General features: G+C 48.2%; 1 protein-coding gene across 1 annotated transcript; it reads right to left on the reverse strand.

Moving 5' to 3' along the window:
* Positions 1–2718: 2718 nt before the first annotated feature.
* NRBP1 (nuclear receptor binding protein 1) lies at positions 2719–57158 on the reverse strand. Its single transcript, XM_063441854.1, has 18 exons — positions 57007–57158; positions 48314–48556; positions 45066–45188; positions 44880–44981; positions 44564–44653; positions 43780–43820; positions 41160–41254; positions 19933–20016; positions 19779–19837; positions 18913–19011; positions 15462–15594; positions 14825–14927; positions 6819–6869; positions 6466–6601; positions 6190–6243; positions 4247–4310; positions 3531–3586; positions 2719–3369 (listed from the first exon to the last, which is right to left on the reverse strand). The coding sequence occupies exons 2-18, from the start codon at positions 48512–48514 to the stop codon at positions 3271–3273; spliced, it is 1590 nt and encodes a 529-aa protein (XP_063297924.1). The 5' UTR covers positions 48515–48556; positions 57007–57158; the 3' UTR covers positions 2719–3270.
* Positions 57159–72089: the final 14931 nt, after the last annotated feature.

Below are 72089 nucleotides of genomic sequence, written 5' to 3' on the forward strand. Positions count from 1 at the left end.
CCATGTTCTTTTTACTCCCCCCTCCACTATGTTCATTTTACTCCCCACTCCCCTCCATTCTTTTTACTCCCCCCTCCCCTATGTTCTTTTTACTCCCCCTCCCCTATGTTCTTTTTACTCCCCCCTCCCTATGTTCTTCTCACCTCCCCTTCCCTGTACCGTGGCCAAGCTCCTCTTCCTCCTGGCTGACAGTCCGGCCGGGTACCACACGGTAACAGGAGATTCAGTTTCCTGTTCCCGGCCGGACTGAAAGGAAGTGAGCACTCAGTGTGCACTTCCTGTCAGTCCGGCCGGAAACAGTAAACTGAATCTCCTGTACCACTCCCTCTAACATGTAAGCTCACTGAGCAGGGCCCTCAATCCCTCGGTTACTGTGTCACTATACCCCACTCCCTCTAACATGTAAGCTCACTGAGCAGGCCCTCAATCCCTCTATTACTGTGTCACTATACCCCACTCCCTCTAACATGTAAACTCACTGAGCAGGGTCCTCAATCCCTCTGTTACTGTTACTATACCCCACTGTCTCTAGAATGTAAGCTCATTGAGCAGGGCCCTCAACCCCTCTGTTCCTGTGTGTCCAACTTGTCTGGTTACATATACGTAGCTGTTAGTCCACCCATTGTACACCGCTGTGGAATTTGTTGGCGCTATATAAATAATAATAGTGTCCATCTCTTATAGTTTCATTGCTCAGTGATATTTCAAGCCTCTAAATGCATGAAACAAAGTAAACAACACATTTATATACAACAAACCAAGTTTTATTTACAGAAAAAAGAAAAACAAAAAATATTAGTTACAAATAAAAATGGACGACATGGACATACAGGTGATTTTCAGACTTTAATATTGTGCAAAGCGTACAGTGATAAAATAGGCAGGAGATCCCCCTCTTCCCATCCTGCCAGTTACACGAAGGAGATAATTACACACAGCGCAGTGTGCTCAGGCCATCGGGGCCCCGGACCAATGGAAGGGATAAACCGCCAATTTATAGCCCACCTTACCATTACTGTACTGTGTATGGGCCACTCGGTCTTTATCAAAAAAGCTTCATAGAAAATGGTGCTCAGCTTTGGACAGCAACAAGAGCTGGAGGAGTTTCCGCCCCGTACTCACAGTCTATCATTGCTGCCCTAAATTAGACACAAGTGGCTAGATAAAGCAAAGGTGAAATTACCAACAACAAAAAAACCCAAACCCAGTGACTGCACCGATAAACCGTATAATAAACTGTAGTAATGGTTTTTAGAGAGTCCATGTAAACACAAGAGAGCTTGCTGCTCTGCAATGCTCAGGACCCATCCAGCCAGAACCGAGGGACAGCTCAACAAGGTCACTACAGGAGAATCAGGCAGGGCAGGAGGTTCTTGGTTATCGAGAACACTGCTACCCAAACTAGCTGTAACCCCATGTCTGATACATACGTCAGAACCTCTGCCTGACACCACAACCACCTGTTATTTCCTCTTCCAAGAACTGCAGCCACTACACGTATCAACAATGCTGCACCTCCAAGACACCTACTGCAAATGTGAACTGCAACTTCTATCCTCCCACAATATGCAGCTATTACAGTGTGGGCTATCATCTCCTACCATTATATCAGCTCCCACCCCACAGGGTTATACTTTTCTCCCATTACACACGCAGCCACCACCCCACAGAGTTATACTCTCCTCCCTTTACACACGCAGCCACCACCCCACAGGGTCATACTCTCCTCCCATTATACACACACAGCTTCCACCGCGGAGGGTTATACTCTCCTCCCATTACACATGCCGCTCCCACCCCACAGGGTTATACTCTCCTCCCATTATACACACACAGTTCCCATCCTAGGGAGTTATACTTTGGCACTCCAGAAGTTGTATACTACATCTCCCTTGATGCTTTTGCCAGCTTTATGGAATATGTAGTCCACAACATCTGAGGTGCCAAAGGTTGCCTACCCCTTACCTACCCCATCCCAAGAGGTTACACACAGCTCCTATAACCTTTATACTCCTGCCAATAGACAGGCGCCTCTTACCACGATGATCAATCTCCTGCTTTTCTCACATGGATTTTGATTTCTTCCAAGAAGCAATACTTACAATGAATGTTTTGGAGTACAGTAAGCAATTTACAGCCGCTTTAAAAACAGGATCTGCCTTCCTCAGACTACAACACACATACATCTCCTCTGAGACATCATTCAGTTGGAATCTAGTTTAGACACCTCCTAGGCCCCTTCCTGCCCAAACAACTTGCAAGCTTCAAAGCTCAGACCGCCACTAGGATTCCCTCTTGTATCAGCATGACGCTACACTAAAGCTCCGATGGGACCAGGATAAGAGGATATAAGAATGCCTGTATGAACCAGAATGGGGAGAACGAAGCAATGTTTAAGGGAACCTGCGGATATTTCTGACAGTGTTGTCTCGGATGCATATTGAGATATGCAAGTAGTTCGTTATGACGCTCTAGAGTTCTACTGTAAACAATACAGATATAGCTACCTTGCTCACTATGTTCCTCCACTGCAATACAAATGCCTTAACGCAGAGCACTGGAAAAACAGCTAAACGCACACAAACAGCGCCACGCCATGCGGATTGAGTTCCTGCTCCGTACAGCATTATTACTGTAGCTTGAGTGGCAGGGAGAGAGTTAAAGGAGCATATTCCAAACAAGGGAGAGGCCTGTGATAAAGATACCTTTGGAGTCAGGGACCCTCTGATCAGCTGAGTTCTGAATACGCCAATATTATATAATATAGTAAACCAAGAGTTGAATGGGCCTGGGGTTACTAATGCATGAATCTCAGCACTGAGGTGGGGAACACGTCATATTCACATTTCCAGTACCCATTAGGTGGCAGTTTAATGCATGAATTCACATTATGAATGAATAAATGAGTTTGGATAACCATTTGTGTCATATGCAGAATGGATTCTTTGTGTAAACAGGGTAACAGGACAAGCCTCACCCACATTCAACGCCACACAATGGCCCTGGCATGAGACAGACCAGGAGAAAGAAAAGGCTCCACCCACAGCCGAAACGCAGGATAACACTCAGCGGAGCAGCAGAAGCAGACTACCATGTGAATATAGATCAGAAAATCGTTCTGCGCTGGGCATGAACCCCCGGCAGCTGGACACTATGTACATCCCAAGACGTGACTATTCAGGACCTCAGCACCGCTGCAGAGAAGGATTATGGAAGTCCAGACTTTAACGCGGAGATGTCCTCACTGGGGTTGCTGCCAGGAAGACATGGCTATGATGAAACCGTCACAGCTATCATGTTACCGTTGCGAGCAAAGTAAAATTTGCTAAAAGCGTCTTCAAGTAAAGATGCAAGTCTATTCTGGTCAGCCTGTAGGGAGAGAGGGCAGATTAGTGAGTGACAACATGGACCTCCAGCCAGCAATCAAGCTCTTCATGCAGCAGTCAAGCACAGCTTCACCCAGATAGCTCCAACCCAGCCAACACCAAAACAAACCAACAAACCTGCAGTCACACGCAAAGTGTACCTACCTCACTAACAAATCCCAACTGGACAAGCTCTGCGGCCAGCTCCGGAATGTTCTCATCTACGAAACAGAACACATCTTATCAATACAGCAACCCTAACCTAGCATGGACAAGACAAGTCAGCAAGCAGGAGAAACATTGCTATCCCTAGCATGGACTAGACTGGTCAACAAGCAGGACAAATATTGCTATCCCTAACACGGACCATACAGGAAGTCAGCTATCCCTAGCATGGACAAGACGGGTCAGCAAGCAGCACAAACATACCTATCCCTACCACAGACAAGATGGGTCAGAAAGCAGGACAAACATTGCTATCCCTAACACGGACAAGACGGGTCAGAAAGCAGGACAAATATTGCTATCCCTAACACGGACCATACAGGAAGTCAGCTATCCCTAGCATGGACAAGACGGGTCAGCAAGCAGCACAAACATACCTATCCCTACCACAGACAAGACGGGTCAGAAAGCAGGACAAACATTGCTATCCCTAACACGGACAAGACTGGTCAGCAAGCAGGACAAACATTGCTATCCCTAGCACGGACAAGACTGTCAGTAAGCAGGACAAACATTGCTATCCCTAACACGGACAAGACTGGTCAGCAAGCAGGACAAACATTGCTATCCCTAGCACGGACCATACAGAAGTCAGCAAGTGTTCCTTGAAACACTAATGAAACATACTGAGTCTCCATTTGAAAGAAGCTACTCACTGGGAAGGAGGTCACAGCTTAAATGTCTGTTCAATTTATCTTCTAGCTTTAGTAACAAAGTGAGCTGTGGAGAAAGAATGCGTGGTTAGAACATGGAGAATCCTATGGAGATTATACTGTAACTCATTGAAGGCAACGTGACCTGGTACCAGCTGTGTAAACATTATCAATAGAGGAAAGGGCACTGCACTCTCCTGGTACCAGCTGTGTAAACATTATCAATAGAGGAAAGGGCACCGCACTCTCCTGGTACCAGCTGTGTAAACATTATCAATAGAGGAAAGGGCACCGCACTCTCCTGGTTCCAGCTGTGTAAACATTATCAATAGAGGAAAGGGCACCGCACTCTCCTGGTACCAGCTGTGTAAACATGATCAATAGAGGAAAGGGCACCGCACTCTCCTGGTTCCAGCTGTGTAAACATTATCAATAGAGGAAAGGGCACCGCACTCTCCTGGTTCCAGCTGTGTAAACATTATCAATAGAGGAAAGGGCACCGCACTCTCCTGGTTCCAGCTGTGTAAACATTATCAATAGAGGAAAGGGCACCGCACTCTCCTGGTACCAGCTGTGTAAACATTATCAATAGAGGAAAGGGCACCGCACTCTCCTGGTACCAGCTGTGTAAACATTATCAATAGAGGAAAGGGCACCGCACTCTCCTGGTTCCAGCTGTGTAAACATTATCAATAGAGGAAAGGGCACCGCACTCTCCTGGTACCAGCTGTGTAAACATTATCAATAGAGGAAAGGGCACCGCACTCTCCTGGTACCAGCTGTGTAAACATTATCAATAGAGGAAAGGGCACCGCACTCTCCTGGTTCCAGCTGTGTAAACATTATCAATAGAGGAAAGGGCACCGCACTCTCCTGGTACCAGCTGTGTAAACATTATCAATAGAGGAAAGGGCACCGCACTCTCCTGGTTCCAGCTGTGTAAACATTATCAATAGAGGAAAGGGCACCGCACTCTCCTGGTTCCAGCTGTGTAAACATTATCAATAGAGGAAAGGGCACCGCACTCTCCTGGTACCAGCTGTGTAAACATTATCAATAGAGGTAAGGGCACCGCACTCTCCTGGTACCAGCTGTGTAAACATTATCAATAGAGGAAAGGGCACCGCACTCTCCTGGTTCCAGCTGTGTAAACATTATCAATAGAGGAAAGGGCACCGCACTCTCCTGGTACCAGCTGTGTAAACATTATCAATAGAGGAAAGGGCACCGCACTCTCCTGGTACCAGCTGTGTAAACATTATCAATAGAGGAAAGGGCACCGCACTCTCCTGGTTCCAGCTGTGTAAACATTATCAATAGAGGAAAGGGCACCGCACTCTCCTGGTACCAGCTGTGTAAACATTATCAATAGAGGAAAGGGCACCGCACTCTCCTGGTTCCAGCTGTGTAAACATTATCAATAGAGGAAAGGGCACCGCACTCTCCTGGTTCCAGCTGTGTAAACATTATCAATAGAGGAAAGGGCACCGCACTCTCCTGGTTCCAGCTGTGTAAACATTATCAATAGAGGAAAGGGCACCGCACTCTCCTGGTACCAGCTGTGTAAACATTATCAATAGAGGAAAGGGCACCGCACTCTCCTGGTTCCAGCTGTGTAAACATTATCAATAGAGGAAAGGGCACCGCACTCTCCTGGTACCAGCTGTGTAAACATTATCAATAGAGGAAAGGGCACCGCACTCTCCTGGTACCAGCTGTGTAAACATTATCAATAGAGGAAAGGGCACCGCACTCTCCTGGTTCCCAGGGTTAAAGCCAAACCTCACTTTATGTTAGAGGGAGTGGGGTATAGTGACACAGTAACAGAGGGATTGAGGGCTCTGCTCAGTGAGTTTACATGTTAGAGGGAGTGGGGTATAGTGACACAATAAGTCTATACAAAAAGACAACAACTTTATGGCAAACATATCAAAGGTGGTGCTTACATGGTGCTTGGCGCCTTCCTCGACAGACTCTATATTACATTGCATCTGTACGGCCTGAAACAAACACAAACTGTCAAAAAGATCACACAACATTCTTTTATACAGTCATTAAAAGGAGGGAGAGTGAGGGGCAGCCAGACACAGCGGCCATTTATACAGTCACTGGATATGGAGATATTGCACATCGTCAGTCGATGTCTAAGATGGGATAGTGTATTGAGAATGGCCCACTCCAATCTTTGTTTGAGGGATGAAAATAGCAGCAGACCAGCTAACCTTGCGGGTTTCCACCTCGGCAGGTTCGGGTGTTGGTGTTTTCACAGAAGGTGGGACCACAGGGGACTTAACCACCTCCTGCTGCGGCTGCTGAGGCCTTGGAATTCCAAACGCTGTGAGCGGGTAAATACTGTTTCTGGAACAAATAAGAATGGCTGCAAAAGTTGGTATGTAGGAGACCAAACCAGGACACCTCCCCCGCCTCTCCAGAACAAATTCTGCGCACCACGCCCCCCCCACAACAGTTTCTGGGCACCCCCCAGCACAATTTTCTGCTCCCTCCGACAGTGTTTCAGGGCACCAGCCCCCTTTTCTACACACACTGTACACTACTGGCATGCAGATCTACTTACCTGACATCTTCTAGAAACTTGTCTAGTTCTAGAGCAGGAGACTGAGAGAATCTAAAAAGGAGACAAAAAAAATACCCAATTTATTTCACATGCCTCGTGCTAATGATGGATTTTAGTTAATTAATAGTTTAAATATAAACATTGCAGACACATGGTTGTGACAACATGTGAAACTATTGTGTGTGTCAATGTCGCATTCTTCTAGCCCCATCAACCAAAAACGCCAACAGACACACACCTTATCCCATTAGTCGGATTAGTGACAGATTTTATATAGTGATAGAATGGGTAACGGATAAGTAAGGATACTAACACAGACAACAGGAGAAGGCAGCCTGCCCCCCAAAAAGCTTACAATTTATTCATGGGGTGGGGGAAACCTGAAGGAGAAAATAAAATAATTGAATAAATTAAAAAAATTAAAATACAGCCAGGTCCACAATGGACCTTCTAGGACAACTGTTCTGTGAACTAATAATTTCCCAGAAATTCACAGATTCTTCGCCCTAACCAATTATTTCCTGTGAGGAGAACGGGTTTCACCGATGTACGTGAACAAAACTTGAGCAGCTAAGAGAGTACTAGAGATCCAAACATTAAATGGACTTTATCAAAATGAAGCAGTTATAATGTATAGATCATGTCCCTGCAGTCTCACTGCTTAATTTTACTACATGACAGGAGGCTTCCTATTTTGCATAACTTTCTTTACTTATGCCTCCAGCAGCACCAGCAATGGTACTGTCCCCACAACCTTGGGCCATAACAAGGGTGACCTCCTTGGGCAATATTGAGACCCTAGCCATCTCCCATTACACAAGCTATAACCCGATATCTTTACCGCTCATCCAGGTCATATAGAGAGGGACTCCCTCTTCAGGCTGCCTAACGGTATTGCCTCGGTAAGTGGCTGTGATTACCTGAAAACCCTAGGTGACCCCGAGTTGTATGTGGAGACCCACTGTGTCATAACACGTGTACTGCTATACCTGAACCTATTCTGTCTTCCACAGACTGGAAGACTAGACTGCCCACAATATGACTGACTCATCGCAAACCCCCTCGCAGGACTTCCAGTTAATGATAAATGCGGCAGTGGCTGCTTCGGTGGAAAAAGCGATTTCTCAGATACTATTGCAGAATCCCCCCGACACAGTGGGCATTGACGCCTCGACTACTGCGGAGGTTATGGACTCCGAAAAATCCAAAGCGGAAGGTTTAGTGTCTAAAAGACACTGGAAGGGCAGCACCACGGCCCCTCTGAAATTAAATGGCAAGGTCCCCCTCAAACGAAGCCGCTGGGCGGAACACCTAGACCCTACTCCCCCCTCATATTGGATCTTTGCATTATGATGACTCCCTCCTCCCACCCAGGAGATTGTGGATGAATGGAGAGCGGAGGATGCTCCATCAGAAGAGGAGGGCTCCCGATACATACGGGAAACTATTTGGCAATTGGGTTCTCGCAGATGCTTTCCTCGCCACGCAGGGTACACCCATGTTTGATCCCCGCACAATCTGTCACCCAAGATCGTCCGAATGGGGATTGTCAGACCACCTGGCACAATTCATTCATTTTTGGTTGAGAAAACCCATTGAGAAGGAAGTACAGGCTCTTCTTCGGGCCGAATGCCCATGACCGCTCCTACCAGACAAGATCGCTCACACCCCGGAGTTTGACACCACTGGATATGCTCGGTCCATTAGCAAAAATTCTATACTTTGTGAACCTGGCTCTATCCCAGGGCACTCCTTTGGATGCCAATGACATAAGAGAATGGGTGCAACACGAACGTAGCCATATGTGCAGAACGACGCAAGGTGGCCTTGTTTAAGATGGACTCCAAACTGTTGGAGTTAGGAAAAAAGGAACTGGGCCCTCTGGTGCTGTTATTTAGAGAACCATTCATAGCGGAACTAAAGAAGCATGTGAATCTGTATACAACCCTTAATAAGGCTCAAACATTTAATAAAACAAGTTTTCCGCAACCCTGCTCCGAGCAGAGGTGTTTTTGGCAGGGCTGGTCGGCAGAGCGGTCGAGCCACCAGCTGCTTCTGGTCCACAGGTCCCAGAAATTAAACGCAACAACCATTCTTCCCATCATCCCGGGCCGCCTTCACAAGGAGATCCTTTTGTGACGGAGGCTCTCGTGGACGAGGACGTTTCAACTCAGGTGAGCATACCTCTTTCACTACATGGTCAGTCATGTATAACCCCACAGGCAGACTGTCCCTCTTTCCACAGAACTGGGAAAAGATCTCTTGGATCCGGCAGACGATAAAGGACTACATTATAGAGTTTGTCTGTACACCAGTGCAGACCGAACTTCCACACCACCTTTGGACATCAGAAGACCACACAAACCTCATAGACGAGGAGATTCACACACTAATTGACAAAGGTGCGGTGCAATTCGTACACCGGACGACACAAGATACTTCAGCAATATCTTTGTGGTAAAAAATAGACGGGAGACTACCAACCCGTCATCAACTCAATGGTTCTGTGGCATATCCACACTTCAAGATGGAAGGTATCCATCTCTTACGAGATCTCCTCCTTGCAAACAACTGGTTCATGCGTTTGGACTTGAAGGACGCGTACCTGTACGTCTCTGTAGCACTAGGGAGCTGCCCATTCCTTTGCTTCATTTGGCAGGGCCAACCATGCCAATTCATGTGCCTGCCATTTGGTCTCAGGCCTGTCCCACAGTGCTTCACAAAACTTCTGAGGCTAGTCATGGCGCACCTACGAGCAAAGGGAACCCGCTGTCTCATCTATCTGGAAGACATGCTGATTTTCTGCGAAACCCGCAATCTAGACAGATTTCAAACGAGATTTATAGTTCGGTTTCTCGAATCTCTGGGATCTGTAGTTATCTGAGAGAAATCGGCACTATCTCCATCCCGAGTAATCCAATTCCTCGGATTCGAAATAGACTCGAGAATGTGTTTGCTACGATTCCCCACTTCAAAAATAGCCGCAATTCAAAAGGAGATACGACGTGTACTTCGGAAAGACAACAACCCTCTTCGACTCCTTGCCAGAGCACCTTTTTTCAATCGGGTCATTCTTACACCTCCATTTATGTGATTCGGTCAGCGATTTCGGCGGCTCACGTTCCACTTTGGGGCATCCCTGTCGGACAGGACCCTTTGATAAGCCGCTTACTGCGAGGTATCAAACTGTCTAGATCACCATGTCCGAAGTATACTCTGTTATGGGACGTAGATTTAGTTCTTACTTTTCTGCGAAATTGGCCGGATAATTCAGACCTTTCATTCCGAAAGCGCTCGGCCAAACTCACACTACTTTTATGCCTTGTTTCTTTTCAACGAGTCTCCGACATTCAGACGTTCGATGTGGACGGGTTCTTGGTATCTCCAGATGGTATCTTTACAGTATCATGCGGAACCAAGACTAACTCCGCATCCGTGTATTACCCATTTTCCCGTGTTTGTGTGTTGGTAAGCCTTACCATTGGTAAGGTACGTGGAGGTTACCAAAACCCTTCGATATTCGCAATCTGGTCAACTTCTCATACCAGTCCATACAAACCGGTTACGACCACCACACTAGTGAGATAGGTATGTTTGCTTCTTTTTTTTTTACATGGAGCCGTATTTCAGCGCTCACTCAGTATGGGGCGACGCTGCATCTTGGGATTTCACGGGCCGATATTCTCCGTGCAGCAGACGGGACGCGGGAAGATACTTTTTTTTTATTTCCGTCAGACTTTGCACGCGTCCTTTACTTTTTTAGCACAGCGTAAAAAATGCAAAATAGGAAGCCTCCTGTCATGTAGTAAAATTGTAGATTATGCCAACGTAGTGTACCTATAATCTTTATAATGACAGGAGGCGAGTATTTTCCCTCCCTGGGTTTCCCCCCCTATAACTCGTGATATTTGGAAGCATTTTGTTTCGGTTTATCATGTTACGTATAGTAGATAAGTGTATTACTGCTTAAGTTTTGATAATTGCTTATTCCTTCAATGTGATGTATGGATTCATGTTATACGAATATGTTTATTAGAAATGTTCACATATTGTTTGATTAAATTAGGGTCAGTTCATTCCCACCACCTTTCACTTATTTCTGTTCCTTTCAGTGTAAGCTTCATTGCTGGCCTCGGGATCGGACAAGCTGGACTACTTCACTCTTCAGCTCGAGTTATGGATACCAAAGTTATCCAAGATTTTCGTTATGGTTACGGATGTTATTGTAGACTGTTTTCACATCAAAGAGGAGGAGCTATGCCGGTCAGGGCTTTATATGGAATGTGTTACTTGTTTTTGATTGGTTAAAGTTTTATAATTGACTTGTGCTGCTGGAGGCATAAGTAAAGAAAGTTATACAAAATATGAAGCCTCCTGTCATTATTAAAATTAAGATTATAGGTACACTGCGTTAGCATAATGTACAATTCTCTGCTATTTAGGAGTTAAATCACTTTGTTTCTGTCTATGCAGCCCTAGCCACACCTCCCCTGGTTGGGACTGACACAGCCTGCATGAAAAAATGGTTTCATTTTCAATCAGATGTAACTTACTTTAAAAGTTTTTACCTCCTGCTCTGTAAATTGAACTTTAATCACACATGGGATTAACAGAGATATTAACAGCGCAGGAGATAAGTTCTATATTAAAATTCTATATTAAAGATAATTTGCCATAAAGGAAGTGTAAACATTAGAAGACTCTTTACAGGAAGTGTTTAGGAAGGATGTGTAAGTCACATGCAGGGAGGTGTGACTAGGGCTACATAAACAAAGGGATTTAACTCCTAAATGGAAGAGAATTGAGCAGTGAGACTGCAGGGGCATGATATATACACCAAAACTGCTTCATTAAGATAAGGTTGTCTGGGTTACTATAGTGTCCCTTTAATGTTATGAACAATGCAATCAAAAGTTCCCAACTTATAGTTGGCAAATTAAGCTTATTAAAAAGATGGCATTTTTATACCTAGTCAAACAAATCACCATACGTTATGCATTCATTGTATGTAATATCATTGTTATTGACTCCACAAACGTTACTCAGAATTTTGGCCCACTCTGTATATAGATATATTTATATATAGTCAAACCAGCTTCTCGAAGCCAGGGTCAACAAAGTAAGACAAACCTATTTATAGCTCCATAACCTCATTTCGGACGGTTTGTTACAGAGCATCATGTAACAAAAAACAAAGAAAGAAAGCCAAATGTATAAATTGGATGCAGATAAGTCTTTAGAGCTGCCTTTTACACATTACGAGAATGAAATCCCCACCTTGATTATCGAATTTTGTGAAGATTTTGTGAAGGAATAAAAGAGACAAGCAGCCGAGGGAGCACCCTCAGACTGTATCCTGTAATGTCATGCGGAGCACACAATGTGTTAACTGCACTGCCATCTAGGGGATAAAGGCAGAATACCGCCTTGGATATTGTAAGTCTGCCTATTAACCCTGTAAGGACTGAGCCATTTGTACAAGCTGTGAATTTGCTGTTCAGGCATAATTCACCTCTTCATATTATGTGCACCCACACTTATCATAAATTATTTTGTTCAGGAAACAGGGCTTTCATGTCACATCAAATATTTGTATATTAAACATAATTTAATATGAATAAAATATTTAAGAAAATGAGAAATTAAGAAATGTTATTTTTTTAGTTCATCATTACATTTTAACAGTGAATGTAACAATACTGTTAGCTGTTACTGCAATAAAATACACGTATTCAGCGATGTCTCATGTGTAAAACAGTACCCCCTATGTACAGGTTTTATGGGGTTTTGGGAAGTTACAGGGCCAAATATAGCACGTTACATTTTTCAGTTTATACACATTGAGATTTGCCAGACTGGTTATGTTGTAGAGACCATATGGTAGCTCAGGAATGAGAATGACTCCCATGATGGCATACCATTTGCAAAAGTAGACAACCCAAGGTATTGCAAATGGGGTATATCCAGTCTTTTCTAGTAGCCACTTAGTCACAAACAAAAAAAAATGCAAAAATCTAGATTGAACGCTAATTTTGGCTAGTGTTTGTGACTAAGTGGCTACTAAAAAAGACTGGACATACCCCATATTGAATACCCTGGGTTCACTATTTTTGCAAATGGTATGCCATCATGGGGGTAATTCTAATTCCTGGGCTACCATACGGTCTCAAAGGCAACATAACCAATCGGCAAATTTCAACGTTAAAAAAAAAAGGAAATTCAAGCCTTATATTTGACTCAGTAACTTTTGAAAACACCATAAAACCTGTACATGGGGGGTACTGTTCTACTCGGGAGACTTCGCTGAACACAAATAGGAGTGTTTTAAAATAGTAAAACGTATCACAACAATTACAGTGGGATCTCGGTTTACGAATTTAATGCGTTCTCCGGGACGTTTCTTATTGCGAAAAATTTGTAAACCGAAACGCGGTGTCCCATAGGAATGCATTGAAAACCAATTAATCCGTTACCCCCCCATGTACAGGTTTTATGGTGTCCTGGAAAGTTATAGGGTTAAATATAGGGCTTGCAAGCAAAATTATGGACTATATCCTTGGTTGTGGGGCAGGTTCCTTAGATTGTAATTAAAGGGACACTCCAGGCACCCAGACCACTTCTGCTCATTGGAGTGGGCTGGGTGCCAACTCCCACTACCCTTAACCCTGCAAGTGTAATTATTGCAGTTTTTTTTAAACTGCAATAATTACCTTGCAGGGTTAAGTCCTCCCCTAGTGGCTGTCTATTAGACAGCCACTAGAGGGAACTTCCTGCTTCATAGCACAGGTTTTCTGTGCTAGAGCGTCGCTGGACGTCCTTACGCTGTGTGAGGACCTCCAGCGTCGCTCTATTCCCCATAGGGAAGCATTGAAATTCATTTTCAATGCTTTCCTATGGGGTGCGCTAATGCGCATGCGAAGCATTGCCGCGCATGCGCATTAGGTCTCCTCGGCCGGCGGGCGAGATCAGTCTCGCCCACCGGCCGACGTAAGCAGAAGGAGGAGTGGCGGGGGAGGAGGAAGCAGCGACGTGGGACCTGTCGCTGCCTCTGGTAAGTCACTGAAGGGGTTTTCACCCCTTCAGCAACTGGGGATTGGGGGTGGGAGGGAGAGGGACCCTCCAGTGCCAGGAAAACGGATTGTTTTCCTAGCACTGGAGTTTCCCTTTAATAAAATAACTTCATTATGTAAAAATATTATATAAATATATTTGTAGAATTTAAATCCAGGAGTGTGCCTTATTACTCGTTCTGATAGATATAACTCACACACACACACACACACACACACACGTATTTAAAATGTCATTCTAAATGTATTTTGAATTTAATATTTATGTATATTAATATCAAAATACAGTTTGAACAAATTAAAACTGGTGTATAATTTCTTTAAAATATTTTATTATTCTGTTTATTTAATTTTTTTTTCAATGTGATTAATTTATATATATTATTACAAAATACACAATGATGTATGTATATGTATATAAAAGTACTTGGATCATATAGAATATTTATGTATTTATTATTTAAGATCCAAGTACTTTATTAAACTTTTTATTAACTTTATAAACTTTTTTGCAGGCATTAGGGGGACTGCTTGAGAGCTCCCCCTGCAGGCCCTGCATAAGCCGGCTATTCCAGCCATGTGATCGCGAGAAGCCTGTGATCACATGGCCAGGGGGAGGGCCGGATCGCTATTGTCATCTCGCTGAAGTGGTCTTGGTGCAATGTTTACATTACAGAATTAAGTCCTACTTTAGTGTCTCTCACACTGAAAGCAACTAGGACACTTCCATTGCAAGTAAAACGTGCTGCACATGCGTATTAGGTCCCAATGACCTCTATGAAAAGAACTGGATATTGGCGGAGGAGGCCATGCGTCACGAGAGGCCATGGCCTAACTACATATCCTCTGGTGGCACTAGCTTGGTGACAGCCTAAGGGTCCTTTATCAGGTGACATTCCCACATTATAATTACCGCACAATATCCAGCACTCTTACATCATACGGACGCCATCGCGGTCTGCATGCGTGATCTCTGCCAGTACAGCCGTCATATCAAGATTCTTAGTCATTTCCTCCAAAGCATTCTCTGGTATCATGTCTGTAGGAGAAAATTCACAGTCCAGTAACACAGTAACACAGACAGTAACAAGGGCTCGCTGAATTATTAAACCCCCCCCCCCAATACTATAACAAGGGCTCGCTGAATTATTAACCACCCCCCCCAACTATAACAAGGGCTCGCTGAATTATTAACCACCCCCCATACTATAACAAGGGCTCGCTGAATTATTAACCACCCCCCATACTATAACAAGGGCTCGCTGAATTAATAAATCCCCCATTCTACAACACCCCCCCATACTATAACAAGGGCTTGCTGATTAACCCCCTACCCCCAACTATAACAAGGGATCGCTAAATTATTAAACCCCCCCATAATATAACAACCCCCCACCCCAACTATAACAAGGGCTCGCTGAATTATTACCCCCTCATACTATAATACACACTCGCTGAATTATTAACCCTTCTTCGCTATATTAACCCCCAAAAACATACCCAAACCTCATTGATTAACCCCAGCCATAAAAAATGCATTCCCAAACCAACAAAATGACAGGCAGCTACTTACGCTGGTGACCCACAATGCAGTGCGCGGCCAGAAGCTTCAGAGAGGGCACCTCAAACAAGGCCTGGTGGAAGAGCAGCTCCCGGGCAGTGGGGCGCTTACTGGGATCAGTCTCCAGGCATTTCTGGATGAATTCCTGCATAGGGAATACCATTATATAAATAGTGCCAACATATTCTGGATTCTCGACACACAATGCATGGATTGCAGATCAGGTTTAAATCCGCTATTAAAGGTGATGTTTACCATTATAACATCATCGGTACTAAATTGTTAAGGGAGCATAGCGGCAATTTTACCTGCAGGGGTTAAACAGTTTGAGTGGTTTAATCTCGGTGCCTGGTACTCCCCCCAGCTGCCACTCCGTACAGGAAGGTCTGTCAAACGACTAGTAAAATTCTGCTCTTCACATTCTCAGCACTCATTGAGTTTAACCCTTGAAGGTAAGAAGGCGCCCCCTATAGCTTCACTGAGGGAATTTGAAAATTTTCTACAAGTCAGAACTCTCACTAGGAATAGACGTCACCAACCAGAAGAATAGTAACTAGTATGTAGCATTCTATCCATCACAATGGGTTTGTGCTGCTCCTCGCCTCCTCGGCAGCCCCCCACCCCACAACAGCATCACTCCCCTCCCCCCCCCCCACCCCACAACAGCATCACTCCCCTCCCCCTCCCCCCCCACAACACCATCACTCCCTCCCCCCCCACAACACCATCACTCCCTCCCCCCCCACAACACCATCACTCCCTCCCCCCCACAACACCATCACTCCCCTCCCCCCCACAACACCATCACTCCCCTCCCCCCCACAACACCATCACTCCCCTCCCCCCCACAACACCATCACTCCCCTCCCCCCCACAACACCATCACTTCCCTCCCCCCCACAACACCATCACTCCCCTCCCCCCCACAACACCATCACTCCCCTCCCCCCCACAACACCATCACTCCCCTCCCCCCCACAACACCATCACTCCCCTCCCCCCCACAACACCATCACTCCCCTCCCCCCCACAACACCATCACTCCCCTCCCCCCCACAACACCATCACTCCCCTCCCCCCCACAACACCATCACTCCCCTCCCCCCCACAACACCATCACTCCCCTCCCCCCCACAACACCATCACTCCCCTCCCCCCCACAACACCATCACTCCCCTCCCCCCCACAACACCATCACTCCCCTCCCCCCCACAACACCATCACTTCCCTCCCCCCCACAACACCATCACTCCCCTCCCCCCACAACACCATCACTCCCCTCCCCTCCCCCCCACAACACCATCACTCCCCTCCCCCCCCCCCCCACAACACCATCACTCCCCTCCCCCCACAACACCATCACTCCCCTCCCCTCCCCCATCACTCCCCCCCCCTCCCCCCCATCACTCCCCTCCCCTCCCCCCCCATCACTCCCCTCCCCTCCCCCACAACACCATCACTCCCCTCCCCCCCCCAACACCATCACTCCCCTCCCCCCCACAACACCATCACTCCCCTCCCCCCCCACAACACCATCACTCCCCCCCCCCCACAACACCATCACTCCCCCCCCCCCACAACACCATCACTCCCCTCCCCCCCACAACACCATCACTCCCCTCCCCCCCCACAACACCATCACTCCCCTCCCCCCACAACAGCATCTCTCCCCTCCCCCCCACAACAGCATCTCTCCCCTCCCCCCCACAACAGCATCTCTCCCCTCCCCCCCACAACAGCATCTCTCCCCTCCCCCCCACAACAGCATCTCTCCCCTCCCCCCCACAACAGCATCTCTCCCCTCCCCCCCACAACAGCATCTCTCCCCTCCCCCCCACAACAGCATCTCTCCCCTCCCCCCCACAACAGCATCTCTCCCCTCCCCCCCACAACAGCATCTCTCCCCTCCCCCCCACAACAGCATCTCTCCCCTCCCCCCCACAACAGCATCTCTCCCCTCCCCCCCACAACAGCATCTCTCCCCTCCCCCCCACAACAGCATCTCTCCCCTCCCCCCCACAACAGCATCTCTCCCCTCCCCCCCACAACAGCATCTCTCCCCTCCCCCCCACAACAGCATCTCTCCCCTCCCCCCCACAACAGCATCTCTCCCCTCCCCCCCACAACAGCATCTCTCCCCTCCCCCCCACAACAGCATCTCTCCCCTCCCCCCCACAACAGCATCTCTCCCCTCCCCCCCACAACAGCATCTCTCCACTCCCCCCCACAACAGCATCTCTCCCCTCCCCCCACAACAGCATCTCTCCCCTCCCCCCACAACAGCATCTCTCCCCTCCCCCCCACAACAGCATCTCTCCCTCCCCCCCACAACAGCATCTCTCCCTCCCCCCCCCCCCAACACCCACAACAGCATCTCTCCCTCCCCCCCAACACCCACAACAGCATCTCTCCCTCCCCCCCAACACCCACAACAGCATCTCTCCCTCCCCCCAACACCCACAACAGCATCTCTCCCTCCCCCCCCCAACACCCACAACAGCATCTCTCCCTCCCCCCCCCCAACACCCACAACAGCATCTCTCCCTCCCCCCCCCCCCCAACACCCACAACAGCATCTCTCCCTCCCCCCCAACACCCACAACAGCATCTCTCCCTCCCCCCAACACCCACAACAGCATCTCTCCCTCCCCGCCCAACACCCACAACAGCATCTCTCCCTCCCCGCCCAACACCCACAACAGCATCTCTCCCTCCCCCCCAACACCCACAACAGCATCTCTCCCTCCCCCCCAACACCCACAACAGCATCTCTCCCTCCCCCCCCAACACCCACAACAGCATCTCTCCCTCCCCCCCCAACACCCACAACAGCATCTCTCCCTCCCCCCCAAACACCCACAACAGCATTTCTCCCTCCCCCCCAACACCCACAACAGCATCTCTCCCTCCCCCCCAACACCCACAACAGCATCTCTCCCTCCCCCCCAACAGCATCTCTCCCTCCCCCCCAACACCCACAACAGCATTTCTCCCTCCCCCCCAACACCCACAACAGCATTTCTCCCTCCCCCCCAACACCCACAACAGCATTTCTCCCTCCCCCCAACACCCACAACAGCATCTCTCCCTCCCCCCCAACACCCACAACAGCATCTCTCCCTCCCCCCCAACACCCACAACAGCATCTCTCCCTCCCCCCCAACACCCACAACAGCATCTCTCCCTCCCCCCCAACACCCACAACAGCATTTCTCCCTCCCCCCCAACACCCACAACAGCATTTCTTTCTTCCCCCTCCCCTCCCCCTCTCCCACCTCCCCCCACCCCCCCATACTCAACAGCGTCACCCCCCGTTCCCACCGCAGTGTTTTGACTCCAGCCTTCCACATTTGCCAGTGTCTTGACTCCAGCTATCTGGAGATACGTCTCAATACGCTAGGTTATATCTTATCTTTGAAGAGAATTCAAGACATAAGGTTAAAGTGCACAGATTGGAACTCACTCTCTGTAGTGGATCCTCCAAGAATTGGATGGCGTTATTTATAGCCTCTTGAGGAACATACGATGACTCCCCATTACCCTGGATCTCTAAGACAGCCATCTGCAGAGGAAACACAAAGAGAAACATGATATGAACATCCATATAAAGACTGGAACTATGAACTGCTGCTCAGTAATTGCCTCTGTGGAATGCTGGGGTCCAGCAGTAACAAGATAAACGAGGAGGCCAGAGGCAGCAGCTTAGGAAGCCGGCAGTAGACATGTACTGCCAGCCTCCTTACTCGCTCATGAGTATAGATAATAGGTATGGAGGCCGGCAGTGCAGGGCAAGAGTTCACCAGCCAGGAGGCCGGCAGCGCAGGGGCTCGCCAGCCAGGAGGCCGGCAGCGCAGGGGCTCGCCAGCCAGGAGGCCGGCAGCGCAGGGGTTCGCCAGCCAGGAGGCCGGCAGCGCAGGGGTTCGCCAGCCAGGAAGCCGGCAGCGCAGGGGTTCGCCAGCCAGGAAGCCGGCAGCGCAGGGGTTCGCCAGCCAGGAAGCCGGCAGCGCAGGGGTTCGCCAGCCAGGAAGCCGGCAGCGCAGGGGTTCGCCAGCCAGGAAGCCGGCAGCGCAGGGGTTCACCAGCCAGGAGGCCGGCAGCGCAGGGGTTCACCAGCCAGAAGGCCGGCAGCGCAGGGGTTCACCAGCCAGAAGGCCGGCAGCGCAGGGGTTATCGAGTCAGGAGGCCGGCAGCGCAGGGGTTCACCAGCCAGAAGGCCGGCAGCGCAGGGGTTCACCAGCCAGGAGGCCGGCAGCGCAGGGGTTATCGAGTCAGGAGGCCGGCAGCGCAGGGGTTATCGAGTCAGGAGGCCGGCAGCTACTGAACTCTCACCTCTAACGCACACATGCCAAAGGAGTAGATATCCACAGCAGTCGTTACGTTTGTCACTTCTATTAAAGAAAAAGAAAAAAAAAAAAAGGACATTTGATATATTCTTTAATAAATAAATATCACATGTGGCTCAGGCTGCCTTCTCCCCTCCTACCTCCATACTCAGGTGCAAAAAAGTGCAAGTTCTTCTGCTCCTCACGGCAGGTTTTCACGTGGTTGTTAATAGTGTCTGGAGCCACTGAGGATGAGAAGGACAAAATGAGAATATACACAGCGTGACACAACCCTCCAGACAGCTTTATCCCAACAACTGATTTCAATATACAGGCCCACCTCACTGGCTTCACAATACACACAACCTACAAAGGGCTTCACTGAGAGCCACCCCACCGGCTTCACAATACACACAACCTACAGGGCTTCAATGAGCGGTATCACACAACATTTAAATCTCTATCCACTTAATACACAACAATGCGTTATCCACCTCTTCTAACCTACCCTGGCTTCCAATATCGGTATGGAACTGCAGGCCCACCACACCGGCTTCACAATACCAACAACCTACCAAGGGCTTCACTGACAGCCACCCCACCTGCTTTACAATACACAAAACTCAAACATCACAACTGCTGCTACTAAGATATGTAACATGGTTGATGTTCCAGGAGGGATAAGCCAAATGGCAAATGATTTAGGTAAACTAGAAAAATGGTCAAAGTTGTGGCAACTGACATTTAATGTGGATAAGTGCAAGATAATGCATCTTGGACGTAAAAACCCAAGGGCAGAGTACAGAATATTTGAAAGAGTCCTAACCTCAACATCTGAGGAAAGGGATTTAGGGGTGATTATTTCTGATGACTTAAAGGTAGGCAGACAATGTAATAGAGCAGCAGGAAATGCTAGCAGAATGCTTGGTTGTATAGGGAGAGGTATTAGCAGTAGAAAGAGGGAAGTGCTCATGCCATTGTACAGAACACTGGTGAGACCTCACTTGGAGTATTGTACGCAGTACTGGAGACCATATCTTCAGAAGGATATTGATACTTTAGAGCAGAGTTTCCCAATTGGTGTTCCACCACAATTACTGGAAACAAAATGGCTGCTGCGATAATTGCAGGCGGCGAGGGAGAACTCCCCCCTACTCAGCTCCCTGACACGCACAGCAGTGATCCTGGAGCCGGAATATGACGTTACTCCGGCCACGGCATCACTAAAAGGCACGCGAGGGAGCCGAGCAGGAAGATCACTGTTCCCTTGCGCCAGCCCAAGAGCCCCACCAGACCCCAGGGACTGCACGCCAGCTGCTCAGCCCAGCAGCCCGACTGGACCCCAGGGAAATAAAGACTCCATGCCAGCACTCCCAAAGCTAGGGAGGCTGGGTGGAGTGAAATAAAAAAAAAAAAAGTGTGTGTGTGTGTGTGTTTTGTTAGGGGGTTTGTATGTTTGTTTGTCACTGAGTGTGTGTTCGTCAGTGAGTGTATGAGTTTGTATGCATGTGTCAAAGAATATGTGTGTCAGTGAGAGTGTATGTGTGTCTGTCAAAGAGTATGTGTATTGGTGTGTGCGCGCATGTGCCAATGTATATCAGTGTGTTTGTATGTGCCTATGTTTGTGTGTGTGTATATGACACTGTGTTTATCTTAGCGTGTGTATTTGTGAGTCAAGATGTGTGTATGTGCCACAGTGTGCATCTGAGTATGTGTATGTGTATCTGGCACATACAAACACAGATACACATACTTTGACACAGATATGCACACCTTGACAAACCGATGCATTGATACACACACATCTGTGTGTGTGTATGTATCTATTTGTCAAGGTGTGTGTCCAACTTGTCTGGTTACAACTACATGTCTGTTTGTCCACCCATTGTAAAGCGCTGCGGAATTTGATGGCGCTATATAAATAACATAATTATAATAATAATAATAATAATATGTGCCGTGTGTGTCAAGGTGTGTATCTGTGTGCCACTATGTGCCAGTGTGTGTCAAATACATACACACACTGGCACATACAAACACAGATACACATCGGTACATACAAAAAAGGATGGCGCTAATACTGGAGGAAGAGAGGAGGAGTGTTCCACGATGTTGATACACTATGTCAAAGGGTTCCACTGAAAAAATTAATTGGGAACCCCTGCTTTAGAGAGAGTTCAGAGAAGGGCTACTAAACTGGTTCATGGATTGCAGGATAAAACTTACCAGGAAAGGTTAAAGGATCTTAACATGTATAGCTTGGAGGAAAGACGAGACAGGGGGGATATGATAGAAACATTTAAATACATAAAGGGAATCAACACAGTAAAGGAGGAGACTATATTTAACCCCTTAGTGACCAGACCGCTTTTCCATTTTCTTACCGTTAAGGACCAGGGCACTTTTTAAATTTCTGCGGTGTTCGTGTTTTGCTGTAATTTTCCTCTTACTCATTTACTGTACCCACATATTATATATAGTTTGTCTCGCCATTAAATGGTCTTTAAGATTCAGGAAAGAGTCACCAAATCCACAATAAAGTGGACGAGGTAAAAACTGGAAAAATGTAAATAGCTACGGGGAAGGCTTGTGCCCAGTCATATGCCAACCTTCACCAGGGGTGGTGACCAACCAAACACTAGACTAGATAAATACACTAAACATGTGAGAATGGGGATAGTTTGGGCAGTTGATTTAGCTTAATCAGAATAATATCAACTTAAGGCTTACTATGGAAATAGGCGGTGACCAACTGAACTTTCTGGACATTTCCATTAAAGTAGAATAAGAGGGCAAAATATCAACCAGCCACCAACAATCTACTTAACTGGAAAAGTCATCATCCCCCATCCCTCACCAGCCACCAACAATCTACTTAACTATAAAAGTCATCATCCCCCATCCCTCACCAGCCACCAACAATCTACTTAACTAGAAAAGTCATCATCCCCCATCCCTCACCAGCCACCAACAATCTACTTAACTAGAAAAGTCATCATCCCCCATCCCTCACCAGCCACCAACAATCTACTTAACTAGAAAAGTCATCATCCCCCATCCCTCACCAGCCACCAACAATCTACTTAACTAGAAAAGTCATCATCCCCCATCCCTCACCAGCCACCAACAATCTACTTAACTAGAAAAGTCATCATCCCCCATCCCTCACCAGCCACCAACAATCTACTTAACTAGAAAAGTCATCATCCCCCATCCCTCACCAGCCACCAACAATCTACTTAACTAGAAAAGTCATCATCCCCCATCCCTCACCAGCCACCAACAATCTACTTAACTAGAAAAGTCATCATCCCCCATCCCTCACCAGCCACCAACAATCTACTTAACTGGAAAAGTCATCATCCCCCATCCCTCACCAGCCACCAACAATCTACTTAACTGGAAAAGTCATCATCCCCCATCCCTCACCAGCCACCAACAATCTACTTAACTGGAAAAGTCATCATCCCCCATCCCTCACCAGCCACCAACAATCTACTTAACTAGAAAAGTCATCATCCCCCATCCCTCACCAGCCACCAACAATCTACTTAACTAGAAAAGTCATCATCCCCCATCCCTCAAGAGAGGTATTTCAGCCGGACAATTTCTCCGACTAAGGAGGAATTACTCATCTATGGAAAAAGTTAAAGCTAAAAATCTGAGGGCACACTTTAACCCCTTAAGGACCAAACTTCTGGAATAAAAGGGAATCCTTAAGGGGTTAAAGAATAAGGTTACCCTAATGAATGCCTAAACAATGCTTATCAAAGAGCCCTCTTAATGGATAGAAAAGTACTGACAAAATACCGGATACCTTAAGCCAAGACCAAACCAGATGCATAGGCACTTTTGATGCAGGGTGGTATGCTGTGAAAGGGACACTAGGAAGATTTTGGCCATTGTTAAAAAAGGATAAACATCTCCAAAAGGCCATCACCCCTCGTGCTTCCATTACAGCAAGAAGGGTTAGAAACCTGAAAGATATACTGGTCCCTAGTTATCTGAAACCAGTACCGAATAATGAACTAGGTTAAAATCTTCCGTTACTGGGACATACCAATGTGGAAGATGGAAGGCATGTAAATACATCAAGACCTTTGCAAATTCCACAAATTCTGAACAATCTACTTCCAAATCCTTCTTTAAAACCAAAGAAAACAGGAGTAATTTATTTGCTGACCTGCAGCTGTCAAAAGATGTACGAGGGTAAAACTTGTCGCCCACTGAACATGTAACATGTTAATTCCGTTAACCCGTTACGTCATGTTGATACACCCATTTCAAAGCATTTGAAATTATTCCACGGTGGATCGGCTGACGAGATTCGATTCAACGGAATAGAGAAAGTCAACCTTGGTCCAAGACAGGGTGACCTTGATAAGATACTCTTACAACGCAAGAGTTTTTGGATCTTTAAACTTAAGACGCTCGCTCCACGTGGCCTGAATGAAGGTTTTTCATTTATTCCTGAATAAGCCTACTTTACAGTCAGCACTGCTTATAGCTCAGTATCCTTATGTTATGTAAACTAGATTTATTATAGACATTTTTAAGTACTCTATTTTTTAGTGATCACTCGACACACCCGCAGCACAGTTGGTGGCCCTGTTTTCCTTATTGATATCGCTCACTGTTGGATCTACGGTCTAGTGTCCTCCCATGGTTAGGTTATTCCAGCCCCAATTAGAACTTCAGAATTTTACAATCGATATGGACCTAAATATGTGTATTTCCATACTACGTTGCGCAGACCCATATATATATATAAATGGAAAAAGGTTCTTGCACTCCAACCCAGAAAAACATGTTAGTACCTGGTGCTCTGGCAGCAATAATCACATATCCAAAAAAATACCGTATTTTTTTGGATAGAGATAGATATATTTTATTCCTTGATGGACATCTATCAGTACAGTAATGTTTGGGGTTTTTCCATAGTGACTATGGTACTCTGATAATATAGTCACAATATAGATGGCTCCGATTACCTAGGGGCATGCACATAGAGTGCTCAAATACCAAGGTATCCAAATTAGCTGCAGACACTACACCCCCCCCCCCCCCCTGGCTACACTACACTTCTAACTATCCATTGTGATACAGGGTTTACATATTAACTATACATTCATTTTGTCACTTCCACCACCGTGGGGGTTCAATTTAGGCGACCTGCCCTTCTAGGCAGTAGCTATAGAGGATAAGTACTATTCAGCAGTCTGAACCCCACTGACTGGTCTATATTTAATTAGTCATCTCTCTAATGTATTCCTTCCCAGTGCCGCAGTTTCATAGTGACCCATAAGGACGGTACAAAGAATATAGATTCAGCATCGGTTAGACCCACTTTAGCCCAGTCTGCTGCATACCTTCTGGAGAGATATCGGCTTGAAGTTTATGCACCCCTTCAGTGCTGCCGAGCCGTTACGCTAGCCAGCAGTAGACATTTATGATGGTTAAAAATAAGAACTATAGTATTAATACACAACAACTCGCTTCATATTGGCATATTAATGTTCAGTGTGACAAGTCTAATGTTCCGATCTGAAGATGATAGTTCACAGCAATGTTTTATAAAATAGCTCAGCGTAATTGGTTTCTAAACTTGACACAATTTTCCTGCAGCTGGACACACGTGGCTACTATTTTGCTCTAGTATCAGCCAGCTTTGGGCTGCCTTTGCAAATTCTTTCACCCATATTTGAATCTTAAAGGACCACTAACAAACTCGTTTTCCTGGCCCTATAGGGTCTTTAGGTCACCCCCACCCTCAGGGTCCCACTCTCATCGGGCTGAAGGGGGAACGCTGACGAACTCTCCTCCCTCTTCCGACGTCAGCGCTGAATGCGCATGCATTCAATCAGTCCATAGGAAAGTATTTCTCAATGCTTTCCTATGGACGCTGGCGTCTTCTCACTGTGAAAAACACAATTAGAAGCGCGGAAGCACCTCTAGCGGCTGTCAATGAGACAGCCACTAGAGGCTGGATTAACCCTATTATAAACATAGCAGTTGTTTACAGCAGGCAGGGATAACCCTAGATGGACCTGGCACCCAGACCACTTCTTTGAGCTGAAGTGGTTTGGGTGCCTATAGTGGTCCTTTAACTGACAGATATGAGTGACTTTATTTAGTTGCGATCATATTGGTAACAGATTTTGATCTTCTCATTCTGTATCATTCACCCATTCCATCATGAAAGGGGTTAATTTAATCACCACAGAGTTGAGTGTAGGTATTGACATCGCTTTTCAGTAACCACGCCCCTTCCATGACGACACTCATGCTGAATGGTTACTCAATTAACTTCCCACATGGGCTCTAGGATTCATAAGAGGCGCCACACACAGGGTCTCTTTTTCCCCTGACGAGGGTGCACATTGTACTGCACCGAAACGCGCATCGGGTGTTTTGTTTGGAGTGTGTTTAGGGCACTTATCACTATGCTTTGTAGGATGTTGATCTGATTTATAGACATGCCTCACACTCACTAGTTTTTTTATTTTATTTTTCACTCCTTTATTCTTTTACACTTCTACCTATCCAGTCAGTTTAACAGGTTTATTTTCTTGATTGGGTAACTAAAATTATAGATCAGGGTGGTGCAGTAGACATTGCTTACCTAGATTTCAGTAAGGCTTTTGACACTGTTGCACATAGAAGGCTTATCAATAAACTGCCATCTTTGAGTTTGGATTCCAATATTGTTGAATGGGTAAGGCAGTGGCTGAGTGACAGGCAACAGAGGGTTGTAGTCAATGGAGTATATTCGAAGCTTGGGCTTGTCACCAGTGGGGTACCTCAGGGATCTGTACTTGGACCCATTCTCTTTAATATTTTTATTAGTGATATTGCAGAAGGTCTTGAGGGTAAGGTGTGTCTTTTTGCGGATGATACTAAGATATGTAACAGGGTTGATGTTCCAGGAGGGATAAGCCAAATGGCTAATGATTTAGGTAAACTAGAAAAATGGTCAGAGTTGTGGCAAATGACATTTAATGTGGATAAGTGCAAGAGAGAGGCTTTACTACACTTTACGGTCTTATGCTCAACCTATTTCGTATATCACCTTCCTGTACGTTGGAATATATTTTGTGTGTGTGGATAATTTGGGGTTACAGCTGAATATACTACTCTATTATGCGATCTATGTTTATTCATGCTTCACTTGGATAGTACTATGGTCGAACCTTGATTCAATCTCTGGTACTGAACACTAAGACCATGGTTTAACCCCTTGCCTACCTGGGTACACTGGTTTATTTTCCAGTGCACTATTTAGCTACAAAGGGCTAACGAAAGTACTATTAACTGGCTGCTTTATACGGATAGAACTATGGTTTAACCTCTAGTTAATCCGTTTTTAACACTAATACTGTGGTATAACCACTTGTCTACCTGGGTACACTGGTTTATTTTTTCAGTGCATTACTTACCTACAAAGGGTTATGAAAAGTTCTACAAATAAGCCTAATTAATAAAGCTTGTATACTAATATTCAAGCACCTGTCTGGATAATCCAATGGTTATCCATTATCCATACGAGGTAGAGGAGTAGCCTTACACGGCTAGTATATTTCACTTGCACTGGGGATATATGTGGTTTGTGTATGTATTGGTGCGGAGTGGACTGTGATCCCATTTACCTCAGGATACGGATTACATTGGTATATCAGGATACGGATTACATTGTTACACTGGGGATATATCAGGATACGGATTACTTTGGTATATCAGGATACGGATTACATTGTTATATCAGGATACGGATTACATTGTTATATCAGGATACGGATTACATTGTTACACTGGGGATATATCAGGATAAGGATTACATTGTTACACTGGGGATATCTCAGGATACGGATTACATTGTTACACTGGGGATATCTCAGGATACGGATTACATTGTTACACTGGGGATATATCAGGATACGGATTACATTGTTACACTGGGGATATCTCAGGATACGGATTACATTGTTACACTGGGGATATATCAGGATACGGATTACATTGTTACACTGGGGATATATCAGGATACGGATTACATTGTTACACTGGGGATATATCAGGATACGGATTACATTGTTACACTGGGGATATATCAGGATACGGATTACATTGTTACACTGGGGATATATCAGGATACGGATTACATTGTTACACTGGGGATATATCAGGATACGGATTACATTGTTACACTGGGGATATATCAGGATACGGATTACATTGTTACACTGGGGATATATCAGGATACGGATTACATTGTTACACTGGGGATATATCAGGATACGGATTACATTGTTACACTGGGGATATATCAGGATACTGATTACATTGTTACACTTGGGATATATCAGGATACGGATTACATTTTTACACTGGGGATATATCAGGATAAGGATTACATTGTTACACTGGGGATATATCAGGATACTGATTACATTGTTACACTGGGGATATATCAGGATACGGATTACATTGTTACACTGGGGATATATCAGGATAAGGATTACATTGTTACACTGGGGATATATCAGGATAAGGATTACATTGTTACACTGGGGATATATCAGGATAAGGATTACATTGTTACACTGGGGATATATATGATCTGTGATCCCAGTTATATCAGGATACTGATTACATTGTTACACTGGGGATATATCAGGATACGGATTACATTGTTACACTTGGGATATATCAGGATACTGATTACATTGTTACACTGGGGATATATCAGGATACGGATTACATTGTTACACTGGGGATATATCAGGATACGGATTACATTTTTACACTGGGGATATATCAGGATAAGGATTACATTGTTACACTGGGGATATATCAGGATACTGATTACATTGTTACACTGGGGATATATCAGGATACGGATTACATTGTTACACTGGGGATATCTCCGGATACGGATTACATTGTTACACTGGGGATATCTCCGGATACGGATTACATTGTTACACTGGGGATATATCAGGATACGGATTACATTGTTACACTGGGAATATCTCAGGATAAGGATTACATTGTTACACTGGGGATATCTCAGGATAAGGATTACATTGTTACACTGGGGATATCTCAGGATAAGGATTACATTGTTACACTGGGGATATCTCAGGATAAGGATTACATTGTTACACTGGGGATATATCAGGATACGGATTACATTTTTACACTGGGGATATATCAGGATAAGGATTACATTGTTACACTGGGGATATATCAGGATACTGATTACATTGTTACACTGGGGATATATCAGGATACGGATTACATTGTTACACTGGGGATATATCAGGATACGGATTACATTGTTACACTGGGGATATCTCCGGATACGGATTACATTGTTACACTGGGGATATATCAGGATACGGATTACATTGTTACACTGGGGATATCTCAGGATACTGATTACATTGTTACACTGGGGATATATCAGGATAAGGATTACATTGTTACACTGGGGATATCTCAGGATACTGATTACATTGTTACACTGGGGATATATGTGGTCTGTGATCCCAGTTATATCAGGATATGGATTACATTGTTACACTGGGGATATATCAGGATACGGATTACATTGTTACACTGGGGATATATCAGGATACGGATTACATTGTTACACTGGGGATATATGTGGTCTGTGATCCCAGTTATATCAGGATATGGATTACATTGTTACACTGGGGATATATCAGGATAAGGATTACACTGTTACACTGGGGATATATCAGGATAAGGATTACACTGTTACACTGGGGATATATCAGGATAAGGATTACACTGTTACACTGGGGATATATCAGGATAAGGATTACACTGGGGATATCTCAGGATACTGATTACATTGTTACACTGGGGATATCTCAGGATACTGATTACATTGTTACACTGGGGATATCTCAGGATACTGATTACATTGTTACACTGGGGATATCTCAGGATACTGATTACATTGTTACACTGGGGATATCTCAGGATACTGATTACATTGTTACACTGGGGATATCTCAGGATACTGATTACATGGTTACACTCGGGATATATCAGGATACTGATTACATTGTTACACTGGGGATATATCAGGATACTGATTACATTGTTACACTGGGGATATATCAGGATACTGATTACATTGTTACACTGGGGATATATCAGGATACGGATTACATTGTTACACTGGGGATATATCAGGATACGGATTACATTGTTACACTGGGGATATATCAAGATAAGGATTACATTGTTACACTGGGGACATATCAGGATACGGATTACATTGTTACACTGGGGATATATCAGGATACGGATTACATTGTTACACTGGGGATATATGTGATCTGTGATCCCAGTTAGATCAGGCTACGGATTACATTGTTACACTGGGGATATATCAGGCTACGGATTACATTGTTACACTGGGGATATATCAGGATACGTTTTACATTGTTACACTGGGGATATCTCAGGATACTGATTACATTGTTACACTGGGGATATATCAGGATACTGATTACATTGTTACACTGGGGATATATCAGGATACTGATTACATTGTTACACTGGGGATATATCAGGATACGGATTACATTGTTACACTGGGGATATATCAGGATAAGGATTACATTGTTACACTGGGGACATATCAGGATACGGATTACATTGTTACACTGGGGACATATCAGGATACGGATTACATTGTTACACTGGGGATATCTCAGGATACGGATTACATTGTTACACTGGGGATATATCAGGATACGGATTACATTGTTACATTAGGGATATATCAGGATACGGATTACATTGTTACACTGGGGATATCTCAGGATACTGATTACATTGTTACACTGGGGATATATCAGGATACGGATTACATTGTTACATTAGGGATATATCAGGATACGGATTACAGTGTTACACTGGGGATATCTCAGGATACTGATTACATTGTTACACTGGGGATATATCAGGATACGGACTACATTGTTACACTGGGGATATATCAGGATACGGATTACATTGTTACACTGGGGATATATCAGGATACGGATTACATTGTTACACTGGGGATATATCAGGATACGGATTACATTGTTACACTGGGGATATATCAGGATAAGGATTACATTGTTACACTGGGGATAGATCAGGATAAGGATTACATTGTTACACTGGGGATAGATCAGGATACGGATTACATTGTTACACTGGGGATAGATCAGGATACGGATTACATTGTTACACTGGGGATAGATCAGGATACGGATTACATTGTTACACTGGGGATATCTCAGGATACGGATTACATTGTTACACTGGGGATATCTCAGGATACGGATTACATTGTTACACTGGGGATATCTCAGGATACGGATTACATTGTTACACTGGGGATATCTCAGGATACGGATTACATTGTTACACTGGGGATATCTCAGGATACTGATTACATTGTTACACTGGGGATATATCAGGATACGGATTACATTGTTACATTAGGGATATATCAGGATACGGATTACAGTGTTACACTGGGGATATCTCAGGATACTGATTACATTGTTACACTGGGGATATATCAGGATACGGACTACATTGTTACACTGGGGATATATCAGGATACGGATTACATTGTTACACTGGGGATATATCAGGATACGGATTACATTGTTACACTGGGGATATATCAGGATAAGGATTACATTGTTACACTGGGGATATATCAGGATAAGGATTACATTGTTACACTGGGGATAGATCAGGATACGGATTACATTGTTACACTGGGGATAGATCAGGATACGGATTACATTGTTACACTGGGGATATCTCAGGATACGGATTACATTGTTACACTGGGGATATCTCAGGATACGGATTACATTGTTACACTGGGGATATCTCAGGATACGGATTACATTGTTACACTGGGGATATCTCAGGATACGGATTACATTGTTACACTAGGGATATATCAGGATACGGATTACATTGTTACACTGGGGATATATCAGGATACGGATTACATTGTTACACTGGGGATATATCAGGATACGGATTACATTGTTACACTGGGGATATATCAGGATACGGATTACATTGTTACACTGGGGATATATCAGGATACGGATTACATTGTTACACTGGGGATATATCAGGATGCTGATTACATTGTTACACTGGGGGATATATCAGGATACTGATTACATTGTTACACTGGGGATATATCAGGATACGGATTACATTGTTACACTGGGGATATCTCAGGATACGGATTACATTGTTACACTGGGGATATATCAGGATACGGATTACATTGTTACACTGGGGATATATCAGGATACGGATTACATTGTTACACTGGGGATATATCAGGATACGGATTACATTGTTACACTGGGGATATATCAGGATACGGATTACATTGTTACACTGGGGATATATCAGGATACGGATTACATTGTTACACTGGGGATATATCAGGATACTGATTACATTGTTACACTGGGGGATATATCAGGATACGGATTACATTGTTACACTGGGGATATATCAGGATATGGATTACATTGTTACACTGGGGATATATCAGGATAAGGATTACATTGTTACACTGGGGATATCTCAGGATACGGATTACATTGTTACACTGGGGATATATCAGGATACGGATTACATTGTTACACTGGGGATATATCAGGATACGGATTACATTGTTACACTGGGGATATATCAGGATACGGATTACATTGTTACACTGGGGATATATCAGGATACGGATTACATTGTTACACTGGGGATATATCAGGATACTGATTACATTGTTACACTGGGGGATATATGTGATCTGTGATCCCAGTTATATCAGGATACTGATTACATTGTTACACTGGGGATATATCAGGATACGGATTACATTGTTACACTGGGGATATATCAGGATACGGATTACATTGTTACACTGGGGATATATGTGATCTGTGATCCCAGTTATATCAGGATAAGGATGACATTTTTTTTTAGTTTTGACCTCGTCCACTTTATTGTGGATTAAGTGAATCTTTACGGTGTTATTATTACTACTGGAGTGTCTACACTGGCGTATTGATCCAAATAAGTAAACTCTTGGGTATCTGATTCTTTCATCAACTTTCCAAAGACACCATTATTTTCATCATATATTTTTTAATAAAATGATGGAGAAAAAAAATACAAATAAACAAAACACACTTTTCCTAACTTTGACCCCCAAAATCTGTTACGCATCTACAACCGCCCAAAAATACAGTGCTAAATCATTTCTAAATTGTGTCCAGAGTTTAGAAATATCCAATGTTAAAGCGACACTCCAGGCTCCCAGACCACTTCAGCTAATTGAAGTGCTCTGGGTGTTGTATCCGTACTGCACTTAGAGCTGCAATGTAAAACATTGTAGTTCCAGAGAAACATTGTTTTTACATTGCAGCTCTAAGTCTGTCTAACAGAATGTCTACCAGACAGCGCTTCCAAAATCCAAAAACGACCTTAGGTCGGTTATCTGACGCTGGACATCCTCATGGACCTCCAGCGTCATATTTTCCCTATGGGGAGTTCTTTTAATGCGTGCTTAGCCGGTGGGATCACACTATAAAACATACCGAGAATGAGCTCTGGTTATCTGGTGGGATCACACTATAAAACATACCGAGAATGAGCTCTGGTTATCTGGTAGGATCACACTATAAAACATACCGAGAATGAGCTCTGGTTATCTGGTAGGATCACACTATAAAACATATCGAGAATGAGCTCTGGTTATCTGGTGGGATCACACTATAAAACATACCGAGAATGAGCTCTGGTTATCTGGTGGGATCACACTATAAAACATACCGAGAATGAGCTCTGGTTATCTGGTGGGATCACACTATAAAACATACCGAGAATGAGCTCTGGTTATCTGGTAGGATCACACTATAAAACATACCGAGAATGAGCTCTGGTTATCTGGTGGGATCACACTATAAAACATATCGAGAATGAGCTCTGGTTATCTGGTGGGATCACACTATAAAACATATCGAGAATGAGCTCTGGTTATCTGATGGGATCACACTATAAAACATACCGAGAATGAGCTCTGGTTATCTGGTAGGATCACACTATAAAACATACCGAGAATGAGCTCTGGTTAACTGGTAGAATCACACTATAAAACATACCGAGAATGAGCTCTGGTTAACTGGTGGGATCACACTATAAAACATACCAAGAATGAGCTCTGGTTATCTGGTAGGATCACACTATAAAACATACCGAGAATGTGCTCTGGTTAACTGGTGGGATCACACTATAAAAACATATCGAGAATGAGCTCTGGTTCACTGGTTGCACCAACTACCATGGCCACTTTAGTGTTTTGAAGTAGTTATGGTGCCCATAGTTTGTATGTTAAGCTATTCACAGTTAAAGTCCTCGATTTAGCAGGATTACTGGTATAGAATGGATTAATATAGATTTGCTGTACTACAATACAAGATTTGAACATATTCTAGTTTGCGTTAGCCTAAAGAATACAGGTTTGCCGAAATAAGAAAATGCCTAATAGGCAACAAAGTCTGTTTAGCCTCGAATAAATAACATCACAGTCCTCTCTTTTGTTCTTTGTATTATATACAGGGTGTTACTCACGTCTAACCAAATTTAACACCAACGCAATATTCACCATATGAACAAAAGTATTGGGAAACCTGACCATTACACCAACGGGGACGTTTATGACATTGCATTTTAAATACATAGACCTAAATAAGTAGTTGCTCCCCACTTTGCAGCTATAAAGCTTTCCCTCTTCTGGGAAGCCTTTCCACAAGATTTTGGATTGTTTTTGTGGGATTGACAATTTATGCAGTAGATCATTTGTGAGGTCAGGCATTGATGTTGGACGAAAAGGTTTTCGATAGGGTTGAGGTGAGGACTGTGCAGGTTAGCCAAGTTCCTTCACAATAAATTATCTTCCAGCTATGTCTTTATGGACCTTGCTTTATGCACTGGGGCACTGTCATGCTTGAATGGAAAAGGGCCTTCACTAAACTGTTCCCACAAAGTTGAAAGTGTATCATTCTCCAAAATGTTTGGTATGCTGATGCATTAAAGATTTCCCTTCACTTGAAGTGGCCAAGTCCAACCCTGGAAAAACAAGGATACTTGGCCAAGCAGCTGCATGCAAGCCTCCCATCACCATGTAAACCCATTCCATGAAGCTATATTCAAACACTTTGTGCGGATATTAATGCCAGTGGAAGTTTGGAACTCTTATGCACCATGAGCCTCAGCACTTGTGAACCCGCACTGTGACTTTACGTGGTCTTCCGCCTCGTGGCAGAGTTGCTGCGGTTCCTAAATGCTTCCACTGTCCAATAATACCACGTACAGATGACTGTGGAATATCTAGCTGGGATGGAGCAGCATGGCAGGGTGCATTTTCCTGCCTAAAGAGGCCACTGCCATCAAGAAACAAATGCCATGAAGGGGTGTACATGGTCTGTAAAAATGTCTAGGTAGGTGGTAACATCCCGGCCCTGCTGACAGGGAGCCAAGATGGAGGTGGCTCTCTCTACGCTGACTGCCAGGTGTAAAGGGCGGAGCTTATAACAATGATTGACAGGGAGCTAAGATGGAGGTGGCTCTCTCTATACTGACTGCCAGGTGTAAAGGGCGGAGCTTATAACAATGATTGACAGGGAGCTAAGATGGAGGTGGCACTCTCTATACTGACTGCCAGGTGTAAAGGGCGGAGCTTATAACAATGATTGACAGGGAGCCAAGATGGAGGTGGCTCTCTCTACGCTGACTGCCAGGTGTAAAGGGCGGAGCTTATAACAATGACTGACAGGGAGCTAAGATGGAGGTGGCTCTCTCTATACTGACTGCCAGGTGTAAAGGGCGGAGCTTATAACAATGATTGACAGGGAGCTAAGATGGAGGCGGCTCTCTCTATACTGACTGCCAGGTGTAAAGGGCGGAGCTTATAACAATGACTGACAGGGAGCTAAGATGGAGGTGGCTCTTTCTATACTGACTGCCAGGTGTAATGGGCGGAGCTTATAACAATGATTGACAGGGAGCTAAGATGGAGGTGGCTCTCTCTATACTGACTGCCAGGTGTAAAGGGCGGAGCTTATAACAATGATTGACAGGGAGCTAAGATGGAGGTGGCTCTCTCTATACTGACTGCCAGGTGTAAAGGGCGGAGCTTATAACAATGATTGACAGGGAGCTAAGATAGAGGTGGCTCTCTCTATGCTGACTGCCAGGTGTAAAGGGCGGAGCTTATAACAATGATTGACAGGGAGCTAAGATGGAGGTGGCTCTCTCTATACTGACTGCCAGGTGTAAAGGGCGGAGCTTATAACAATGATTGACAGGGAGCTAAGATGGAGGCGGCTCTCTCTATACTGACTGCCAGGTGTAAAGGGCGGAGCTTATAACAATGACTGACAGGGAGCTAAGATGGAGGTGGCTCTTTCTATACTGACTGCCAGGTGTAATGGGCGGAGCTTATAACAATGATTGACAGGGAGCTAAGATGGAGGTGGCTCTCTCTATACTGACTGCCAGGTGTAAAGGGCGGAGCTTATAACAATGATTGACAGGGAGCTAAGATGGAGGTGGCTCTCTCTATACTGACTGCCAGGTGTAAAGGGCGGAGCTTATAACAATGATTGACAGGGAGCTAAGATAGAGGTGGCTCTCTCTATGCTGACTGCCAGGTGTAAAGGGCGGAGCTTATAACAATGATTGACAGGGAGCTAAGATGGAGGTGGCTCTCTCTATACTGACTGCCAGGTGTAAAGGGCGGAGCTTATAACAATGATTGACAGGGAGCTAAGATAGAGGTGGCTCTCTCTATGCTGACTGCCAGGTGTAAAGGGCGGAGCTTATAACAATGATTGACAGGGAGCTAAGATGGAGGCGGCTCTCTCTATACTGACTGCCAGGTGTAAAGGGCGGAGCTTATAACAATGATTGACAGGGAGCTAAGATGGAGGTGGCTCTCTCTATACTGACTGCCATGTGTAAAGGGCGGAGCTTATAACAATGATTGACAGGGAGCTAAGATGGAGGCGGCTCTCTCTATACTGACTGCCATGTGTAAAGGGCGGAGCTTATAACAATGATTGACAGGGAGCTAAGATGGAGGTGGCTCTCTCTATACTGACTGCCATGTGTAAAGGGCGGAGCTTATAACAATGATTGACAGGGAGCTAAGATGGAGGTGGCTCTCTCTATACTGACTGCCAGGTGTAAAGGGCGGAGCTTATAACAATGATTGACAGGGAGCTAAGATGGAGGTGGCTCTCTCTATACTGACTGCCATGTGTAAAGGGCGGAGCTTATAACAATGATTGACAGGGAGCTAAGATGGAGGTAGCTCTCTCTATACTGACTGCCAGGTGTAAAGGGCGGAGCTTATAACAATGATTGACAGGGAGCTAAGATGGAGGCGGCTCTCTCTATACTGACTGCCAGGTGTAAAGGGCGGAGCTTATAACAATGATTGACAGGGAGCTAAGATGGAGGTAGCTCTCTCTATACTGACTGCCAGGTGTAAAGGGCGGAGCTTATAACAATGATTGACAGGGAGCTAAGATGGAGGTGGCTCTCTCTATACTGACTGCCATGTGTAAAGGGCGGAGCTTATAACAATGATTGACAGGGAGCTAAGATGGAGGTAGCTCTCTCTATACTGACTGCCAGGTGTAAAGGGCGGAGCTTATAACAATGATTGACAGGGAGCTAAGATGGAGGCGGCTCTCTCTATACTGACTGCAAGGTGTAAAGGGCGGAGCTTATAACAATGATTGACAGGGAGCTAAGATGGAGGTGGCTCTCTCTATACTGACTGCCAGGTGTAAAGGGCGGAGCTTGTAACAATGACTGACAGGGAGCTAAGATGGAGGCGGCTCTCTCTATACTGACTGCCAGGTGTAAAGGGCAGAGCTTATAACAATGATTGTGGCTCTCTCTATACTGACTGCCAGGTGTAAAGGGCGGAGTTTATAACAATGATTGACAGGGAGCTAAGATGGAGGTGGCTCTCTCTATACTGACTGCCAGGTGTAAAGGGCGGAGCTTACAACAATGATTGACATGGAGCTAAGATGGAGGTGGCTCTCTCTATACTGACTGCCAGGTGTAAAGGGCGGAGCTTATAACAATGATTGACAGGGAGCCGAGATGGAGGTGGCTCTCTCTATACTGACTGCCAGGTGTAAAGGGCGGAGCTTATAACAATGATTGACAGGGAGCTAAGATGGAGGTGGCTCGCTCTATACCGACTGCCAGGTGTAAAGGGCGGAGCTTATAACTGATTGACAGGGAGCTAAGATGGAGGTGGCTCTCTCTATACTGACTGCCAGGTGTAAAGGGCGGAGCTTATAACAATGATTGACAGGGAGCCAAGATGGAGGTGGCTCTCTATACTGGCTGCCAGGTGTAAAGGGCGGGGCTTATAACAATGATTGACAGGGAGCTAAGATGGAGGTGGCTCTCTCTATACTGACTGCCAGGTGTAAAGGGCGGAGCTTATAACAATGATTGACAGGGAGCTAAGATGAAGGTGGCTCTCTCTATACTGACTGCCAGGTGTAAAGGGCGGAGCTTATAACAATGACTGACAGGGAGCTAAGATGGAGGTGGCTCTCTATACTGACTGCCAGGTGTAAAGGGCGGAGTTTATAACAATGATTGACATGGAGCTAAGATGGAGGTGGCTCTCTATACTGACTGCCAGGTGTAAAGGGCGGAGCTTATAACAATGATTGACAGGGAGCCAAGATGGAAGTGTCTCTCTCTATACTGACTGCCAGGTGTAAAGGGCGGAGCTTATAACTATGACTGACAGGGAGCTAAGATGGAGGTGGCTCTCTCTATACTGACTGCCAGGTGTAAAGGGTGGAGCTTATAACAATGATTGACAGGTAGCTAAGATGGAGGTGGCTCTCTCTATACTGACTGCCATGTGTAAAGGGCTGAGCTTATAACAATGATTGACAGGGAGCCCACGCCCGCCCAGGGCCCATTCCCAGGAAGGGGAGCCCACGCCCGCCCCAGGGCCCATTCCCAGGAAGGGGAGCCCACGCCCGCCCAGGGCCCATTCCCCAGGCCCGCCCCAGGGCCCATTCCCCAGGCCCGCCCCAGGGCCCATTCCCGCCCCAGGGCCCATTCCCCAGGCCCGCCCCAGGGCCCATTCCCCAGGCCCTCCCCAGGGCCCATTCCCCAGGCCCGCCCCAGGGCCCATTCCCGCCCCAGGGCCCATTCCCGCCCCAGGGCCCATTCCCGCCCCAGGGCCCATTCCCGCCCCAGGGCCCATTCCCGCCCCAGGGCCCATTCCCGCCCCAGGGCCCATTCCCCACGCCCGCCCCAGGGCCCATTCCCCACGCCCGCCCCAGGGCCCATTCCCCACGCCCGCCCCAGGGCCCATTCCCCACGCCCGCCCCAGGGCCCATTCCCCACGCCCGCCCCAGGGCCCATTCCCCACGCCCGCCCCAGGGCCCATTCCCCACGCCCGCCCCAGGGCCCATTCCCCACGCCCGCCCCAGGGCCCATTCCCCACGCCCGCCCCGGGCCCATTCCCCACGCCCGCCCCGGGCCCATTACCAGGAAGGGGAGCTCACGCCCAGGGCCACTTTTGACATAACTCTCTGTTTTGTGCCAATTGCGATGTGATTTTTCCCTCAGTTTAGCACCTCATTTCATAAAGGTTTAAGAAATGCTGTTGAGAATGCCAACATAAGTCCGCACCATATTCATATTCAGGTATCCAGGAGAAAATCCTAGAAGAATATCTATCCCGTTTAATTCCTCTGTATGAACGATTGTTTATTCGAGCACGAGTTCCCTGAATTTTCTGCTGATTGCAGAGCACCCCACAATTTGAGTCATAAATCAGATCTTCTGAGTCTATGAACACCTTACGCCACAAACAGTAATGTATCATTCATTTTAACCCCCCCCCCCTCCCCCTCTTCTCCCCAAACATGAGCAGGGGGACAAAGCAGCAGCAGGAATGGAGCAGCAGTAGGGTCCGCAATGCAGTGAGGATGTGAAGCACTCTATAGCTCAGACATGCATAGGCAGATTGAGGGGTCCTACGTGCAAGGGAGCAGCCTACAGACATTGCCAGCAATGGGGGCACTTCCAGAGCTGCCACCCTTCTGTGCAAGGCAACACTCACCCAAGTAACCAGATATACAACCAGCGGTTACATGGGGGAGCCTTGCAGAGAAGGAAGAACATACAGAAAGGATCAGCATCACATCGACATGAACAGGCAAATCACAGGAGCTGAAGATTCATCTCACCATTAGCAAAAATCCTATGAAAGACTGGTGTGTGGGCAACAGAGCAGCCGAAGCAGGAGATAAAACAATACGAGACAGGTCAATGAGTGAATGAACGGCTGGGATGGGAGGATGTCACAGAGGGGACAAAACACAAAGGTAGTCATTCTACAAAGTACACAGCCAGGTCTCGTGAGTCTCCAATGATGGGGCAAGGTGTCAGACATGCAGCTTAACTCTCGTTCTCTGTCCATTGGAAACCCTTCCACACCGTGTGCCCAGTCATCGGAACTAAAATGACCCAAATAACAGTAACCATCACTGCTCCCCATGTTACTAGAGGTATTATGGGTCATGTGTGGCATCCCTCATCCTCATTCTTTACTATTGGTATGACCCATATTACAGGTATACGAATAGATGGATTTTTATCAAAGTGTTCTTAAAAGTGTCACTTTAATTCCATCATTATTTAGTTGTGAAGATGCTGTGTGACACTGTACACACTTATCACCTTTATTATTTAGACCTTATTTATTGATCTAAAAATGGATGGTATTAAACTTTAATAGGCGGCAAAATTCTGACACTTTTCTTAGAATGCAAAATTATTATTTATAAAATCGGCAACAAAATAAAAAAGCAACGTAAAATGCAGCAAAAATTCTTAGAACATTTAGACAGTAAAGTGTTGAGAACACTTTGATAAATCTCCCCGAAAGCCTCCAGACTGCATGTCCTGTCTGACTCCCCCTTTACTGTTGGTATGAGCCATTTTCCCTGATCTTGTTGTGAGCTCCAGATTAAGCACACAGGCCACAATAATCTGGATATGGTCTGTGCACACAACCCTCTATTTATACTGTCAGATCACATGGGACGAGAAACACGAGGGTGCGTTAATAATGGCACACTGTGTGTGACTGCATGTTGGTCAGCTCAGAGATTCAGCAATGGACAAGACACTGAGCACGCACACACTCACGCTGGAACCCCTTGGGAGCTTCCACTAAAGTCACACCAGCGCTTACCAGATCCGATCTTTATGAGACCGTTGTGTTGGATGAAGATGGTGTCACAGGTCAGGTTTCCGTGGATTATGGGAGGATCACAGGAGTGCAGGTAACTGTTGAGAGGGTTAAATGAACGGTTAAACACACCTCAACACTAGAACCACCGCTCACACAATTTAAAACCAGCAAAGACGACCGGGGTTATTCACCAAAGTGAGAATTCAAGGTGAATCGAGAACTTAAAAGACAGTATAGGCACCCAGAGAGCAGTGTCAATGTAAATTATGGCAGTTTCTCATTACTTTGCAGGACAGGGGGCCCTATAGTGTTAGGAATGCAAACCTGTATTCCCAACACTATAGAATGCCTTTAAGGTCAAAATAGCCAACGTGGAGTCAGCAATGCTTTTAGTTCGGCTACGCTTTAACTTTAATAGTTTCATATCAGATTCCTATGCTAATGCAACCACTCCAGGCATATGGAAATACAAAGACTGTTCCACCCTCAAAGTGACGCACCCAGCGGCAAAGACCGCCCTCGCACTGCCGCAAGCACCGCCCTCGCACTGCCGCAAGCACCGCCCTGTTGGCACAAGGACTAAGCACATTTAACATTTGAAGCTGTTCTATGAACATACTCTAATGACCTCCACAGTAACCAGATCGAAGTTCAATGATGATGAGTGATGATGCCATGCAACACGAACTAAATCCAATCATGTGGCTGCCAAGTAAATCTCGTCCAAGGGAGTTAGATTTAGAAGTGTCTCCATAAACGGAAAACTCATTAAAATGTTCATCAATTAAGAAAAATGTTTGTTTTTAGAAAATGTCCCTTTTTATCTGGATGAGCAGCCATGTTGGGTCAGACTCTACGGGTTTCTGACGGAGCAATCACAGCAGCAGCAAGTTACGCTGAGCAGTATAAACAAAAAGCGTACACAGTTTACTCCAAGCACCATGTGATTTAAAGTAGTTATGGTGCTTGGAGTTTGTACGTGCAGTGTTTCGCTATGAAATGCTGCAAACCTCTCTGCCGCCGGACGTGTAACTGCACCTCCGGCAGCATCATTGAAACTTCATCAGCCAGCCCAAAACCAGAGTTCCAGGTGGCTAATGTGAATTGTGTGCAGTTTGTTGGGGACAGTCGATGGCTGCTTGCCATCTTGAACAGCACAGGAAGGGTTACCTTAAAAAAGTCATTTCTTAAAACAATGTTTTTGGTTGAAGAAACATTTAAAATTTAACAAAATAAACTAAAAAAGTGAAAATTTGAGGAGTTGACCATTAAGAGTAAAATAAAGATGATTTATTCACCTTTTAGCCCGTGCTGCACAGGCAGCTAGCCGAGACCATCAGTAATGGTAATCTCAGCAAATGACGCGCAGCTAGCCGAGACCATCAGTAATGGTAATCTCAGCCAATGACGCGCAGCTAGCCGAGACCATCAGTAATGGTAATCTCAGCCAATGACGCGCAGCTAGCCGAGACCATCAGTAATGGTAATCTCAGCCAATGACGCGCAGCTAGCCGAGACCATCAGTAATGGTAATCTCAGCCAATGACGCGCAGCTAGCCGAGACCATCAGTAATGGTAATCTCAGTCAATGACGTGCAGCTAGCAGAGACCATCAGTAATGGTAATCTCAGCCAATGACGCGCAGCTAGCCGAGACCATCAGTAATGGTAATCTCAGCCAATGACGCGCAGCTAGCCGAGACCATCAGTAATGGTAATCTCAGCCAATGACGCGCAGCTAGCCGAGACCATCAGTAATGGTAATCTCAGCCAATGACGCGCAGCTAGCCGAGACCATCAGTAATGGTAATCTCAGCCAATGACGCGCAGCTAGCCGAGACCATCAGTAATGGTAATCTCAGCCAATGACGCGCAGCTAGCCGAGACCATCAGTAATGGTAATCTCAGCCAATGACGCGCAGCTAGCCGAGACCATCAGTAATGGTAATCTCAGCCAATGACGCGCAGCTAGCAGAGACCATCAGTAATGGTAATCTCAGCCAATGACGCGCAGCTAGCAGAGACCATCAGTAATGGTAATCTCAGCCAATGACGCGCAGCTAGCCGAGACCATCAGTAATGGTAATCTCAGCCAATGACGTGCAGCTAGCCGAGACCATCAGTAATGGTAATCCTAGCCAATGACGTGCAGCTAGCCGAGACCATCAGTAATGGTAATCTCAGCCAATGATGCGCAGCTAGCCGAGACCATCAGTAATGGTAATCTCAGCCAATGACGTGCAGCTAGCCGAGACCATCAGTAATGGTAATCCTAGCCAATGACGTGCAGCTAGCAGAGACCATCAGTAATGATAATCTCAGCCAATGACGCGCAGCTAGCAGAGACCATCAGTAATGATAATCTCAGCCAATGACACGCAGATAGCTGTGACCATCAGTAATGATAATCTCAGCCAATGACGCGCAGCTAGCCGAGACCATCAGTAATGATAATCTCCGCCAATGACACGCAGATAGCTGTGACCATCAGGGGGTAAACACGAGACCAAACAAGTCATGGTTCTAGTTAAAGAGTGCCATCATTCCTCTCTCCACTGATGAGATCTATTGTAGTCATTACATTTCCTGCTGCACATGAATAACATGGGTCAGCAAATTACCTGAGGGCAGACAGGATCTGTGTGCACCATCTCTTCCAGGCCTGAAATCAGACAAATCAAAAGATTAATGTATGGCAACCAGTCCAATCATGATTATAATGAGAACCAAGAATTATTTAAACAGTTACGGGATCTCTGCCTGAAGGGGACTGCGTACCAGGGAGCTTTGAGGGGTACGTAATAGATGGACACAGAATGAGCTGTATGATCAAAAGCTTGAGGTACACCACAGAGATGCCCCCCCTCTCCCCCCACGGACTGGATAGAAATAAATCTGGTTTTTATTTTAATTGGATTTCTTAGAAATGCTTTTGGAGGAAAGATCTATCTGAAAATAGTCAGAAAGTTATTCGGCATTAAATAAGGAATAGTTATGTAACACAGGGATGTAAATTCACGCACTATTTATATATTTTGTAAATTAATTCCATTAATCCGAGTTACAGAAAAATCCCATTGTTTTAAGTGGGTCTCCAAATGAGTGATTAAAGGAACACAAACATGTATTCCTGACTCTATAGTGTTAAAATCACCATCTAGCACCCATGGGCTCCCTAAATAGAATACAATCTTATTTCTGTTCACGACTGCGGCTGCTGCCTCTGCCCCTGATCTTCCTGCTTGGCTGAGAAAATCACAATGCTTTCTCATAGGGTTGGCTGAGTGTCAAGGAGGCAGATCAGGGTCAGAGCCAGCACAAGTCAACCACAGTCCTGGCCAATCAGCATTATTCATGCTAAGAGAGTCTCCCTGTCCCTAAGACAGGCTCTCTCTCTCCAGGTACCTTCTCATTCATGGTCTTATGGTTCTTCTTGGTCTTCTTCAGGAACTGTTTCAGACTGCCAGAAGACATGTACTCTGTGATGAAGATGACCTGAAATACAGAACACATTCTTATACCAACAGGGGGCATACCGAAACTTCACATCTATTAGTCACGCTCACTCAGCCAATGGCTAGCACCCAGTCCCTTACTCCACATGCGTCTATTAGTCACGCTCAATCGCCCCAGTAAACTGAAACCCCCTCCTTCACCTTGCCCCTATCATAATAAACAGCCCCCAACTTTCCAGCTCTCTCCCAGCACCCCGTCCCCTTACCCTTGCTCTGTTCTCCTTCACATCAGCCCAGTATTTGTGGAATTTGACAATGTTGAGATGCTCCAGTTGGATGAGATTATCGAACACAGCTTTGACTTTATCCTGCAGACAGAAATAGGAAATTGTGAGTGGTTCTCGTTGGCAGTGTTCTAGTCATGCTCAGAACACCTGAATGCCAACACATACTTCTTGCAGCTTGAAATTCTTGCGTTCAGAGAACTGCACTTCGTTCCAAACCACCTCAACTCCTTCCTCTGTATCCATTGCCAGGTAGGCGCAGTCAATCCCGGGGACATTGCGCTGGTTAACCTACAGAAAAGAAAAAAAAAAGGGCACAACTAACCTCACAGTCCCAGAACTACCAACTGACCCCTGAAACTGGAGTCCAAAATACTAAGAGGAAGAAGTACTCTTCACTGCCCCAGAGTCCATAGACCTCTTCACCCTCCAGAATCCTGAACTGCCATTCCAGTGTGCTCCACATAAAAGGCAAACCCTTAAACACTCATACCAATCCTTCTCTCTACAGTGTGCATGCTCAGGGATTCTCTTTCACCCCATAAAAGGTTGGTCGGTAACTAAAGAACTAAAAGTAAATCACTTGCATGGTGTATACGCCCATGCACAGAGAGCCAGAGGAATGGCAGACGGCAGCAGGATGACAAGATGGAGCACAGAATCCTCTGCATCAGCTCACTGGGGGCATTACAGACCGAGAGAAGCGAAGGCACAGCAATAAGACCAGCAATGAATACATCAGAGCAGATGACTCAGTACAGTGTATGTGCGTGGCAGGCAGCCAGGAGGGATGCAGGAAACTGTAGGCCAGTTTGTCAAACCACACGACCACGGCAGGAGCACAGTCTTATAAACAGGGTTAATACTTTACTTGGTTAAGGGAAAGAGCGCTTTAGAATCAGACCTAACCTGATTGGTTTTGCACCAAAGCACAAACAATACAAATTACAATACAATAAGTCTGACCACTCTACCACTTATAAAGTCACTATGCCCATCAGCTCTACATGCAGCAGCTGTCAGATGAAAGGTAAAATCCATACAATGAGACGGGAAGAGAGAAGCCTGGGTGGGAATTCATACAAGGAACCGGGAAGAGAGAAGCCAGGGTGGGAATTCATACAAGGAGCCGGGAAGAGAGAAGCCAGGGTGGGAATTCATACAACGAGCCGGGGGAGTCAGAAGTCAGGGTGGAAATCCATACAACGAGCCGGGGGAGTCAGAAGTCAGGGTGGGAATCCATACAACGAGCCGGGGAGAGAGAATCCGGGGTGGGAATAAATACAATGAGCCGGGGAGAGAGAAGCCGGGGTGGGAATAAATACAACGAGCAGGGGAGAGAGAAGCCGGGGTGGGAATAAATACAACGAGCAGGGGAGAGAGAAGCCGGGGTGGGAATAAATACAACGAGCAGGGGAGAGAGAAGCCGGGGTGGGAATAAATACAACGAGCAGGGGAGAGAGAAGCCGGGTGGGAATCCATACAACGAGCCGGGGAGAGAGAAGCCGGGGTGGGAATAAATACAATGAGCAGGGGAGAGAGAAGCCGGGGTGGGAATAAATACAACGAGCAGGGGAGAGAGAAGCCGGGGTGGGAATAAATACAACGAGCAGGGGAGGCAGAAGTCAGGGTGGGAATCCATACAACAAGCCGGGGAGGCAGAAGTCATGGTGGGAATCCATACAACGAGCAGGGGAGAGAGAATCCGGGGTGGGAATCCATACAACGAGCAGGGGAGAGAGAAGCCGGGGTGGGAATCAATACAACAAGCAGGGGAGAGAGAATCCGGGGTGGGAATCCATACAACGAGCCGGGGAGAGAGAATCCGGGGTGGGAATCCATACAACGAGCCGGGGAAAGAGAATCCGGGGTGGGAATCCATACAACGAGCCGGGGAAAGAGAATCCGGGGTGGGAATCCATACAACGAGCCGGGGAGAGAGAAGCCGGGGTGGGAATAAATACAACGAGCAGGGAAGAGAGAAGCCGGGGTGGGAATAAATACAACGAGCAGGGGAGAGAGAAGCCGGGGTGGGAATTTATACAACGAGCCGGGGAGAGAGAATCCGGGGTGGGAATAAATACAACGAGCCGGGGGGAGAGAATCCGGGGTGGGAATAAATACAACGAGCAGGGGAGAGAGAATCCGGGGTAGGAATAAATACAACGAGCAGGGGAGAGAGAAGCCGGGGTAGGAATAAATACAACGAGCAGGGGAGAGAGAAGCCGGGGTAGGAATAAATACAACGAGCCGGGGAGAGAGAAGCCGGGGTGGGAATAAATACAACGAGCAGGGGAGAGAGAAGCCAGGGTGGGAATAAATACAACGAGCAGGGGAGAGAGAAGCCGGGGTAGGAATAAATACAACGAGCAGGGGAGAGAGAAGCCGGGGTAGGAATAAATACAACGAGCCAGGGAGAGAGAAGCCGGGGTGGGAATAAATACAACGAGCAGGGGAGAGAGAAGCCGGGGTGGGAATAAATACAACGAGCAGGGGAGAGAGAATCCGGGGTGGGAATCCATACAACGAGCCGGGGAGAGAGAATCCGGGGTGGGAATCCATACAACGAGCCGGGGAAAGAGAATCCGGGGTGGGAATCCATACAACGAGCCGGGGAAAGAGAATCCGGGGTGGGAATCCATACAACGAGCCGGGGAGAGAGAAGCCGGGGTGGGAATAAATACAACGAGCAGGGAAGAGAGAAGCCGGGGTGGGAATAAATACAACGAGCAGGGGAGAGAGAAGCCGGGGTGGGAATTTATACAACGAGCCGGGGAGAGAGAATCCGGGGTGGGAATAAATACAACGAGCCGGGGGGAGAGAATCCGGGGTGGGAATAAATACAACGAGCAGGGGAGAGAGAATCCGGGGTAGGAATAAATACAACGAGCAGGGGAGAGAGAAGCCGGGGTAGGAATAAATACAACGAGCAGGGGAGAGAGAAGCCGGGGTAGGAATAAATACAACGAGCCGGGGAGAGAGAAGCCGGGGTGGGAATAAATACAACGAGCAGGGGAGAGAGAAGCCAGGGTGGGAATAAATACAACGAGCAGGGGAGAGAGAAGCCGGGGTAGGAATAAATACAACGAGCAGGGGAGAGAGAAGCCGGGGTAGGAATAAATACAACGAGCCGGGGAGAGAGAAGCCGGGGTGGGAATAAATACAACGAGCAGGGGAGAGAGAAGCCGGGGTGGGAATAAATACAACGAGCAGGGGAGAGAGAAGCCGGGGTGGGAATAAATACAACGAGCAGGGGAGAGAGAAGCCGGGTAGGAATAAATACAACGAGCAGGGGAGAGAGAAGCCGGGTAGGAATAAATACAACGAGCAGGGGAGAGACTAACACAATAAGCACAATGATTCTATTGTCTAAAGTACCCCTTTAGTTTTAGTGACCACATATAGCAAAATGTCACCTCCTCACGCCTTTTCTGCCATCTTCCACAGGGCGATTCCTCCAGGATCTCTGACTCGTCTTCACTCTCCTCTTCTTCCTCATCCTGGGTGGGAACAGCAGGAGCACTTACAGGAGGAGACACTGAGGCCACATTTTCAAGTTTGGGATCAGACCCTGTACCTGGAGCCAGTGACGCAGTCTTCCCTTCACCTTCAGACATTATCCAGAGAATGGAGGGGGCAGGAATTTAAATGTGAAGACCCTGAAAAACATCAAGATGGTAGGAACCCACACCACATCACGGACCTCCACACACCAATACAAATATGCTGCAATAGTCATAAACATAGTACACCTATATCCAGCCCTTAATCACTTGCACCCCACTCTTGTCCCAATATACACCCCCTCGTTACTGCCCCTCCCCCATTATACTCCCAGCCCCCTCCCCCATTATACTCCCAGCCCCCCTCCCTCCCCCATTATACTCCCAGCTCCCCTCCCCCCATTATACTCCCAGCCCCCTCCCTCAATCCCCCCCATTATACTCCCAGCCCCCTCCCTCCCCCATTATACTCCCAGCCCCCCTCCCTCCCTCCCCCCATTATACTCCCAGCCCCCTCCCCCATTATACTCCCAGCCCCCCTCCCTCCTCCCCCCATTATACTCCCAGCCCCCCTCCCTCCCCCCCCCATTATACTCCCAGCCCCCCTCCCTCCCCCCCCATTATACTCCCAGCCCCCCTCCCTCCCCCCATTATACTCCCAGCCCCCCTCCCTCCCCCATTATACTCCCAGCCCCCCTCCCTCCCCCATTATACTCCCAGCCCCCCTCCTCCCCCCATTATACTCCCAGCCCCCCTCCTCCCCCCATTATACTCCCAGCCCCCCCTCCTCCCCCCATTATACTCCCAGCCCCCTCCCTCCCCCCATTATACTCCCAGCCCCCCTCCCTCCCCCCATTATACTCCCAGCCCCCCTCCCTCCCCCCATTATACTCCCAGCCCCCCTCCCTCCCCCCATTATACTCCCAGCCCCCTCCCTCCCCCCATTATACTCCCAGCCCCCCTCCCTCCCCCATTATACTCCCAGCCCCCCTCCCTCCCTCCCCCATTATACTCCCAGCCCCCCTCCCTCCCCCCATTATACTCCCAGCCCCCCTCCCTCCCCCCATTATACTCCCAGCCCCCCTCCCTCCCCCCATTATACTCCCAGCCCCCCTCCCTCCCCCCCCATTATACTCCCAGCCCCCTCCCTCCCCCCCCCCATTATACTCCCAGCCCCCCTCCCCCCCATTATACTCCCAGCCCCCCTCCCCCCCATTATACTCCCAGCCCCCCTCCCCCCCATTATACTCCCAGGCCCCCCCTCCCTCCCATTATACTCCCAGGCCCCCCCTCCCTCCCCCCATTATACTCCCAGCCCCCCTCCCCCATTATACTCCCAGCCCCCTCCCCCATTATACTCCCAGCCCCCTCCCCCATTATACTCCCAGCCCCCCTCCCTCCCCCCATTATACTCCCAGCCCCCTCCCCTCCCCCCCCATTATACTCCCAGCCCCCCTCCCTCCCCCCATTATACTCCCAGCCCCCCTCCCTCCCCCCATTATACTCCCAGCCCCCCTTCCCTCCCTCCCCCCATTATACTCCCAGCCCCCCCTCCCTCCCCCCATTATACTCCCAGCCCCCCCTCCCTCCCTCCCCCCATTATACTCCCAGCCCCCCCTCCCTCCCCCCATTATACTCCCAGCCCCCCTCCCTCCCCCCATTATACTCCCAGCCCCCCTCCCTCCCCCCATTATACTCCCAGCCCCCCCTCCCATTATACTCCCAGCCCCCCTCCCTCCCCCCATTATACTCCCAGCCCCCCCTCCCTCCCCCCATTATACTCCCAGCCCCCCTCCCTCCCCCCCATTATACTCCCAGCCCACTCCCTCCCTCCCCCCCATTATACTCCCAGCCACCCCTCCCTCCCTCCCCCCATTATACTCCCAGCCCCCCTCCCTCCCATTATACTCCCAGCCCCCTCCCTCCCCCCATTATACTCCCAGCCCCCCTCCCTCCCCCATTATACTCCCAGCCCCCTCCCTCCCTCCCCCATTATACTCCCAGCCCCCCTCCCTCCCCCATTATACTCCCAGCCCCCTCCCTCATTATACTCCCAGCCCCCTCCCTCCCTCCCCCATTATACTCCCAGCCCCCCTCCCTCCCCCCATTATACTCCCAGCCCCCTCCCCCATTATACTCCCAGCCCCCCTCCCTCCTCCCCCCATTATACTCCCAGCCCCCCTCCCTCCCCCCATTATACTCCCAGTCCCCCTCCCTCCCCCATTATACTCCCAGCCCCCCTCCTCCCCCCATTATACTCCCAGCCCCCCTCCTCCCCCCATTATACTCCCAGCCCCCCCTCCTCCCCCCATTATACTCCCAGCCCCCTCCCTCCCCCATTATACTCCCAGCCCCCCTCCCCCCATTATACTCCCAGCCCCCCTCCCTCCCCCCATTATACTCCCAGCCCCCCTCCCTCCCCCCATTATACTCCCAGACCCCCTCCCTCCCTCCCCCATTATACTCCCAGCCCCCCTCCCTCCCTCCCCCATTATACTCCCAGCCCCCCTCCCTCCCTCCCCCCATTATACTCCCAGCCCCCCTCCCTCCCCCCATTATACTCCCAGCCCCCCTCCCTCCCCCCCCATTATACTCCCAGCCCCCCTCCCTCCCCCCATTATACTCCCAGCCCCCCTCCCTCCCCCCATTATACTCCCAGCCCCCCTCCCTCCCCCCCATTATACTCCCAGCCCCCTCCCTCCCCCCCCCATTATACTCCCAGCCCCCCTCCCTCCCTCCCGCCATTATACTCCCAGCCCCCTCCCCCATTATACTCCCAGCCCCCTCCCCCATTATACTCCCAGCCCCCTTCCCCCATTATACTCCCAGCCCCCTTCCCCCATTATACTCCCAGCCCCCCTCCCTCCCCCCCCATTATACTCCCAGCCCCCCTCCCTCCCCCCCATTATACTCCCAGCCCCCCTCCCTCCCCCCCATTATACTCCCAGCCCCCCCTCCCTCCCATTATACTCCCAGCCCCCCCTCCCTCCCTCCCCCCATTATACTCCCAGCCCCCCCTCCCTCCCCCATTATACTCCCAGCCCCCCTCCCTCATTATACTCCCAGCCCCCTCCCTCCCCCCATTATACTCCCAGCCCCCCCTCCATTATACTCCCAGCCCTCTCCCTCCCCCCCCCATTATACTCCCAGCCCCCCTCCCCCCCATTATACTCCCAGCCCCCCTCCCCCCCATTATACTCCCAGCCCCCCTCCCCCCCATTATACTCCCAGGCCCCCCCTCCCTCCCCCCATTATACTCCCAGCCCCCCTCCCCCATTATACTCCCAGCCCCCTCCCCCATTATACTCCCAGCCCCCTCCCCCATTATACTCCCAGCCCCCCTCCCTCCCCCCCATTATACTCCCAGCCCCCTCCCCTCCCCCCCCATTATACTCCCAGCCCCCCTCCCTCCCCCCATTATACTCCCAGCCCCCCTCCCTCCCCCCATTATACTCCCAGCCCCCCCTCCCTCCCTCCCCCCATTATACTCCCAGCCCCCCCTCCCTCCCCCCATTATACTCCCAGCCCCCCCTCCCTCCCTCCCCCCATTATACTCCCAGCCCCCCTCCCTCCCCCCATTATACTCCCAGCCCCCCTCCCTCCCCCCATTATACTCCCAGCCCCCCTCCCTCCCCCCATTATACTCCCAGCCCCCCCTCCCATTATACTCCCAGCCCCCCTCCCTCCCCCCATTATACTCCCAGCCCCCCCTCCCTCCCCCCATTATACTCCCAGCCCCCCTCCCTCCCCCCCATTATACTCCCAGCCCACTCCCTCCCTCCCCCCCATTATACTCCCAGCCACCCCTCCCTCCCTCCCCCCATTATACTCCCAGCCCCCCTCCCTCCCATTATACTCCCAGCCCCCTCCCTCCCCCCATTATACTCCCAGCCCCCCTCCCTCCCCCATTATACTCCCAGCCCCCTCCCTCCCTCCCCCATTATACTCCCAGCCCCCCTCCCTCCCCCATTATACTCCCAGCCCCCTCCCTCCCCCATTATACTCCCAGCCCCCTCCCTCCCTCCCCCATTATACTCCCAGCCCCCTCCCTCCCCCCATTATACTCCCAGCCCCCTCCCCCATTATACTCCCAGCCCCCCTCCCTCCCCCCCATTATACTCCCAGCCCCCCTCCCTCCCCCCATTATACTCCCAGCCCCCCTCCCTCCCCCATTATACTCCCAGCCCCCCTCCTCCCCCCATTATACTCCCAGCCCCCCTCCTCCCCCCATTATACTCCCAGCCCCCCCTCCTCCCCCCATTATACTCCCAGCCCCCTCCCTCCCCCCATTATACTCCCAGCCCCCCTCCCTCCCCCCATTATACTCCCAGCCCCCCTCCCTCCCCCCATTATACTCCCAGCCCCCCTCCCTCCCCCCATTATACTCCCAGCCCCCTCCCTCCCTCCCCCATTATACTCCCAGCCCCCCTCCCTCCCTCCCCCATTATACTCCCAGCCCCCCCATCCCTCCCTCCCCCATTATACTCCCAGCCCCCCTCCCTCCCTCCCCCCATTATACTCCCAGCCCCCCTCCCTCCCCCCCATTATACTCCCAGCCCCCCTCCCTCCCCCCATTATACTCCCAGCCCCCCTCCCTCCCCCCATTATACTCCCAGCCCCCCCCCTCCCCCCCATTATACTCCCAGCCCCCTCCCTCCCCCCCCATTATACTCCCAGCCCCCCCCTCCCTCCCCCCATTATACTCCCAGCCTCCCCCTCCCCATTATACTCCCAGCCTCCCCTCCCCCATTATACTCCCAGCCCCCCCCCCCCCATTATACTCCCAGCCCCCCTCCCCCATTATACTCCCAGCCCCCCTCCCTCCCCCCATTATACTCCCAGCCCCCCTCCCTCCCCCCCATTATACTCCCAGCCCCCCTCCCTCCCATTATACTCCCAGCCCCCCCTCCCTCCCTCCCCCCATTATACTCCCAGCCCCCCCTCCCTCCCCCATTATACTCCCAGCCCCCCTCCCTCCCCCATTATACTCCCAGCCCCCCTCCCTCCCCCCATTATACTCCCAGCCCCCCCTCCATTATACTCCCAGCCCCCCTCCCTCCCCCCATTATACTCCCAGCCCCCCCTCCCTCCCCCATTATACTCCCAGCCCCCCTCCCTTCCCCCATTATACTCCCAGCCCCCCTCCCTCCCCCCATTATACTCCCAGCCCCCCCCCATTATACTCCCAGCCCCCCCTCCCTCCCCCCCATTATACTCCCAGCCCCCCCTCCCTCCCCCCCATTATACTCCCAGCCCCCCTCCCTCCCCCCCATTATACTCCCAGCCCCCCTCCCTCCCCCCATTATACTCCTAGCCCCCCCTCCCTCCCCCCCCATTATACTCCCAGCCCCCCTCCCTCCCCCCCATTATACTCCCAGCCCACTCCCTCCCTCCCCCCATTATACTCCCAGCCACCCCTCCCTCCCTCCCCCCATTATACTCCCAGCCCCCCTCCCTCCCATTATACTCCCAGCCCCCCTCCCTCCCCCCATTATACTCCCAGCCCCCCTCCCTCCCCCATTATACTCCCAGCCCCCCTCCCTCCCCCCCATTATACTCCCAGCCCCCACCCTCCCTCCCCCATTATACTCCCAACCCCCCTCCCTCCCCCATTATACTCCCAGCCCCCCCCATTATACTCCCAGCACCCCCTCCCTCCCTCCCCCCATTATACTCCCAGCCCCCCTCCCTCCCCCCCATTATACTCCCAGCCCCCCTCCCTCCCCCCATTATACTCCCAGCCCCCCCTCTCTCCCAGCCCCCCTCCCTCCCCCCCATTATACTCCCAGCCCACCTCCCTCCCCCCCATTATACTCCCAGCCCCTCCCTCCCTCCCCCCATTATATTTCCAGCCCCCCCTCCCTCCCCCCATTATACTCCCAGCCCCCCCTCCCTCCCTCCCCCCATTATACTCCCAGCCCCCCTCCCTCCCCCATTATACTCCCAGCCCCCTCCCTCCCCCATTATACTCCCAGCCCCCCCCTCCCCCCATTATACTCCCAGCCCCCCCCCCTCCCTCCCCCATTATACTCCCAGCCCCCCACCCTCCCTCCCCCCATTATACTCCCAGCCCCCCCTCCCTCCCTCCCCCCATTATAATCCCAGCCCCCCCATTATACTCCCAGCCCCCCTCCCTCCCTCCCCCCATTATACTCCCAGCCCCCTCCCTCCCCCCCATTATACTCCCAGTCCCCCCTCCCTCCCATTATACTCCCAGCCCACTCCCTCCCCCCCATTATACTCCCAGCCCTCCCCCATTATACTCCCAGCCCTCCCCCTCCCCCATTATACTCCCAGCCCTCCCCCATTATACTCCCAGCCCTCCCCCCATTATACTCCCAGCCCTCCCCCATTATACTCCCAGCCCTCCCCCATTATACTCCCAGCCCCCCTCCCATTATACTCCCAGCCCCCCTCCCATTATACTCCCAGCCCCCCTCCCTTATACTCCCAGCCCCCCCTCCCTTATACTCCCAGCCCCCCCTCCCATTATACTCCCAGCCCCCCCTCCCTCCCTCCCCCCATTATACTCCCAGCCCCCCCTCCCTCCCTCCCCCATTATACTCCCAGCCCCCCCTCCCTCCCTCCCCCCATTATACTCCCAGCCCCCCCATCCCTCCCTCCCCCCATTATACTCCCAGCCCCCCCATCCCTCCCCCATTATACTCCCAGCCCCCCATTATACTCCCAGCCCCCCCATTATACTCCCAGCCCCCCCTCCCTCCCTCCATTATACTCCCAGCCCCCCCTCCCTCCCCCCATTATACTCCCAGCCCCCCTCCCCCCCCCCATTATACTCCCAGCCCCCCCATTATACTCCCAGCCCCCCCCCTCCCTCCCCCCATTATACTCCCAGCCCCCCCATCCCTCCCCCCATTATACTCCCAGCCCCCCCATTATACTCCCAGCCCCCCCATTATACTCCCAGCCCCCCATTATACTCCCAGCCCCCCCTCCCTCCCTCCATTATACTCCCAGCCCCCCCTCCCTCCCCCCATTATACTCCCAGCCCCCCCTCCCCCCCATTATACTCCCAGCCCCCTCCATTATACTCTCAGCCCCCTCCATTATACTCCCAGCCCCCCCCCTTTCATACTCCCAGCCCCCCCCTTTCATACTCCCAGCCCCCCCCCTTTCATACTCCCAGCCCCCCCCTTTCATACTCCCAGCCCCCCCCCTTTCATACTCCCAGCCCCCCCCCTTTCATACTCCCAGCCCCCCCCCTTTCATACTCCCAGCCCCCCCCTTTCATACTCCCAGCCCCCCCCATCATACTCCCAGCCCCCCCCATTATACTCCCAGCCCCCCTCCCTCCCCCCATTATACTCCCAGCCCCCCCCTCCCCCCATTATACTCCCAGCCCCCCCCTCCCCCCCATTATACTCCCAGCCCCCCCATTATACTCTCAGCCCCCTCCATTATACTCCCAGCCCCCCCCCTTTCATACTCCCAGCCCCCCCCCTTTCATACTCCCAGCCCCCCCCCTTTCATACTCCCAGCCCCCCCCCCCTTTCATACTCCCAGCCCCCCCCATTATACTCCCAGCCCCCCCTCCCTCCCCCATTATACTCCCAGCCCCCCCCTCCCCCCATTATACTCCCAGCCCCCCCATTATACTCTCAGCCCCCTCCATTATACTCCCAGCCCCCCCCTTTCATACTCCCAGCCCCCCCCCTTTCATACTCCCAGCCCCCCCCCCTTTCATACTCCCAGCCCCCCCTTTCATACTCCCAGCCCCCCCCCCTTTCATACTCCCAGCCCCCCCCCTTTCATACTCCCAGCCCCCCCCCCTTTCATACTCCCAGCCCCCCTCCCTCCCCCCCATTATACTCCCAGCCTCCCCTCCCCCATTATACTCCCAGCCTCCCCTCCCCTCCATTATACTCCCAGCCTCCCCTCCCCCCCATTATACTCCCAGCCTCCCCTCCCCCCCCATTATACTCCCAGCCTCCCCTCCCCCCCCCATTATACTCCCAGCCTCCCCTCCCCCCCATTATACTCCCAGCCTCCCCTCCCCCCCATTATACTCCCAGCCTCCCCTCCCCCCCATTATACTCCCAGCCCCCCCTCCCCCCCATTATACTCCCAGCCTCCCCTCACTCCCCCCCATTATACTCCCAGCCCCCCCATTATACTCCCAGCCCCCCTCCCTCCCCCCATTATACTCCCAGCCCCCCCCCATTATACTCCCAGCCCCCCTCCCTCCCCCCATTATACTCCCAGCCCCCCCCCATTATACTCCCAGCCCCCCCTCCCTCCCCCCATTATACTCCCAGCCCCCCCCCATTATACTCCCAGCCCCCCCCTTATACTCCCAGCCCCCCTCCCTCCCCCCATTATACTCCCAGCCCCCCCCATTATACTCCCAGCCCCCCCCCCTCCCCCCCCTTATACTCCCAGCCCCCCCCCTTATACTCCCAGCCCCCCCCTTATACTCCCAGCCCCCCCCCATTATACTCCCAGCCCCCCCCATTATACTCCCAGCCCCCCCCCTTATACTCCCAGCCCCCCCCCATTATACTCCCAGCCCCCCCTCCCTCCCCCCATTATACTCCCAGCCCCCCCTCCCTCCCCCCCCATTATACTCCCAGCCCCCCCGGCCTCACCCTCGCTGTGCAGTCCGTGTATCAGGCGCTGGGTGGGGGCTGCTCGCTCCCCGGTTTAGGCCCTGGTTCCCGGGTTCCCGGATGTGACGCCTCCGGCAGCTGAATGATGACTGACAGCTAACTGCACCCAGGGCCAGGCTCCGCCCATTCAACCTAACCTGCTAGGAGGGCACCAGCCAATCGGCGTCCGGAACAGACCCTGGAGTCCTCTCTGATTGGATGATAGAGCCCAGCAGGTTAGACTGAGCGTGTGGCAGAAACACGTGACCTGTTCCAGCTAGTGTCTCCTGCCCAGACCGCCGCCATCTTGCTGGAGACCAATTCAGGGGAGGGGGCAGAGCCCAATACAGGAACCTGGACTAGAACCCCCAAACCTGGACTAGAACCCCCAAACCTGGACTGGGGCCCCCAAACCTGGACTAGGGGCCCCCCAAACCTGGACTAGAACCTCCAAACCTGGACTGGCCCCCCCCCAAACCTGGACTAGGGGCCCCCCAAACCTGGACTAGAACCTCCAAACCTGGACTGGGGCCCCCCAAACCTGGACTAGAACCCCCAAACCTGGACTAGAACCTCCAAACCTGAACTGGGGCCCCCCAAACCTGGACTAGAACCCCCAAACCTGCACTAGAACCCCCAAACCTGGACTGCCCCCCCCCCCCCCAAACCTGGACTAGAACCCCCAAACCTGGACTAGAACCCCCAAACCTGGACTAGGGGCCCCCCAAACCTGGACTAGAGCCCCCAAACCTGGACTAGAACCCCCAAACCTGGACTAGGGGCCCCCCAAACCTGGACTAGGGGCCCCCCAAACCTGGACTAGAACCCCCAAACCTGGACTAGGCCCCCCCCCAAACCTGGACTAGAACCCCCAAACCTGGACTAGAACCCCCAAACCTGGACTAGGGGCCCCCCAAATCTGGACTAGGGGCCCCCCAAATCTGGACTAGAGCCCCCAAACCTGGACTAGAGCCCCCAAACCTGGACTACGGCCCCCCAAACCTGGACTGGGGGCTCTGAAAATCTGAATAAGGCTCCATCAAACTTGGACTAGGGCTCCCAAACCAACTTCCATGAATAGGAAACTGTCTAAATAAGAAACCAACTTCCTCGAATAGGAAACTGTCTAAATACGAAACCAACTTCCTCGAATAGGAAACTGTCTAAATACGAAACCAACTTCCTCGAATAGGAAACTGTCTAAATAAGAAACCAACTTCCACAAACAGGAAACTGTCTAAATAAGAAATCAACTTCCACAAACAGGAAACTGTCTAAATAAGAAACCAACTTCCACAAACAGGAAACTGTCTAAATAAGAAACCAACTTCCACAAATAGGAAACTGTCTAAATAAGAAACCAACTTCCACAAACAGGAAACTGTCTAAATAAGAAACCAACTTCCACGAATAGGAAACTGTCTAAATAAGAAACCAACTTCCACAAACAGGAAACTGTCTAAATAAGAAACCATCTTTAACCTCTTCTTCTTTCAGTATATCTCTGTGTCTAGCTGTCTGTTACTATCATTAGTAGTAGTAGTAAATAGTGATGTCACGAACATAAAATTTTCGGTTCGCGAACGGCGAACGCGAACTTCCGCAAACGTTCGCGAACCGCCATAGACTTCAATGGGCAGGTGAATTTTGAAAACCCACAGGGACTCTTTCTTGCCACAATAGTGATAGAAAAGTTGTTTCAAGGGGACTAACACCTGGACTGTGGCATGCCGGAGGGGTATCCATGGCAAAACTCCCATGGAAAATTACACAGTTGATGCAGAGTCTGGTTTTAATCCATAAAGGGCATAAATCACCTAACATTCCTAAATCACAATGGATATGGATTGACACCTGACATATGACATATTGACACCTTGACATATGGATTGACACCTGTCCTCAGAGACCCTGATACACACTGACACAGAGCAGAATAGGGACTGTTCCCCTTACATAGGGTCACTTGGCAGATATGGATTGACACCTGTCCTCAGGGACCCTGATACACACTGACACAGAGCAGAATAGGGACTGTTCCCCCTACATAGGGTCACTTGGCAGATATGGATTGACACCTATCCTAAGGATCCCTGATACACACTGACACAGAGCAGAATAGGGACTGTTCCCCCTACATAGGGTCACTTGGCAGATATGGATTGACACCTGTCCTCAGGGACCATGATATACACTGACACAGAGCAGAATAGGGACTGCTTCCCCTACATAGGGTCACTTGGCAGATATGGATTGACACCTGTCCTCAGGGACCCTGATACACACTGACACAGAGCAGAATAGGGACCGTTCCCCCTACATAAGGTCACTTGGCAGATATGGATTGACACCGGTCCTCAGGGACCCTGATACACACTGACACAGAGCAGAATAGGGACTGTTCCCCCTACATAGGGTCACTTGGCAGATATGGATTGACACCTGTCCTCAGGGACCCTGATACACACTGACACAGAGCAGAATAGGGACCGTTCCCCCTACATAGGGTCACTTTGCAGATATGGATTGACACCTGTCCTCAGAGACCCTGATACACACTGACACAGAGCAGAATAGGGTCCCTTCCCCCTACATAGGGTCACTTGGCAGATATGGATTGACACCTGTCCTCAGAGACCCTGATACACACTGACACAGAGCAGAATAGGGACCGTTCCCCCTACATAAGGTCACTTGGCAGATATGGATTGACACCGGTCCTCAGGGACCCTGATACACACTGACACAGAGCAGAATAGGGACTGTTCCCCCTACATAGGGTCACTTGGCAGATATGGATTGACACCTGTCCTCAGGGACCCTGATACACACTGACACAGAGCAGAATAGGGACCGTTCCCCCTACATAGGGTCACTTGGCAGATATGGATTGACACCTGTCCTCAGAGACCCTGATACACACTGACACAGAGCAGAATAGGGTCCCTTCCCCCTACATAGGGTCACTTGGCAGATATGGATTGACACCTGTCCTCAGAGACCCTGATACACACTGACACAGAGCAGAATAGGGACCGTTCCCCCTACATAGGGTCACTTGGCAGATATGGATTGACACCTGTCCTCAGGGACCCTGATACACACTGACACAGAGCAGAATAGGGACTGTTCCCCCTACATAGGGTCACTTGGCAGATATGGATTGACACCTGTCCTCAGAGACCCTGATGCACACTGACACAGAGCAAAATAGGGACTGTTCCTCCTACATAGGGTCACTTGGCAGATATGGATTGACACCTGTCCTCAGAGACCCTGATACACACTGACACAGAGCAGAATAGGGACGGTTCCTCCTACATATGGTCACTTGGCAGATATGGATTGACACCTGTCCTCAGAGACCCTGATACACACTGACACAGAGCAGAATAGGGACTGTTCCCCCTACATAGGGTCACTTGGCAGATATGTATTGACACCTGTCCTCAGAGACCCTGATACACATTGACACAGAGCAGAATAGGGACTGTTCCCCCTACATAGGGTCACTTGGCAGATATGGATTGACACCTGTCCTCAAGGACCCTGATACACACTGACACAGAGCAGAATAGGGACTGTTCCTCCTACATAGGGTCACCATTTTTAGCCCAAGGCAGCTCATCTCATCAGGCCTTTTTTAGTCGAATGTATCGCCCACCGTCAGTCCCTTCAGGATCTATCCCTCATTCATCTTAATAAAGGTGAGGTAATCTAGACTTTTTTGACCTAGGCGACTTCTCCTGCTGCACTGAAGGTCCTTTCTGACAGGACACTTGAAGCGGGCAGGCCATAAGTTCTATCGCAAATTGGGATAGCTCAGGCCACAGGTCAAGCCTGCACACCCAGTAGTCAAGGGGTTCATCGCTCCTCAGAGTGTCGATATCTGCAGTTAAGGCGAGGTAGTCTGCTACCTGTCGGTCGAGTCGTTCTCTGAGGGTGGATCCCGAAGGGCTGTGGCGATGCTTAGGACTTAAAAAGCTCCGCATGTCCTCCATCAACAACACGTCTTTAAAGCGTCCTGTCCTTGCCGGCGTGGTCGTGGGAGGAGGAGGATTACTTTCACCTCTTCCCCTGTTAGATTCCCGTTGTGCTGTGACATCACCCTTATACGCTGTGTAAAGCATACTTTTTAATTTATTTTGCAAATGCTGCTTCCTTTCCGACTTGTTGTAATTTGGTAACATTTCAGCCACTTTCTGCTTCTACCGGGCTTCTAGTAGCGTGGACACCCAGTACAGGTCGTTCTCCTTCAGCCTTTTTATACGAGGGTCCCTCAACAGGCACAACAGCATGAAAGACCCCATTTGCACAAGGTTGGATGCCGAGCTACTCATTTCCCGTTCCTCCTCCTCAGTGATCTCAATGAAGGTATGTTCTTCCCCCCAGCCACGTACAACACCACGGGTACCAGATAGGTGACAACAAGCACCCTGGGATGCCTGTTGTGGTTGGTCTTCCTCCTCCTCCTCAGAGCCACATTCCTCCTCTGACTCCTCTTCCTCACAATCCTCTTCCAGCGTTGCCGCAGGTCCAGCAAGCGATGCTGATAAGGCTGTTTCTGGTGGTGATGGTGACCACAACTCTTCCTCTTCACGCTCATCTACGGCCTGATCCAGCACTCTTCACAGGGCACGCTCCAGGAAGAAAACAAATGGTATGATGTCGCTGATGGTGCCTTCGGTGCGACTGACTAGGTTTGTCACCTCCTCAAAAGGACGCATGAGCCTACAGGCATTGCGCGTGAGCATCCAGTAACGTGGCAAAAAAAATCCCAGCTCCCCAGAGGCTGTCCTAGCACCCCGGTCATACAAATATTCATTAACGGCTTTTTTGTTGTTGGAGCAGGCAGTCGAACATTAGGAGTGTTGAATTCCAACGTGTCGGGCTGTCGCAAATCATGCGCCTCACTGGCATGTTGTTTCGCCGCTGGATATCTGCAAAGTGCGCCATGGCCATGTAGGAACGCCTGAAATGGCCACACACCTTCCTGGCCTGCTTCAGGACGTCCTGTAAGCCTGTGTACTTATGCACAAAGCGTTGTACGATCAGATTACACACATGTGCCATGCACGGCACATGTGTCAACTTGCCCAACTTCAATGCCGCCAACAAATTTGTTCCGTGTTCACAAACCACTTTGCCAATATCCAGTTGCTGTGGAGTCAGCCACTTTTCCACCTGTGCGTTCAGGGCGGACAGGAGTGCTTGTCCAGTGTGACTCTCTGCTTTCAAGCAAGTCAAACCCAAGTCGGCATGACACTGCCGTATCCGGGATGTGGAATAGTACCTGGGGAGCTGGGGGGGTGCCGTTGATGTGGAGCAAGACGCAGCAGCAGAAGAGGACTCAGCTGAGGAGGTTATGGAAGAGAATGGAGTAGGAGGAGTAGAGGAGGTGGCAACAGGCCTGCCTGCAAGTCGTGGCGGTGTCACCAACTCCTCTGCAGAGCCACGCATTCCATGCTTGGCAGCCGTCAGCAGGTTTACCCAATGCGCAGTGTAGGTGATATACCTGCCCTGACCATGCTTTGCAGACCAGGTATCAGTGGTCAGATGGACCCTTGCCCCAACACTGTGTGCCAGACATGCCATTACTTCCTTTTGCACAATCAAGTACAGGTTGGGAATTGCCTTTTGTGAAAAGAAATTTCGTCCGGGTACCTTCCACTGTGGTGTCCCAATAGCCACACATTTTTTGAACGCCTCAGACTCCACCAGCTTGTATGGTAAAAGCTGGCGGGCTAATAGTTCAGACAAGCCAGCTGTCAGACGCTGGGCAAGGGGGTGACTTTCTGACATTGGCTTCTGACGCTCAAACATGTCTTTGACAGACACCTGACTGTGGGCAGATGAGCAGTAACTGCTCAAGGCGAGAGACGGAGTGGCGGATGGTTGAGAGGGGGCAAGGAGGACAGCAGTGGTTGACGTGGCTGAAGATGCTGGACCAGGAGGAGGATGGCGGCTTTGAGTTTGTGTGCTGCTTGTACTCATGTGTTGATCCCATAGGCGTTTGTGATGTGCGATCATATGCCTACGCAAAGCAGTTGTACCTAGGTGGGTGTTGGACTTCCCACGACTCAGTTTCTTTTGGCACAGGTTGCAAATGGCATCGTTGTTTTCAGAGGCAGACACACAAAAGAAATTCTACACTGCTGAGCTCTGCAATGACGGCATTCTGGTGGTGGACACAGCATGCGTTGATTGGCGTGCTGTCGGGCTGACCCCGGGTGCCGATGCATGCTGTCTGACTGTGCCACTAGCTCCTTGCGACGACCTCCCCCTGCTTCCAACTCGTCTCCTCCTCCTCTCTGTCTCCCCATCTGAACTTTCGCCCTGTTCTTCTTCTTGCCGAGCGGGCACCCACGTGACATCCATGGACGCATCGTCATCATCAACTGCTTCACTTGTATCTAACAACTCAGAAAAGGAAGCAGCAGCGGGTACAACATCATCATCATCACACCGTACGTCCATGTGTGTAATGCTGCCTGACTGAGACATATCCCTGTTATCTACATCCTCTAGCAATAATGGTTGCGCATCACTTATTTCTTCAAACGGATGTGTAAATAACTCCTCTGACAGATAAAGTGAAGCGTCTGTGGTGCTAGTGTTGGTGGTGGCGGCATGCGGGTGAGTGGTATCTTGAGAGGTGCCCGAAGCTAAGCTGGAGGAGGATGGTGCGTCAAGTTTCCGAGCGGAAGCTGTAGAAGATTGGGTGTCCTGTGTTAGCCAGTCAACTATGTCCTCAGAACTTTTCAAGTTCAGGGTACGTGGCCTCTGAAAACTGGGCATTATTCTAGGGCAAAAGGGAATCACAGCACCACAACCACGATGGCCCCTGCGGGGTGGCCTGCCTCTGCCTGTCATTTTTTTTTGGATTAGTGGTACTATGCGTGCAAGCTACTGTGAGACTAGATATGAGTAGCACTGTGCAGTGGCAGAGGTTGGCAGAGTACACGCTGTAGGTCTGACACACCCGCTTGAAGACAACTAACTGCTATTCAATCTATAACAGTTTAAAAAATGTTTTGGGTTTTAAATGCACGCTATTGTGACACCAGATATGAGTGGCAATGTGCGCTGGCAGAGTACACGCTGTAGGCCTGACACCCGCTTGAAGATAACTAACTGCTATTCAATCTATAACAGTGAAAAAAGTTTTTTGGTTTAACCCCTTAAGAACCAAACTTCTGGAATAAAAGGGAATCATGACATGTCACACACGTCATGTGTCCTTAAAAGGACCACTCTAGGCACCCAGACCACTTCAGCTTAATGAAGTGGTCTGGGTGCCAGGTCCAGCTAGGGTTAACCCATTTTTTTTATAAACATAGCAGTTTCAGAGAGTATTTTTATGTGGTTTTTCTAACAGTTTTTGACTTAGAGATATTTCCTGTACCTGGAGATAATTAAGTTACCACAGCCACTTAAGCCAATTATCTCCAGGATAGAGGAGAAGATAGACCGGCTGCACAGCCTAAATCTGTGGAACTGTTTTGGGCATGAAAGCCATGCTTGTGGTCGGTCAAATGTGACTTCCATAAAACTTTTGAACCCCTGCTCTGATCTGGGTGATTTTTGGATATGTTGTTCACCCAGATCAGAGCTATCCATGGATGTGCGATTTATGGGGATATGTTGTTGTTTTGGGGTGTTTCTGTGTTTTGGGTAAAAACTGTACATATTTTGCCTGTGGTAATTAAGTTAGCTCATTGTGTTCAGTAATTATATTACAGGCAGAGGGGAGGGTTTGTGTGCCTTAGCTGGGAGTGTCTGACTGTAGGGGGCTGTGTTGATTGGCTGTTGTAACTTTGGGTCCTGTGTACCACAAGGTCCACGTGGGTGGTAACGTTGTTGGAAAATGTGTATATAAGAAAATCATGTGTGCTCATTAAACCAGTTCTACTTCACCCTCAATCTAGTGTCCTGTCTCTTATTGGGGGAATCTGCTACAAGGGATTGCTATGCTCTTCATACTCCCTTGAATAATCACTAAGCTTTTTTAAGAGCTTGTTCCTGTTCCTGCTTCGCTCTCTGGGGAAAGAGAGGTTCACCCACTGGAACCTAGAGCCATGTCGTAGGTCCAGGGTGGGTGGGAGACGGTGAGACCCCAACCAAGCTGCGGCGGTTTGTGGGGTCTGCAGTGCTTATGGTGTCAAGTGGAGTGCTTGGAGCCCTCGGGAAGCACTAGGAGCATCCATCAACGGAGGTACCCAGTCGGGGTGCCAGGTGATCCGTTACATTCTTTTTTTTATTTTCCATTCTTTTACAAGCTAGGCATTGGCCACAGCCATAACACCCATATTCTTTAGTTAAAAAAGTATTAGTATTTTTCTTTTCTTTTATGAAACTTGAAGTAAAGGAGGTCCAAAGATTATTTACTCCTCTGTGAATGAAGTTAGGTTTATCTGGTAGGAAGGTTTTGAAGGTAAGATCTTGTAATAGAATGGGCCAGTATTTAGTAACAATTTTTCTAATTTTGTAATTATCCGTACTGTATTTGCACACGAATGGTACTCCATTCATTTCATTTTTCTTCTTATCTTTATATTTTAGGAGCTGTTTTCATTCAGTTCCTTTTACTTCCATCCTAGATTTCTCAAGTTTTGGTTCCTCATAACCTTTTTCTATAAAATCTTGTTTGATTTTAATGGATTGGGTTTCAAACCTATCAATATCCGTACAATTCCATCTGACTTTCAAGAATTGCCCTCTAGGGGCATTTTCTAGCCATGGTGAAAAGTGGCAACTCTCCCTTTCTATAAAGCTGTTTGCATCCACAGTCTTAAAATGATTTTGAGTTTTGATAAGGCCTTCTTCAATATAAATATGTAAATCTAAGAATATTACTTCTTTTGGGCTCCAATTACTCATCAACTTGATACCTCATGTGTTATTATTCAGGTGATGGATCTTTTCCTTCCCATATGAAAAAAATATCGTCTATGTATCGGCCATAGGTGACCAAGTTTTCCACCCAGCTATGTTGGCCATATATAAAAAATCTTTCACAATGGGCCATGTGACGAAAGTAGCCTTGTCACTGGTTCCTGGAGGAGCATGTTGGCTAGCCTCCTACCCTGTGACTATGGCCCCTGCAATAGACCTGGCTAAAATACTTTAAAAGGCTATGTTCATGTGAAGTATGTACTTTTGTACTCCAGACAGAGAGACCAACTGTTAGCATTAATTCTCTGGAACCGTTTTGGGCATAGGACCATGTGCACGGTCGGTCAAAAATAAGACTTCCAGGAAATTCCTGAACCCATGAACTGAACTGGGGTTTTTTGGATATGTTGTGTGTGTATGTAACATTTGTGGGGTTTTATGTATTTTAGGGTATTTTGGGGTGTTTTATAAATTATCTTTTTTCTGTGCTTGGAGCTAATTGGATTAAAATGAGTACAGTTACCGATCCAATTATCTCCCAAGCAGAGGGGAGGGATTGTGTGCTATGTGTGGGAGTGCCTTACATTGTAAATGTGTTATTATTGGTTTGTAAGTTTGTGTCCCTATCCCCAACAAGGTCCATGTGGGTGTACACCTTGCTTGGGGACTTGCCTAAAAGGCCAGTGTGGCTCCCATTAAAATTGAGATTCTTTTATCCCTTCATGAAGTCTTGGCTCATGTTTAGGGGATTGGAGAACTACCTTCACTCTGGGGATTGCTATATCACAATACTCCCCTGAGTGTAATCACTCAACAATCCTATCCTTTAACATGGTTTCCATTACTTTCACCACTACTGAAGTAAGGCTTACTGGCTTATAGTTGCCCGACTCCTCCCTACTACTTTACTTGTGAATGGGCACAATATTTGCTAACTTCCAATCTTCTGGGACTACTCGTGTTAACAATGATTGGTTAAATAAATCTGTTAATGGTTTTGCTAGTACACCACTAAGCTCTTTTAATAACTTTGAGTGTATTCCATCAGGTCCCATTGACTTATTTGTCTTTACTTTTGACAGTTGAAATAGAACCTCTTCCTCTGTAAACTCACGTGTAATAAATGACTCATTTATCCTTTTTCCTAACTGAGGTCCCTTTCCTTCATTTTCATCTGTAAATACTGAACAAAAATATTCATTGAGGCAGTCAGCTAGACCTTTATCCTCTTCTACATACCTTCCTTCTTTTGTTTTTGATCTAACTAATCCTTGTTTTACTTTTCTTTCCTTATTTATGTATTTAAACAATGTTTTGTCCCCCTTTTTTACTGACTGTGCTATTTTCTCTTCTGTGTGTGATTTGGAAGCTCTTATAACTTGCTTAGTCTCTTTCTGCCTAATCTTATAGATCATTCTGTCTTTCTCACTCTGGTGTTTTTTTTACAATTACTAAATGCTAACTTTTTGTTTTTTACTATTTTGGCCACATCTGCGGAGTACCACAGTGGTTTCTTGAATTTTTTGCTTTTACTGACAAGCCTAATGCAATTTTCTGTTGCCTTCAGTAGTGCAACTTTTAAATAATCCCATTTCTTTTGGACTCCATTTAAATTGCTCCAGTCTGATAATGACTCCTTTACACATATTCTAATTTTAGAAAAGTCTGTTTTTCTAAAGTCTAAAACTTTTGTTTTTGTGTGGTGTGACTCAGTCAATGTTCTTATATTAAACCACACTGACTGATGATCACTGGATCCTAAACTTTCTCCTACAGTAATATCTGATACCAAATCTCCATTTGTTAACACTAAATCTAGTATGGCCTCCTTACGACTTGTTTTAGAGACCATTCCAGTAGGGAGTTTAGAATATGTGTGCTCCTGGCACAAGCAGCTATTTTTGTTTTCCAATTCACATCAGGAAGATTAAAGTCACCCATGATGATAACTTCCCCCTTTATTGTCATTTTAGCTATTTCCTCAACTTGTAGATTATCTAACTCTTCTATTTTTCCTGGGGGCCTATAAATCAGATCTACACGAGTTACTGTGTGATTACTAAATTCTAACGTAACCCAAACAGACTCTATGTTCGCCTCACTAACTTTTATTAGGCTAGATTTTATGCTATCCTTCACATACAGGGCCACCCCTCCCTTGTTCCTGCCTTCCCTGTCTTTTCTATATAAAGAGTACCCTGGTATTGCTATGTCCCAGTCATTTTTCTCATTATACCATGTCTCAGTAACAGCGACTAAATCTACACTATCAGTTGCCATTATTGTCACAAGTTCATGGATCGTATTCCCTAAACTGCGAGCATTTGTAGACATGACTCTAAGCTTATCATTATTTACACACTTGCTACAGGCACCTTCTGTCCTTGTTTTGGGGGACAATTGGATTGATGTTCTATCACCCTTTTGCCCCCCCCCTCTCCTAGTTTACATATACATCCTAGCAAAACCTCTGAACTGCTCACTGAGAACATTTGTTCCCTTTTGAGAAAGATGCAAACCATCTTTTTTGTACGGTTTATTTCCATTCCAAACAGAGCTACCATGAGAAATAAAGCCAAATCCTTGCTCCCGACACCATTCACCAAGCCACAAGTTAAAGTCCCTAATACGCATCCGCCTGTCGTTCTGAGTGTTATGCACAGGCAGAACTTCAGAGAATGACAGTGTGGAAGCAACCTGCCGTATATCATTGGCAAAAACACTAAAAACTTCCTTTAATAATAATAGATAAAGACAGACACACAGATAATAATAGATATACAGACAGACAGAGATATATCATATACACACAGACAGACACACAGATAATAATAGATAAACACAGGCACACACACACAGATAATACAGACACACATATAATAATAGATATACACAAACAGACTCACAGATAATAATAGATACACACAGACAGATAATATTAGATATAAACAGACAGACACACAGATATACACATACAGATACACAGATAATAGATACAGACAGACGCACATAATATTAGAGACACACAGACAGACTATTCAGAAACACACCAGATAATAATAGATGTACACAGACACAAAGATAATATATACACACAGATAATAATAAACACAGATAGACGCACAAACACACACACAGAGATAATAATAGATAAACACAGACAGACACACCGATAATAATAGATACACACAGATAATAATAGGTATACATAGACAGACACACTGTTTAAAATTAGACACACACAGACAGACAGATAATATTAGCTATAAACAGAAATACACACAAATAATAATATATCCACAGACACAAAGATAATATAAATTCTAAAAAAACAAAAAATGAAAGTGTAGGTACACTAGAAACAGAGTTGGGTTTATTAGCTAATGAAGACCAAGAAAAAGCAGACATTATAAATAACTATTTTTCTTCAGTATATATTAATGAGGATCCTATGGCAAGAGATATGCAAATGATTGCTGCAAAAAACTTGCAGATAACTTGTGATTGGATAACTCGAGACAAGGTGCTACAGCTATTAAATAAAATTTATGTAAATAAAGCTCCTGGGCCTGACGGTATTCACCCATGAGTACTTAGGGAGCTAAGTGGGGAAATAAGTGAACCTCTGTATTTAATTTTTCAAGATTCTTTTGTTTCAGGTGTTGTACCGGAGGATTGGAGGAAGGCAGATGTTGTTCCTATCTTTAAAAAGGGTTCCAAATCCTTGCCTGGAAATTATAGACCTGTGAGCTTAACTTCTGTAACTGGGGAAATATTAAAGGGCTATTAAGGGATAATATTCAGGAATTTATTGGGAAGAACTTTGTTATTAGCAATAATCAGCATGGTTTTATGAAACCTAGGTCATGTCAAACTAACCTAATTGCATTCTACGAAGAAGTAAGTAGAAGTATAGATCAGGGTGTTGCCGTGGATGTGATCTACTTGGATTTTGCCAAGGCATTTGATACGGTTCCTCACAATAGGTTAGTCTTCAAACTAAAAGAAATTGGTTTAGATGAATATTCTTGTTCTTGGGTAGAACATTGGCTTAAGGATAGAGTACAACGAGTTGTAATTAATGGTAAATTTTCAGGCTGGACAAAAGTGGTAAGTGGTGTCCCTCAGGGTTCTGTTTTGGGACCACTTCTATTTAACATATTTATAAATGATCTTGAAATAGGCATTAAAAGCCATGTATCAGTGTCTGCAGATGACACAAAACTTTGTAAAGTAATAAAATGTGAGCAGGATATTGATTTGCTGCAGAGGGATTTGGATAGATTGGGGGACTAGGCACTAAAATGGCAAATTAAATTTAACGTAGAGAAATGCAAAGTTATGCACTTCGGGGTTAAGAATGCACAAGCAACTTACACACTAAATGGTAGTGAATAGAAAATTATGCTAGCGTCAGTGTACTTATTATCTTAATTTTAATAATGACAGGAGGCGAGTATTTTGCATTTCTCTCTTTACTAAACTCCACAGCAGTAAAGAAAGTGAAACATTTAACCAATGAAAAATGCAATAGGGAGTAGGAAGTTCCCAACAATTAGGCTCCTCCCCCTCTTTCAGAAGCGACATCGTAATAGTAAAATAAAGTTCAATACATAACATCCGAGCAAATACAACAGGTGAACGTTCGTAGTGGGATGATGAAGACTGTAATCGGCACCAACGGGTGAACATCTGATCTTCATGGAGTAAGAAGAAGTCCGGGTATTTTACTGAAGAAACTCCAGGATGGCACAGAATTAGACTGAAATGAGAGTGTGAAATGGGTTAGAATGGGATCTTTGAACTGTTTGTTACAGTGACCTTAAGCCTTTAACGATATTTTTATGATAAGGGTATAACCAACCTTTATTAAACAAATAGGAGTACATACAGATATATATTAACCCCTGTCTAAATGTGTTAGCAGATGAACAAACCCCGCTATAACAGATGTAGTGATATAAATGAGAAAAGAGACAGGTGGTATCAGAATTCGAATGTTCCCATCTTCCCTAGGGTGGGAAAAGGTGGGAAAATACTCGCCTCCTGTCATTATTAAAATTAAGATTATAAGTACACTGACGCTAGCATAATCTTCAATTTTATCACATGACAGGAGGCTTCCTATTTTGCATTTTTTAACGCTGTAATAGTGTTAAGGCCGCGTCGGAGTTCGGGCGGAAATAGAAAGTGCGAAATGTGGATTCTCTAGACCAGTCCGCGGAACGTAAGATATCTGCTAGTGAGGCACCCGCTGTGAAAGCTGAGGAAGCCGCCGCTCCACGTACTGAATGAGCCCCGAAGGAAGCGTCTATGCCTGCTAAAGAAAGAATCCACCGAACCCATCTGGCTAGGGTAGTAGTAGTGATGGGGACGTGTGGTCGAACGTATGACACGAGGAGTTGCCCCGAAGGTGGAGTCCGTATCGGATGCGTAACCTCCACATATCGCCGTAGTGTGGCCACGATGCAGAGTTGTGGATCGGAATTGAAGAAAGGGTAAAAAACCGTCGCAGAGTCAGAGTTCGTGCGACGCGATATCTGGAATGTGACTCCTTCCGGGGAGACCGAGAACGCGTCTATGTCGAACGCTCGGACGTCCGATACCCTGCGGAATGAAACTAGACAAAGTAGAACTGTTAGTTTCGCCGAGAGTTGCCGGAGGGAGAGATTGTCGTTGGTCGGCCATTCCCTCAGGAAGCGGAGGACTACCTCGACATCCCAGAGTCGTGAATATTTTGGTTCCGGGGGTCGTCGTAGTCGAATGCCTCTTAAAAGTCTGCATATCAGTGGGTCTTTTCCCACTGGGATTCCCAGTGTGGGAACATGGGCCGCTGAAATGGCTGAGCGGACTACGTTAATAGACCTGTATGATCGTCCTGAGGTGAATAAGTGTGTTAGAAAGATTAGGATGGTAGGAATAGAGGCTGTAAATGGATCGTTGTTCCGTTCCAAGCACCAATTGGACCAGGAATTCCACGCGTGTAGATAGGATCTTCTAGTTCCTGGAGCCCATGAGTCCCATAGGAGGTCCTTAGCAGCCTGCGGTAGTTCGCCGACTTGCCAGGCACCCCGGAAAGAGTCCAAGCCACTAGGGTGAGTCGGTTGGCCAGGACGAGTGGATGAGGGCTCCCTTTCGGATCTGTGAGAGTATATTGGTGTGAGGGTAGTAGGAGAGGGTCCTTGTAA

This window comes from Pelobates fuscus, chromosome 2, assembly GCF_036172605.1.
Source record: "Pelobates fuscus isolate aPelFus1 chromosome 2, aPelFus1.pri, whole genome shotgun sequence".
NCBI classification, from domain to species: Eukaryota; Metazoa; Chordata; class Amphibia; order Anura; family Pelobatidae; genus Pelobates; species Pelobates fuscus.

Coding starts and splice junctions, on each gene's coding strand:
- NRBP1 (XM_063441854.1), bottom strand. CDS start 48,514: ATGTCTGAAGGTGAAGGGAAGACTGCGTCACTGGCTCCAGGTACAGGG. Junction 44,982..45,065: donor AGAATTTCAAGCTGCAAGAA/GTATGTGTTGGC, acceptor TTCTGTCTGCAG/GATAAAGTCAAAGCTGTGTT. Junction 20,017..41,159: donor TCTCATAAAGATCGGATCTG/GTAAGCGCTGGT, acceptor TCTCATCCTCAG/TGGCTCCAGACACTATTAAC.